This window comes from Cryptomeria japonica, chromosome 7 (assembly GCF_030272615.1).
Source record: "Cryptomeria japonica chromosome 7, Sugi_1.0, whole genome shotgun sequence".
NCBI classification, from domain to species: Eukaryota; Viridiplantae; Streptophyta; class Pinopsida; order Cupressales; family Cupressaceae; genus Cryptomeria; species Cryptomeria japonica.
In genome coordinates, this window is record NC_081411.1 from 500,768,692 (window position 1) to 500,840,780 (window position 72,089).

The window sequence follows — 72,089 nt, forward strand, 5'->3', positions numbered from 1 at the left end:
TGCAGACTACCAAAAAATAACTCTCCATGACTCTTCCATCGAACTAGAAACCGTCATAGTCATAATAGAAATTTGTCATAATCTCAACATAGCATCCTATGACACTAGTTCCCTAAATTATAAATAAAATAAACATGTTTGGACTCTAAGGTTGAGACACCTTAATCCCAACATTCTCCCACTTGTCGAAGACCTGTCAAGAGTCAAAAGTTTGTCATATGCTCAAGGCCCCAAGGCCCCAAGGCCCATAGGATCAATACACCATCTAAACTTCTCAGTGCTCACTGGCTTCATCAATGCATCTGCAACATTCACCAAAGTATCAACTTTCTCCAACTTCACGTTTCCATCTTCCACCATATCATCAACAAAATGAAATTGTACATCAATATGCTTTGTTGTGGCATGGAAAGTAGGATTCTTCACTAAACAAAAAGCATTCTAGCTATCACAATAGATAGTAATATGTCCTGCATCAAATTCAATATCCGAGCACAACTTCTTGAGCCAATGGATTCTTTACAAACACGAGTAGTTGTCATGTACTTTGCTTCTATAGTGGACAAAGTGACTACAGCTTGCCAATTACTCATCCAACTCACTGCACCACCAAACATCATGAAAACATATCCATTGGCAGATCTTTTATTGTCAATGTCACATGCCCAATTCAATTCCACATATCCACAAATGCAAACTAAATGTCAAGGTCTAGAATGGATAACCATGAAAACACAAGGAATACTCAAAAGTACCCCTCAAATTTCTGAATAGTCTCTTAATTGCATCCCAATGCACCCTATCAAGATTAGCCATATACTGACTAAGGACTCTCATTGCTTGGGCAATGTATGGCCTCGTACATACCATAGCATACATTAGACGGCCAACAACACTCACATAAGTTACTCTAGACATGTCCTTCATCTCAGTAAGAGATTTTGGACAATCCTCCATAGAAAGCTTTGTCCCCTGTAACACTAGAACAACTAACTGCCTGCAAGTTGTCATGTTGAATCTCTCCAACACAGAGTTAACATACTTACTCTAGCTCATCCAAAGCTTTATGCCAAGAATATATCTTGTTTCACCTAGATCTTTCATTTCAAACTACGCTACTAACTGACACTTCAAATATGAAATCATTCTTTTACCATTCCCAATAAACAACATATCATCCACATACATGACTATGATAAGAATGTGACCATTTTCAAGTTTATAATACACACAATGGTCGGATTTAGATCTCAGAAATCCCAAAGACAACACATAGCTGTCAAACTTTTGATACCACATTCTAGGGTACTGTTTCAGACTATACAAAGATTTCTTCAACTTAGAAACAAGGTTTTCTTTACCTTTTTCAACAAAATGCTCTAACTATGACATGTAAATTTCCTCCAAATCACCATGAAGGAATGTTGTCTTCACATCCATCTGCTCGACTTCCAAGCCATAAGTTGTTGCAAGTGATAATAGAAATTGAATGGATGTCAGCTTAGCTACAGGAGAGAATATTTCACAATTGTCAATTCCCTCCACCTGAGAATACCCCTTCGCAACCAATCATGCCTTGTACTTCTCAACATTGCCATCTAGAACCAATTTATTCTTGAACACCCATTTCCATCCAACAGGTTTTCATCCTTCAAGAAAAGGTACCAGATCCCATGTAGCATTCTTCTTCAATGCAGCCATCTCTTCATTTGTGGCTTCCAACAAGGAATCTGCATCACGCATACCCATAGCCTCTCTAACAATCCTAGGCTCGTCAGTGTTAGCAATCAAAGCAAATATGCAACTGGAATCCAACATAGAATATCCAAACATTTTTGGTGAATAACCATATCTATCAGGTCATTGTCTATCACAGGTAGACCTCCTCATTGCTAAGGTTGAGGTTCTTTCTCTTCTTCTGATGTTTCAGAGCTACTTGAGCTTTCCTCATCATCAAGTCCACTAGGAACTCGTAGTTTTTCTTTCTCGAGGGTAGAAGAAATCTAAACTACCTCCTTCGGCTGCAAATCAACAGTGGAAAGTTTCAACTCACGAAAAATAGCATTTCTACATAACCTTCTTTGCAACTGGATCTCAAAGCTTGTAACCTTTCACATTAACACCATAGTCGACGAAAATACACTTAATCGCCTTGTTCTCCAATTTTGATCTTTTCTCACTTGGCACATGTGCATATGCCTCACAGCCAAAGACTTTGAGATGTCTCAAGGAGGGCTTCTTACCAGACCACGCCTCCATGGGTCTTTTCAACTAGCGCCAAAGTAAGAGATCTGTTAATCAGATAACATGTAGTGGCCACAGCTTCATCCCAAAACTTTTGTTCAAGCCCAACACCACTTAGCATACTCCTAGCCCTCTCCATCAGTGTTTTGTCCATCCTCTTTGCAACTCCATTTTGTTGAGAGGTGTATGGAGTTTTTTTATGTTTTTCAATCCCATGGTCCTTATAGAACCTGTCGAATTCCACCAAACAAAACTCACCACCACTGTCAGTCCTCAAACACTTATTTTACTACCAATTTGGTTTTAAAACAAGGATTTGAACTCCTTAAATCGACTAAAAACTCCAGCTTTACTTATGAGGAAATACACAAATGTCCTACTATAATCATCTATGAAAGAGACAAAATACACAAATATAGATATCAAAGGAACATTGACAGGACCAAACACATTTGAGTGAATATAATCCAAAACCCCAGAAGACTTATGAGAACTAGAATAAAAAATAAACACGGTGTTATTTTCCATAAACAGAGTGTTTACAGGAGTCAAACTCGAGATTACAATCATCAAGGCCTTCAACAAGGCTCTTATTTTTCAGGGCTCTAAAACTCTTCTCACTAATGTGACCAAGTCTCTGATGCCATAACATTGTCTTCTCAGTTGGGAGCTTCATCTCCAAAGCATTTGCACCTTTAAGTGCCTAGAAAGCATGACCATTAGATGTTGAAACAACAATCTTCTTCTCTGCTTGATTTGATGGTGAGGATGAAGAATGCAAAGCCCTCTTCTTGGACTTCATAGAAGCACTATTGCACGGAACCGTGCATGCATCCAGCTTATACAAAGTGCCAATCCAAAAACCCTTAGCAAGCACCATAGAGCCTCTTGTCATCTTGCATCCACCTTTTGAGAAACAACCTGCGCACCCACATCACTCAACTTGCTAACTAAAAGTAAGTTTCATGATAAACTAAGGATATGCAAGACACCATCAATCCCATTCACTCTACCATCAAGAAATTGAATCTTAACTCTTCCACGACCAACAACCTTCAAGTGAGAGTCATCACCTAAATACACCTTCCCACCATCAAACTCTTCGTACTTCAAAAACCAACCTCTGTGAGAGGCCATGTGGAAAGAGGCATCTGAATCTATCAACCACACATCTTCTAATGCATGTGTTGCCAAGGCTGCAACAAAAGCATCTACTTCATCATGAGAGAATTTATCAAAGTCAGAATCGAAGAAATCCTTTTTTACCTTTCATTTTCTTCTCCTCCTTGCACTCTTTTCAAAAATGACCAAATTTGTCATAGTTCCAACATTTCAACTTGGACTTTTTACCAGGAGACTCAAATCTCCCAAGAGATTTGGATTTACCCTTCTTGTCCTTTTTCTTACCTTTCTCTATCATTCTACCACGAGCAACTAGGGCCTCCTTAGCCATCTCAAAAGATTTCTTTCGCATCTCTTCAGATAATAACGAACCAATACATCTTCCATCTTGAAGGTGGTTGTTGTGCTTCCAATGGCCATCACAGGTGATCCCATGAGTCCAACAAAGAACATAACAGAAGCATACATTTAACTTGATCATCAATCTTGTCACCAACAAAATTCAATTGAACAACAAGCATGTTGAACGCATTCATGTGATTTGCAATGGACCATCCTTCCTCCATCCTCAAAGAATGCAATTTTTTTCTCAAAAATAACTTATTTACCAAGGATTTCCCTTGATAAATATCACCAAGCTTTTTCCAAAGTGCAATTGTAGTCTTCTCCTCATGGACATTCAAGAGCACTGAATCAGCCAAACAGAGTCCTATCAAACCCTTGGCTTTTCGATCCATTTTACCCCAAACATCTTGCGGTGTATTTTGGAGTTTCATTGAAGAAACTGCAGCCCATAGATCTCTATCCACGAGCATTTTGAGTTTCCACAACTCAAAATTGTTGATTGTTGCCATTAAATTTATTCATCTCTATTCTACTGGTTGTGCTTGACATATCAAAGCTGCAACAAAGTTATGAAATCTTCCTTTGCAAAACTCCTACTAAAACTAGATCAGCACAAAAAACCCGTCAACCCAACAACAATAACAAAGTTGGTCAAGCTCTGATACCAATTGAAAGGAAGTCAAAGTGCAAAATAACACTTCCAATGCTAAATCTAACAGGAGAGATGATGCATAAATTTCTTACACTCTCTTAAACTATTGCAGATTAGATAAACACATAAAACCAAATTTAACAAATAAAACCATAACACAAGATCTACATGGAAAAACCCTTCTGAAAAAAAAACCCCACTCCAAAAGTTAGACTCAATTGTATTATCAGCAACAACAACAGTTACAATACAATGCATAGAGTTAATGCTCTTTAGGAGTAGCTACAACATAAAATTCAAGAACTATTCCAGCAACATAACAATGCCTTATAAATAATCAACTTCTCTCATACAAAACAACTAAGGCATCAACATATAAATAGAGCTCATCACAAACAGGTATGCACCCATGGTTTCCAAAACCATCTTCAATGCCCAAGAGGTAAGTTGTGTAACAAGCAACACCTTGCTGATTCAATGACACATTGCACATAGCAACTTCTGAAGCAACAACACCCCTCTCTTCCATAATGGTCATCTTGCCAAATGTAATTTAAGTACAACATAAAAGTTACCATGACCAAATAGGTGCCTTCCTTATCTCACACTTGTCGAAAGTGAACTCAAACCATAAATGCATACTGCTAAAAAATAACTCTACATGACTCTTCCATTGAACTAGAAACCGTCATAGTCATAATAGAAATTTTTCATAGTCTCAACATAGCAACTTATGACACTATTTCCCTAAACTTTAAGACTTCCAAAGTGGGTGCAAATTATAAATAAAATAAACATGTTTGAACTCTAAGGTTAAGACACCTTAATCCCAACAAGGACCACCGGATCCTTGTGCATGCCCTCAAGAATATAAGAAGTATAATCAAAAATCCCTCTTTAGGTCCCTACGCTACATGTCAACAACCATCATTGAATGGATTGGTATATGGGGCTTGAAATCTACTTCCAAACTTGACATAAAGCATAGTATGTCATCATAAAGTACTCATAAAAAATATCCACATTTAAAGGTTCAAGCTCATCTCTCTATAATAATGAGCATGGTAGGAGAAATTCACACTTTTTTCACTTCTTTAGGATTTGTTTGTTATGAAGGGGATTTATAATCTCTGTATGAGCCACCAAGATGATCACAACCCCATAATTGTGTTGTGTCATTGATATGATCATATGATTGGAGACTTGTCCTCTCTTGCTTGCAAGGTAAAGGTCAAGCTCCAAGATTCCTTTGTGAGATGGCAAACATGGTCCTTTCTCAAACTCCAACAATTACAATCTCACAACCACAACATGCCTTGGATCTTTTTTAATTATTTGGCCTTCATAACTATAATGTGGCTCTAACACCTCTCCCTATAAGAACGCAGCTTCAAGCCAATCCAAGTCCTCAATCTACCTCAATGGATCCTATTCTACAAATCTTGGATAGGCAATCTTATCTCACACTAGATCAAATATTTCTTTTGCCATCAATGTTGTATCTAGATTCATGCATGTCACCTTCCAGCTGCAAAGCACATCCTCCGATACCTCAAGGATAGGCTTAAACTTGGCATTCATTACACAACAAATAGCTGCACCACTTCAATTGGTTATTGTGATGCCAACAGCATCGAAAGATTTAGATAGTCGAAAGAGTACTTCAAGATAGATTTTCTTTTTAGGTTCAAAGCCTATTTGTTGGAAGAACAAAAAATAGTCACTTCTCTCTCTACAACAGAAGCAGAATATAGCAGTGTCAAACAACCAGTGTGTCAGCTCGTTTTGTTGTGGACTGTTCTCCTTCAACTTGAATTTTCTCACGACAGGCCCAATATCAGTATAGAGGGTTGTAGATAGCATCAAAACCAAAAAAGACTTCAATGAAATAGAGCTGGCAACAGGGACTACTAACCTAATGAATATAGCTGAGGGTAAGATTCTGGTCTCTTTTACAAATCACCCTATAAGCTGCAGTAGTGTAACATAAATATAACCCAAGAAAACATTTAGTATTTTCGTTGTCCCAGATCCTACCTTACCAATTCAGCAGCACAAATTAGCTATCAGCCCCTTCACATAAGAAATGCATCAAGTCTACCTTCCCTTAAAAAATAGCCATGATCATGAACTATGAAGGCTTAGACTGAAAGCATGTTGGGGTTTCACTCAAGTGATATTTAAAATAAATCAGAAAAACAAGCTATCGTGTATTTCTATTTATTTAGATATTCCACGACAAGTTGATGAAAACTCAATTACAGTTAATATGAAGTTGCCATAAAATGCAATATTGTTGAAGCTGCTGGAACTGAACTTCTCAAGACTAAGAATATATTTCCTGCAGATTCTTCTTTGTGAGAAAATAGAATCAACACATGCAGATTATGAACAACCTATGATAAACTCCTATTTATATTGCTTTCCAATGCTCATTGTAAATGCATGTGGAACTACTATCAATAAATGACCATTACAATATACAGTATACCCACAATATTGCATGCAGACATGCATTAAAAAAATTGATAAAAAGCATGCTAAAACAAATTACATCATGCTTCGGTTGCTGTGATACATCCCATTTGTTAAGATGATATTATCGCCTTTCCCCCAAGAAAAAGCAACTACAAAAGACAGTTTGCCTCTCCAATTCTCCAATGTGTCACTTTTTTACAATCCTTGTCTTTACACCACCTGCAAGAACAAAACTATAAATATTCATAAATGTAGAACATGACATAATAATAAATAAAGTGCTTGAAGAAGAGACAGAAAAAGTTAACACAATGGAAATAGAAACTCACCTTCCACTTCCTCAAAGAACATTTCTCTAGTTGAATCTGAGGCTACACAGTATTCAAACCTGCAACACCCCAAAACATCAGACAGAATCCAATAACATACCAAATCAAAGGCAAAGAAGCCTTGACAAGAGAGTCAAAGGAAATAAAGCAGGATTGATGACAAACCTGTTGGACAAAATAACTTCAAGTGGATTATCTGTAAGTTTCTTAATTGCTTCAACAAGTACTGCTACAATCTCTGTCTTTCGAGAACTTGCCAGAAGAGTATCATATTCAGTAGGAACAATGATGGCAAAAAAATTATCGCTTAGTTCACTCAGACAGACTTTCTCAACAGCCTTCAATGCTATTCGGCGTTTAAGATTTCCCCACTGTGCATCCAAAAGGTAAGCAGCAACATCACTTATCAATAGCACTTGCCGCTTGATCTTACCTGACCCATTGACCTTCAGAATATTGTCTGCAAACAGTAGTTTCTTGTCTCCTGTAAAAGGAAATAAGGAGCAGTGATTTATCTAACAGTTCAATAATGTGATGTAGCATAATGTGGTGTCACGCCACAAATAAATTATATATTTTAAGAGATAAAGACCAAACAACCTCAACAAGACATCGGTGCTTCTCCCACTGAATATTATTTTTTTATAAGCCATCCTAGCACTAATACTTCTTTGTTGGGCATCTAAATAATATTCAATTGTAAGGTGAACAGATATAAATCAAAGAATCATTCATTTTGAACTAAAAAAATTGAAATAGACTAAATTAGTAGTAAATGTACTTAGGAAAATATGGGAAACAATAGAATTAAATCATGATTAATTCTGATTGATGTTGAATAAGAGGAAGGAAAATGATCAAAATCTATTTAAAATACAAACTTTATAGTGCGTTAAAAGTGCCATACCATATCTTAAGAGATAGCAACTAACAGGAAAAAAGGAGACACTAAAATAGGAATTTCTGCCAGTAGAGTTGCCGGAAGCAGCTTGTAGGCACTTCTCAGGGTAATCTAATAATAGCTAGGGTAGGATATCCCATTATATCAGAATGTGATCTTCCTTGGTGATGGATCTTTCTATATCCCCAAAGCCAAAAATGATGAGGCTGAGGCCATTGTGCTTATAGAAGGCTTAAATCTGGCAGCAGAGAAAAGAACTAAAAGATCATTATTTAACGCAACTCAATGCTGAATAAATCTCTCTGCGGGAAGTTGAACGTAATCTTGAGGAAGTCAGAGCCCCTCTTAAGATTCCAGGAAATTGCCTTTCAAATTGCAATCATGAATTCCATGGACCTGCAAATGAGTTCTTGGCAAGTGCAGGCATCAATCAATTCCCAATAATGCCCTCAATTGGAATCATAACAGAAAAATGTTACAGTCTGACATCCTCATCAATTCAAGATAACCTCGCCATCTAGGGATGGAAAATGAAAAGGGAAAAAAGAAGGAAAAAGAAAAAAATAGAAACAATTGAACAGCATGTAATGTTCCCTACTAGGTTTAAGCCTGTTTTAACCATAATTAATCCATTCCAATATACTTAAGACTTAAACTAGATTGATTAGGAGACAATTTTATCTTAACATGAAACAAATCTGCGATACTCCATATCAATTAGTTTATTTATTAACAAGTAAATTGCTCATCTACCATACTAGATAACTAATTCTATCATACTAGATCATTAATCTTATTATCCATAATTCTTAATACAAGTGTCATCCATGTCCTCAAAGTCTACAGATCCAAGCCCTCAAAGTTTATGGATCGCTGATCCCCACCCTGTATTGGGATTCGTCCTATTGATTGGATTTAGACTGCCCCTCTTCGGAACACATCTCAATTCCCAACTTCTTAAAGACTGACAGTAATAACAAGATTTATATTTAAACATACTCTTCTTCTAATATTCAGTTAGGAATTCTTTCTGATTTACACTCTAATATCTATTTGTCTGATCAAAACATTATTTCTATATATATTTGCTTTATTTATTTTCAATAATATTATAATATATATTCTACTGTAGAACAGTTCTTATAAAATATATAATAATAATGATTATTAAACTATTATCAGTATTTATCTATTTATTATAATTATTATATTGTTATCAGTGTTTATTATAATTATTAAATTACTATTAGTAGTTATTTATTAATATTCTGCATAAGAACATTATCGTGCTTCATATATTAAGCACGTCATTATGCATACCACCAAGAACAAAGATGTTAGTGCCTGTAACTCAATAACAGTTCTGGTTTGATCTCACCGATTCCATAATAAATTAATAATATCAGCACTGTTATGTGTTAATAATATTGACTTAATGTTAGTTTTATATATTATCTTATTTTCTATCAGTAATGAGTTAACATTATTGAATCAGATTACCTTATAATCTTATGTCTGAGAGAACAGCCCCTATTATCACATTAATGAATGCTGTATTTAACCAGTAAATAAATATAAATCAATCCTCTACGTATTATCACAGACTTAAATTTACCCATACTAAGTGTGATGGATAATAATGAATGCTGTATTTAACCAGTAAATAAATATAAATCAATCCCCTACTTATCACAGACTTAAATTTACCCATACTAAGTGTGATGGTGGCTGATGAAAGTCCCTCTTTCTATTTTCTTTCCAGTCAATGTGACTGCTGATGTATTCCTATTTCCTCTTTTTTTCCCTATATCCTCCTCCCCCATCTTGCCAAGGGAGATCGCAGCCTTTATAAACTCCTCAAGGCTTGCGAACCTTTGGGAGAGACGCCCTTGGCAACTCATGCCCTTTGACAATGAATCGGTCAAACTCCCCAAGGATATTAGCAATTAATAAGGGGTGATTAGACCAATAACCTTTCTATCGGGTTTTCATTAATATTAGGAATTATCATCATCTTTATAAACATTACTATAATGGAGATTTAATATAGTGTGATTTAAATATTTAATAATATAATTTAATGAAATCAGTTTATAGAAGATGTTATTTAATGAAATTAGTTCATTCAAATCTTTAATTTGAATGAACAATAAATTATTGATACATATTTATATATTTTAATATTTCAATTGTATTATTATTTATTATTAAGTTCTATTTTAGAGGGGATATTACACAGCAACTTGTAGATTTTTATACGAAGTAGCATATCTAGTGTGATGGGACATGCCACAACCTAAGGCTGTTAAGTGATACATCTCTTCACTCCCTTAACTGGTGTTACTTGCAGATGATAGCAAATTTAATTAAACACTTCAAAGCAGTGTCCACTCTGCAAATTGTGTTGTGTTTAGTTTTGGCATTACTGTTTGTGAAGTTTTTGGGTGAAGAAATTGTTACTACAATGAGCACAGTGAACAAATCTCTAAGGCATTTTCCTTACTTTGGGGCTATATGAAACAGGCAGTTGAGGGGAACCTTCCACATACAATACTCTGGTACTTTCACCATGATGAAATGCATACAGGTAGGTGGAACAGGAAACACTAGAGCTTCCACTGAAGCTGACTTTCAGCATAAGTTGGAACCCACAATGAGGAATGAAGCCCTTTTCTAGCTGGATACTGGAAAGGATTCTTCTTGGCGACAGTTATATTTCTTTACAGATGCATCCAGAAGTGGAAGATGAAAAACCTAGTGTAAGAAAAGAGCTAATGGTGCTCGAAGAGGAAACAGTCAGTATTTGATAAATTGGAAGCTATGAGATACCATTATCTGGACTTTGTCCACTATGCCATAGATTTTAGAATCATGCACTGGGATGGTTTGCTGGGAGTTTCAAGCTCTCTAACATTCTCTATTCTAAAATAGACCAAGGCAATGTAGAAGCCTCCAACAAAGCTCAGAAGATAGGAGTTGAGCATGCCTTTGGAACTCAAGACAAAAGAATGATAAGATGCAGATGAATACATGGTCCCCAAACCCTTCCTCCATTGGATTGAACAAATGCAAGGACTCCAGATATGTTGGAAAAGGACCAAAACGCCTTTGTCATCATCAATCTAGTATAAAAGAGCTAGGTTCACTAACAATAAGAGCACTTTACAAATATCTGCTAGGTCAGGTAACATTAACTTCTCAAGAAAGTCTAGAGAAGCCAGCTGCAATGTTGTTTTGTTCAGTTTTTATTGTCTACTCTATTTCAATATGATGAAACAGATGTTATTGATCCCAGTTTTAGTATGGATGCACAAGAATAAAGCTGTAAAAGCATCATGCTTTCAATTTTGGGTGGCAGTTATAGGAAATACATATAAGAATTGATCTTCTAGCTTTTAGTAACAAGTCAGGATAAATGTACAATTTGAAATAGACAGTTGCATGTAGTCCAAGATGGTAAATGCAATAAATCAATTCCAACCTCCCTGCCAATTCCAAATTCTAACTTATAAATTAATTCCTTAGATGAAATGTAGGGTGGAATTAAGTCCTAAGTAGCCAGTTTGGATTCAAGATCCGACTTGTCAAATTGGTACACAGATTCTGCAAAAAAAAAATTGGGGTTGGGTTTGTCTTTGTCCTTACAACAAAAATATAAAAATTATATATCTATACATATTTGTAGCCTAAAAGCAGGAATTAAATTCAGAATACCATATATCATATAACAAACAAACCACCATGAAAATTAAACTTACTACTTCAATGTCGATTGTCAAACTCAAATGTCATGATAAATATTCATTGTCCAATACTAAAATAATGATGTCAACAATCAGTTTCATTAGGGCTTTAAAAAAATGATAGTCATCATTAACATTAGATGATGTAGGTATATTATTAGTAACACAAGCAGTGCCATTGCCACTCGCACTAAAAATACACTCTCTCTGGATTCCCAAATGCAACACGTTGCAAAGTGAAAGTCGAAGCATCCGAGTCAGTATGCTTGGCCTGTATATCCAACATCTTCATTTCCCCCTTGTAGTCATTTTGTTTGTGAAAAAGGAAATGCAGGTTAGAATGCACATACACAGTCCTTTGTCTTTCTTGAGTGCAATCAATTGCGCTTTACTGAGTGGATGGAGTATGTGTTGTAACTTTGTTCAAATGCAGAAGAGAAAACAACCTACTGAGGCAAAATTAGAGTTAGATTTATTAAAATTAAAATTGTAAATGAAAATTCAAACTTGAAAATGTCTTTTTGATAAAAAAAAAATTTTAAATTATTTGAAATAAATTTTGATCACAAGAGGTAGTAGGTATCGAAATATTTGGCCATGGAAGAAACAACTATGAGCTTCCTTCTTAAACTTGTCACAAAGAGCTTCAATACTTTGACCATTGGAGTGTACAAAATCAATAAACTTGTTCATTACCACATCCTTCAAATCAAGATTAAGGAAGAGTCTATTAAATGTTGTCATGTGCCCTCAGCTAAATTTGAAGTATCTAAATGGTGCAAACCTTGTTGACCCAAAGGCAAGAAGATGTAGCAGGGTTGTCATTGTGTTCCATCTCTCAATAATAATTTTGTGCACCTATCTGAAAATGTTACTTCAAAATTTTGCTCTTTCTCATTTATGGTCATCATCTTCTAAAGCATTCAATCAATGCCATCATATCTCTCCCAAACAAAGTTTATCTATGTCAATATAGCAGGTCATACTCACAAAGGAATCAATAAAACTAAGGAAATATTCCACACGATCTTAAGTGTCATCTAAAGATCATATGCTTAATATTTATTGCATTCAATCAATGCCATCATATATCTCTCCCAAACAAAGCTTATCTATGTCAATATAGCAGATCATACTCACAATGGAATCAATAAAACTCAGGAAATATTCCACACAATCCCAACTGTCATCTAAAGATCATATGCTTAATATTTATTGCCCTCCCATTGTTGGATTGGCTCCATATACACTAAATTTAACTAATAACCATGCTCAAAAGTGTCTCCCATACCTTCACAAGTCATCTCAAAACAATTGTGTTGGAGGTCAAACGTATCTCAATAACCTATTTAAAAAATAAAATTTAAAATATAAAAACGAGGAAAACTATAAACATAATTAATTGAAAAAAATTACTAAAGTGAAACACAACACGGCAATATTGTTGGATGCAAACTGGATCTCAACAACTTATAAAAAATATATATATATTAATTTTATAAAATAAATTACTATAAATGAAACATGAAATTTTATTTTGTTTCCATTGCCTTCAACAACTCTGATTTCAAGAATGTTCTGAAAATGCCTTACAACATGTGGTGGTTGATGAACATTCAAATCCCTTCAACCTTAGTGCACAGCTATTTAATTCAATCAATTTTGATGCCAATCATTTGTAGCATGAGATTGAAGGGCTCGATAGCACAAAGTGTCAAAAAGATGTGAGAATAGTATCTCTCAACCAACAAACTAGTCACTACACAAATTTTTGTGTTGTCTATTATGACTTGGACAACATCACCCACTTCCTCAATGGGTGCCATGAGAATGTCAACAATAAATTGGTCGTCCACCTACTCCTCACAAATCATAGTTCTCATAAGCATTGCCCTTTTAGGAGACAATGCAATCACATTGATTAGGGGCCAATTTTTTGCATCCTTCAATTCATCAAAAATAATAACATTAATTTTCTTTTAGTGGCCAACCTGATTTTGAATTTCCCTTTGGGTGCCAACCCCTTTTTTTGGGCCAACCTATCCTTGTTTTGGCATTCAGGTATAAATAGAAGTCATTTTATCATTCAAGGGCATCAATTTGGAATTTACCATTAATATTGCTTCTGCTGGGACGAAAACCAATGTGCTAGCATTCTAGAGGTATTTGGACGAAACCCCAAGTACTTCTCTTTGGCAATTTCCACTCAGGGATTGCAGGCTGAGCTGGACTGGGCAGAATTGTGTATGTTTCAAGCATTATCGTTAAGTTAGTTGCCGTGCAAATCTATTTGGAGCTATACAGTGAAAATCTATTTGGAGCTATACAGTGCAAATCTAAGTCATTCAAGTGGTAAAGGCATGAATTTCAGAACCAGGCCATTAAAGCTTTCTTGGAAGGGGAAATAACCCGATAACCAACCAGCACACGGTCAATTTCAGTCATCATTTCAAGAGCCTACATATATTGTTCAGAGGATTTTTAGACATCACCTAAAGCGACAATCAGCTGAAGATGTAATGTCCCCAATTTGAAATAGAATTTAATAATAAATAATAATAGTAAAATTAAAATATAATTATATATAATTAAAATTTAAGAAAGTTAATGAATGGTCAAAAGACATAAAATGAAAAGTTGTGACTCCCTCAAAAATGAGATAAAAAAGGGAGAAGAGAACCTCATTTGAGGGGGGATAATTTGGGAATAATAAGTGCGGATCTGATTTAAACAAGAGACGCAAAGCATCAAGTTCCTGCCAATAGGGTGGAGGGGGAGAAGGAAGATAGAGGTAGATACAAAGATAGAGTGGAAGAGGAAGAGGAAGATAAATAGATGGAGATGTAGAGAAGGAGAGACAAATAGGGGATACACAAAGGGAGTGAGAGAAGGAGGAGAAATAGGTAAATGAGAGATAGAAGAGGGGGAGGGGGAGAGGGAAACAGAAACAAAGAGAGAAACAAATAGAGAGAAGTAGATAGAAAAATGCAGATGGAGAGAGAGAAAGAAATAGGGGATATTTCTAGAGAGGAATAGGGCGGGTGAGAGAGATCAGAAGAGATGGGGAGAGAGAAAAGAGGGGGGTAGCTCAATATACAAAGAGGGAGATAGAGGGTGATATATAGAGATGATAGACATACAAAGATAGAGAGATAGGGATAGAAAGAGATATAGAGAGGAGCGAGAGGGAGATATAGATATAAAGTAGGAGAGATGGAGTGAACAAAAGAGAGGTGGAGATAATGATATATAAATAGAGGAGGAGGTAGGGGGATAAAGATAAAGAGGGCAAGAGAGAGAAATAAGGTGATAGAGAAGTAAGAGAGAGAGAGGCATAAAGAGATAGAGAGGGGGGGAAATAGAGATAGAGAAAAAGGGGGACAAGAGTGAGAGAGATAGGTGACAAAAACAAGTAATAAATAGAAGCATGGAAAGATGAAGAGAGATAGAGGGGGGGAAATATGAAGAGAGATGCATAGAGAGAGATATGGAGGGACAAATAGGGTGTGTGTGTGTGTGAGAGAGAGAGAGAGAGATAAAGAAGGATAGAATTATTAAATTAATCTTAATAGTTTTAATTATTTTACAATTTCATAAAACGATAAATAATTTTAAAAAATTTAAACTTAAATCTAAATTTAAAATTAAAATCAAATCAAACAAATGAAAAGTCAAAATCCAGCTATTTATAAAAATAATATAATAAAAAATAATTATTTTATTAAATTAATAAATAAGTAACTCAAATTGCTAGATAGAGTGGAATTACATATTCTATAGGTCTGAATAGGAAGATAATATGTTTCCACTTTTTTTGTTAGATAGAGTGGAATTTCTTAATCTATAGGTTTGGATATATAGGTATAAGGAGAAGATAGTATGGTAGTGGTTGAATGTAGAGGCCTGGTTGATGTAAATAAGATTGATATATGCTAATGTTTAGAAGATGTAAGATTTTTTTGAAAATATAAAAAAGAAGTTGGCCCAATCCAGCTATTAAATTAGAAAAAAAAACTCAAATTAAATTTAGATTAACAATTAAAATAGAAAAACTAAATACAAATCAAAATATAAATATTGATAAAATAACTAAATATATTAATAAATAGTAAATTTATTAAATTAATAAATAGTTAAATTAAATAAATCATTTTTTAAAAATTAATAAAAAATTCAAATTACACATTTACACAATATTTTCAGATTGTTAAATCTTTTCAAATATTGTATGATAGTGATTTGGAAGATATTAGTCATTAATTAAAATCATAAAAATAAAAACAATTATTGTAATATGGAAATGCTAATTCAAACTTATTCACTATAATTTCATAATTAATACCAACAATTCATAAAGTCATACCTAGTTGGTAGTCTATTTTAATATTGGTTTACAAACAAAAGGATAAGCAATTATGAGCATTGTGGTTACTGTTGAGGGGACAGTAGTCCGTCCAAAGGTAAATGCAAACGTGCGTACCTTCCCTGTGTGGGGTTCATGAATTTTTTTATTGCTGAAAAGATTGGCTCATATACCTGGAAGTTTGCAACGTCAAGGAACGAATATTAATATGACCTTTTTTTAAATGACTTCCTTCACACGATATTAATTTGGCAGTGATGCCTGTTTCTATATAGACAGTGGGTCATCAATTGCTTGAGCGTACGAAACAATAAGTTCTTGGATTTGATAGTATAGTGAATTGACATACATTTAATACTACTGACATTATTTAATAAATGAAATGGCAAAAATTTATATTTTATTTATGAGAAAATTGAGTTTTCTACCTACTGTTTCTGATATTAGCCAATGAAAATAAAGAAAAATGATGATTTTATAGTTGTGTAAAATATAAAATAAATATAAACTATATATTTTTTGTTTAAAAATTCTAATACTTTACAATGATTTGTTGAATTAATAAAAAAAAGATTCAATGAACACATAAGTATCCTGCCATGGGCAGGAACTAATAAGAAGTGCAGATCTGATTGTTAAAGGTTGTGTCCCTTTCAAAGGGCAGAAATAATGAAGAGTTTCACTCTTTCAAAGGGTGCTAATGGTGAAAGGGTGTGTCTCTTGCCAAAGGGCATACATGATAAAGAGGTGTGACCTCACCCTCACACTGAGAGATATATAGGAAAGGAATCAAATGCATCCAGTGACATCACCATGGATCAGAACTGTTATTAAGTTATAGGCAGTAACATCTTAATTCTTGGTGGTATGCATGGGATGTGCTTAATATATGAAGCCTGATAATGTTCTAGTGCAGAATTTGATAGTAATATTAATATAGACTGCAAAATGTATGACAGTCATATTTAATTACATATTTACTCAAAATACATTAGAAGCTAGTATACACATAGCCCAATTACTTAATCAATTCTCATTCTTCCCCAAGGAAAGCCGTGGTGTTGTTAGGGAGAGTCGGAGTAAATCCATCCCAAAAATAGATGAGCCCCAAGGGTGAACGGACTGATGATCCTGAAATCTGGGGCTGCATTATGAGCCTCAAGGGTGAATGGACTGATGATCCTGAAATCTGGGCTGCATTATGGAGGTGGTGTTTCACGCCCTAGACAAGTAAATCCCCACCCAGGGTTGAGAATTAGAAGGGATTAAGATTAGAGCTTGAATAAGGACAATATCAGTTGTACTATGAGCAACCATAGTTATTTAATATGTAATTAATGTAGCATAATAAATAGTAATGTATGTTGCTCTTTAGGAATTGGCAGACTCCTAGTAGGGGACATTACAGAAGATCCATTCACACTAACCTAGATATGGAAGAAGTTCGCAGTGATCACAAACACCTGGGTTTCATGCCTCAGGCTGCAAGTCAGCTGGGTGATGGACATTTGTCAGTTAGGGCCAATCACATTTATTTCTCTCCTACCTTTGAAATATTGTATGTTACAAAACCCTCAATTACTCAGTGAATTGAGCAACAAATACAAAGAGTGTAACTGTAATGTCCCCTTTTTAGGCATTAGCTATTTCTAGAAGTTAGCCTATGACTTTGGTCCCTGTAGGCTAACATGGTGATTAGGGGACTCTTCTAAGGGTAATCTATGGCTCTTCAATTGACCTTTTGGTGCTTATCTCAATGTTCTTCAACTCAATGTCCCAATTTATTTGTGGTATGCTTTCCTAAGATCATTCAACGCTTTCTGATATACACTATTTTTAGTATGTCACTTGGATGTTTAAATCATTCTTACTATTTATAGTAAGTCACAAGATGATCAATGGGCATCATGGCTATGTCTGGAAAGTTGGTAGGATTAGTCTCATGAATTGTTATTGGCATTTATCGGAGTTAAATGATTTAATTTAATTTTAATGATATCAGATTTTCACAATCCATGTCAATAGTTGCTACAATGTTTCTGGATTTGATTGTGTCAAAGATTTTTTGCATCAACATTTCAGATCATACAATGTGATCTATCATCACGATAATAAAAGAGAGCATAAGGATGACAAAAGAGAGCATAAGATTTTTTTCTCCTTATGCTCTCTTTTATCATCTTGATGATGGATCACGGCGTGTGATCCGAAACGTTGATGCAAAAACTCTTTGACACAATCAAATCCAGAAACATTTTAGCAATTAATTTAATTTATTAATGTCTTATCAAGCATTGACTTTAATATTATTAATTTTCTATTAAATGACTTTATGAGAAGGGGTTATAGAGGTTAAAAGAGTTAAATATGTTAATCTCATAAAATGAATAATTATAAGCCATAAAGGAGGCGCCAATATAGGGAGATATAAGGCGAATATAAAAATTGATTCATAAAGTGGCTTTATGCTAATTAAAATTATATAACAGGTCACTTTAATATTATTCCCAATTGCAAGTAAATATGAAAATTAAAAGAGGGAAAATTAAATCGGTTTTTTGGAAGCTTCCTTGGAGAATTATAAAAAGGCTCATTTGGGGATCATTTGCATATACTTGGCTTATTTATTTTCCCTCTGAGAAGCTTCAGATCTTTGGCTTTCATTTACAGTTAACTGAGGATGGAAACCCAAATCCATCTTTGGTGTGGATGGATTCACCATTGCGTTTCATTTTCACATTATTGAAGGGTTTGCTTATATTCAGAAGAAGAGGATGCCATTCTAAAGTTCCTTGTTTTGGGGTGCTGGAAATTGATGAACACTGTAATTTATCACTTGTTTTTTTGGATGGCTGTAGATTGTAATCTGCATTAAAGGGTTTGTGGAAGAAACAAGCATATATCACCTAGGCATGGTCTGGTCAAAGGAAATTTTAAGGGTTTAATGTGCAGCTGTTGTTAAATGCTTCAGATTAGTACATGTTCTTGTTGCTGTAGCATTCGGACTTGCTAAGGTCAGAAATCAGACCTCTTTCCTTGTTTAATGGTTTAATGTGCAGCTGTTGTTAAATGCTTCAGATTAGTATATGTTCTCGTTGCCGTAGCATTCAGACTTGCTAAGGTCAGAAATCAGAAGCCACAAGCAAGCATATATCAAGAAAGATACCCAACAGAAGCCAAATAAATATCAAGGGATGTCTAATGAAGTCAAATCTATATTTCCTTTTGATGATTATTTGAGATATCTTGAAAGGATAAATCCAAATAAAAGGGGACTTTATGACTGCATATGACGAAGGAGAAAAAAAAGAAGAGAAATCAAAAGCAGCTAAGGAGGCTACCAAAGAACAAGAGCCAAAAGAACCATTCTTGGAAGGAGAGCCCAAAAAGGTAGAGCTTAAAAAAGTGGAGAGTACACTAGAGCCAGACCCACAAGAGGAGGTCAAAAAAGAAGTGGTGATAGTAGAGCAGGAAGAAAGATCAAAGTCTCAAGATCTCATACAAGAAGACTCCTTGATGATAGAAGATAGCGAGGTCCAACATGTGCACAACATCACCCTTGATGAAGAGCCTGTACCATTTGTTAAATATGTATCAATAATTGCAGATGATGTCCAACAAACATCAGCCCGATTTTTAGGTATGGCCATAATTGCACCGTGTAATGATGATTCTGTAACAAACTGCCCTGTTTGCTATAATTCCCTGTGTCCAACTGGCTGTTGGTATCTCATCAAATAGTTGGTAGATTTTCGAAAAGGGACTGAATACTGAATTTTTCCTGTGGTTTTGCTGATACCTGGTGCGTTTTGTATGTTTGGAGTTTTTCTTATATTCTAAAATGATACCAACATTCAAGAATAATGCAGGAAAATACATAACATTCTTAATACTTGCATTTTGCACCAAACTGAAGATTCATATTGAATATATATATCACTTTATTACTTTCCAGATTTACTACACTTGACATAACAGTGAATACAAGCGGTCCTAAGTGATCTCGGTGTATTTTGGAAATCTAATACCAAAATATAGAATCAGAAACAATGAACCTGGTTATGGATTTTCTCTGCGACTGCTTCAGCTTGCTATGGCGTTGTCCAAACAACTGCTACAGCAACCCACTTCAAACCTCACGCCCAGCCAAAGATCATGATGGCGTTCAATAACCTGCCGACGGTGACTCCGTTCCCAAACTCCAACCACGACCTTTAGCATACATAGTAGCCGTCCAAATACACCAGTGACTCCAGTTCGACCTGCAACTAATTCACTGTAATCTACAGCTGCAGTAAAATACTCTGAACGCAAACTTGCTGGAAGATATTTAATGCAGAATATTGAAGTTCGAAATCTCTATTAGCTTGTAACTTAACTCTCTCAGCACTTATATTCAAGTTTGCCATCCCTACAATGGGTGTATAACCTTCAGGAACTGCGAACTACTTTCAGCTTGTCACCTTTGTGCTGCGTTCTTGCTGTACCCGCCATTTCTTCTCACACTACCAACGGCCAAATAAGGTGTTGTCCAAAAACCGTCCTCCTATAACCCTGTTGACTTACCACAACATTCATGGACTGAAAACCAAACAGAATACCTGAACGTAGAATGTGATTACTCCCAGCTGTGCTTCAAATTCGAACTATGGCTTCTACGCCTATCACCTTTTCCAATGCTAAGTTTGTCTTTAACAATCTCCCCAACCTGATCTTTCACAGGCAAGAGAAATGTCACACTTGAGGGATTTCTCGCCAAATGCCTGTTGTGACCATTTCACACATCGCCCCATTTAAATGGGGACCCCCTCTTGTTGCTCGTTGTTGCTCGCCTTTCGCTCTGCTTTTTAGGGTTTTGGTAGTTTGTCAGTTGTCTGGATTTAGGGTCAAGCCCTAGGGTTTCTGTTTTGTCGTTTTCAGGCCAAAGTCCAGTCAGTCTTGAGAGCTTTTTTTTGAGCTTCCTTTCGTAGGATGCAATTTTGAATAAAGTGAATTCGCCAGAGGCTAAGTGAGTTGGTCTATTTTCAATTGGAATTTTGAATGAAGAGTCTAAATTTTGTCTAAGTGTGAATGATGAAATTGCGAATTTTGTCCAATTGAGCGATTTTGACCAAATTTTGAAAATTTTGATATTTGATCCCGGGCATTGGAAATGACTTGTTTTTACCTTGTGAAGTGATCAAAATCCCGAAATCATGATATTTTGGCCTGTAGGAGCAAAATCGCTCCTGTCCCTCAGTGAAGGACCGGAGCTCTTTTTCAAAAATCTTACTGTCCCTGCAGGATCAAGATGATTTTTCGAGTGGAAGTAGTAAAGGGAGGCATGATCTTTCCGTTGAATATAATTTGAAGAATTTCATGAGCACGGAAATGCCCCAGGAGTGAAAATCGCTCCTGTCTCTCAGTGGAGGACCGGAGCTCAAAATCGAACATTGCCTTGTCCTTGCAGGATTTAAGCAACTTGACGATTTGAAGAGATCAAAGGAGATATGTTTTATCAATTGAATATAATTTGAAGTGCCTTCGTGAAGGGAAATGGACCAAAATGCCAAAATCGCTCCTGTCCCTCAGTCAGGGACCAGGGCGAAATTCAATGTAGCTCCCGTCCCTCTCCCAGGGACCAGAGCGGAATTCCTCATGAGGCATGTTTCGGGCAAAAAGCAAGCAAGTTTTGGGTTTGAGGCAAGAAAGGAAGGTGAAATGAACCCGTTGAATACATATTGAAGATTGCAAGACACCTAATGAACTCCAAATTGGCCTAGGCGCTCCTGTCCCTCAGTCAGGGACCAGAGCGATTTTTGCCTTAGGTTAATTTCTCGCCAAGTTTGAATGAATTCCAAGCCATAGATGAATGAAGGGATGCACAACAAGATCGTTGAAGATAAATTTTGGGGTTGGCAAAGTGTAATTGAGCTTGCACATGAAAATTCGCTCCTGTCCCTCAGCCAAGGACCAGGGCGAAATGATGATTAATTTGCCTTTCTTCAAAGTTTAAGATCACTCCAAGTCAAGAAGTAAGGTGGCCGGGACGTTTTGAAGCGTCTTAACGAAGAACGAAGTTATGAAGATCGCCAAAGATAAAGGATTTGCACTAAAATGCCTAAATTCGCTCCTATCCCTTAGGCAGGGACCAGAGCGAAATTTTCAAATGAGGCCAAATTTAAGTCACCATTCACATTTTAAATGTTTGAAAGGGAGTAAAAGACATTGTTTTGCACTTTAAAGACAATTGCAAGTTAATATGATGAAGATTTTTGCACTAAAAGCCCAAGTTCGCTCCTGTCCTTCAGTCAAGGACCAGGGCGAAATTCAGTGTAGCTCCCGTCCCCCTCCCAGGGACCAGAGCGAAATCTTCATGAAGGCCTAAGTTTTGAAGGTTTATCAAGTTTCAAGTGGCCAAAAGAGATCAAAAGACCTCATTCTTCATAATGAAAGTGATTGCAAGTTGGCAAGAACAAGGATGAGCCCAGGATGCCCAAATTCGCTCCTGTCCCTCAGTCAGGGACCTGGGCGATATTTACCATATTGGCCAATTCCTTCAAAAATCATGCCAAGTCAAGGTTATGCGCGGTTGCAAAGTATCAAAGGTATCTTAAGAAGATGATATGCAAAGAAATCTAACGTCAAAAGGTGATCAATTGAGCTAAGGAGATTATATCGCTCCTGTCCTTCAGTCAAGGACCAGGGCGATTTTCACAAGATCATTCATTTTCCTTCAAAATCATGACAAGGCAAGGATACATAAGATCAAGGATATCGTTTGGAAGGCAATGAACGAGGAACAAAGGTTACAAAACGACAAATTTAGGCTAAGATACAAGGATCGCTCCTGTCCCTCACCAAGGGACCAGGGCGAAATCCATCTAAACATCTAAAATGCCTTGTTAAAAACGAATAGAACAAGCATGGAACGAAAGGATAACATCATTACTTGCCATATAATGAAGATTGGTGGTTAAAGAAGCAAGATCAAGGAGAAAACACCAAGATCGCTCCTGTCCCTCACCAAGGGACCAGGGCGATATCACCCCAGGAGGCATTCATTTACAAAATCAAGTCACTCAAGTTCGAAGTTCCTTGTAAACATGCCACTTTCAACATGGAGATGATGGTTTCAAACGTCGAAGGCACAAGAATCAAGATCAAAATGGTAATTCGCTCCTGTCCCTCAGTCAGGGACCAGGGCGATAATGGTTTGCATCTTTCCCTCCTCCAATTTTGGCGCTAAACATTTTTTTGAATTTTTATTAAATGCTAAAAATCGATAAGTTTGAAAATTCAATTAAGTAGCATTTAAAAATTGCGCTAAAACATTAATTAATTAATTTTTTGCCTTTTAAAAAATCGAGTTTATTAATTAAAAAACGATGGCATTTAATTAATTAATTATTATTTTATATAATAAAAAATGGCGCTTGGATATTTAATTAATTAATTTTGCCTATTTAAAAATCGAAAAAATTAATTATAAAGGCAATTAATTAATTTATTATTATAAAAATTGGAGTGCTTGGATATATTTTACAAAAGTCGGCCTTGTTTTTTATTTAAAATTTGTTTTTAATTGCTATATTATAAAAGTCGGCCTAGAGGTAAATGAGAGGTGAGCGCTTATAAAAGGAGGGTGAAATTTTCATTTTCACATTATCATTTTATCATCTTCCATATGCGATTTTGGAGAAGTGCGATTGGTATTTAAGTGGAGCGAATTTCCATTCCAAGGAAGGCGCAAACATCATCAAGGGAGTGCGAACTTGAAGTTAAAGAAAGGCGAACTTGCCAAAGGTATTAAAGATCACATCAAAAGCATCCCAAAGGTGGCGAAGTTGATAGCTTGAGAGAGATCACGTTGAAGTCACAAAATTTCGATTGTTGCCTAGGCGAATTTTCTTGTTTTGCATTTTAGAGTTCGCTCTCAAGCAAGGTATGGCGACCCCGAAGGCGGGAGCATCCACCAGTCGTCCTGCTCTCATGAAGGAAGATCAAAAGACCGAAGAGGTGGAGACCAAGATCGTGTCTAAATGGAGCAACATTGGAGATACCAACTTGGGCAACTTCAGTACAAAGAAATTTCGAGAGGTCCCTTACATTGGCAAGCCATCACCTGTCGCCCAGAGGATAATTGAAAGTGGCATCATTAAGGCGGTCGGCTTCCCTCCAGCAGTACAGTGTCATGAGTTGATGATCGAGTGTGCTCGTCATTATGATCCTCAATCCAGAACGATCGTGTCCAAGGAAGGAAACACTTTGGCGTATCTTTCAGAGGAAGCTTTAAGTGAGGCTTTCCATCTTCCAGAGCACAGAGATATGATCTACAAGAGCATAGAAGGAGCCAGGTCCATGTACGAAGATGATCCAGATGCTTGCCTAAGCATCATTAACAAGAACTGGTTACTCAAGAGTCGTCCTCGCCTGAGCAAGGTACCGAACACACCACACAGGATTGATTTCCAGGAGGAGTACAGAGATTTGATTACAATGCTCAACCGAGTCACAGGTGCACCTCAAGCTTTTTACTTTGAAAAATGGATGTTCTACTTCATCCAAGTGATAGTTCAGGGTAAAGGAACAATTCATTGGGCTAGAATGATTAGCCATTGCTTGGACGTACAGTTGAGGAGACTCAAAGCTACCAAGTCCTTCCACATGAGTTCATACGTCATCTATGCCTTGATCAGGAGCTTCGAGTACACAGGACTACCTCACAGAGGAGTGATTGGAAGAGGACCCGGCGAGGTCAGAGTTTGTGATTCCTATGTTCACTTGCATCATCCGCCAGGAAGCAACTACAAGTTAGTTAATGATACCTTCACTATGAACATCACAAGGACGTTGCAAGGCGGGATTCACAACAGATTATCTCAGGATGCACAGGAACTAGTAAAGAGGTACGGTGCTTGGTTTATCCAATTTCCGAAGTTTACTTATATCAGAGTTCATGGATGTCCTTCACCTCCATACATGTTGCCGAGATATCCGACAGACAGAATAGTGTTACTTGAGGTAACAAGACAGTTGGCAGCTTATGCGAAGGCATTTAGACACAGACACGGAAATGGAGTTCCGGTACCTATCGTATTGGGCAATTCAGTTGAGGTATGTCCTAATGCTTTAGCCATGGATGACGCAGAGAAGGAGTTAGCTTTGTATTCTTTTTCATTCTTTGCTTTGAGGGAAAGCTTTGATCCACATGGATATATAGAGGAGACAGTCGGTAGGAAGTTTAAGCATGAGTTTTAGATTGAAGATTTTATGATGAATCTCTTAGACGATCTTGAAGTGAAAAGAAAGATGCATTCTAGATTGCCTTTGGATTTCATCAGGAAATGCAAGATTTACAGAGTGGCCGACCAAGCTCAGGACAGTGGCAGACATCTCCAGTCATCCTATGATCGAGAAAGCAAATCAATAAGGTTAGATTGGAATGAGCCCGAGGTTGTGGATCTAGATGCTTTGATAGCTCCAGTCTTGTCTTGTACTCACAGATGGGTTGATGTGCAGCATCAGAAGTTGAGAGAGCAAGGCATAGCTATGACTTTCACTTTGGAAGAGAAACCAGCCGAAGGTGGAGCTAGTGTAAGCGAAGGTAATCCTAATCCCAGAAATGCAAATGAAGGCAACCTTCGAAGTGCAAGTGAAGGCGATCTCCATCCAAGAGGCTCGAAGAGGAAAGAGAGACCTGGAAAGAGAGAATCTTCCAAGAAGAAACAAGAGGCCAGCTGAGATCGTTCATCCGGTATATCTTCTCGACAAGAGAAAAGGACACTTGAAGTGGAAGAGTCTATGGAGGCGATGGTTCAGAATGATAAAGAAGGACAGGTACCTCAAGGGTCGCCAAGTGGATCTCTCCAAGATTATGAGTTACATGAAGACAAGAATAATGACGAAGTAACATCTCCTCACAGAGAAGAAGAAATATTGCATAAGGAAATACAGGTCAAAGAGACAAGATCAGCCATCCCAGATTGGTTGAAGGAAAGATTAACGAAGGTGATTGTGATCGAGGACGAAGACAATGTGATTGATTTAGAGAGCCTTGTTGGACATTCCCAGGAAGTGACAGAGAAGAGAAAGGCTACCAAGATGTCCAAGATGATTAGAGATGAGACTGGATCCAGAAAATTACAGATAGCTACACCGGCAGTAGACAAGTACGAAGGTGAGATCCTAGCAGAGGAATATGATATAGAGACATTTGAGCTAGGTCCATCCACAGCCGAGCAGACATTAGATGATGCCACAGATTCCTTTGAGGCATTGAAGGACAAGCTTAGAGAAGAAATGGAGAAGAATAGGAAGCTTGAGAGAGAGGTCGGTGCATGGAGAACATATTTCAGCCATCTCAATCAGCCTTTAGGACGTCAGGATCCAGCAAGATCACCCATATAGGCACTTCCCCTTCAATCAATTGGTGAGGCAGAGAGATTCAAGAGTATGGTCCAGCGTATGAGTACTTGGATGGACAAATCTCATACAGTTGCCGTAGAATTTGCAACAAGGATGATGCAGACCATTCACCGAGCTATTCAGGTTCTTGAGATTATCCATAACTTGATGATAACAGTGGCCGCTTTTGCTCATACCAAGGATGTTATCATTCCTATCTTGAAAGTAATTAAACAAACATTGAGGAAGGTCTTAGCGCAGGAAAAGATTATGGATGGAGGACCTCACAGTTTACTTCAGTGGTCAACCTTACTCCAGATGAAGGAAGTTCTCTTTGAGGACATCAGTACTAGATGCAGTCATGTTGAGGAGGTGATCAACCCGATCCAGGACAGAGTATTTGAGGTACTACGTACCATTCTTGGCAGGAGGATCGAAGTTGAGACAGATGTAGATTTGCAGGAATTGGAGGATAGGATTAAGGTCATCTTTTGCAAGGACGCCAATATCACAGATGAGCAACAGGACCAGATGTTTGCTACCATGCTCCTGATTGAAAAGACTAAGGAACTTGAACTTACATGGGACGCAGCTCTTCTAGATGCATTTGATCAGGTCATCCACTTGGAAGAAAGAATGAAGAATCTTCCCGAGATTCCAATTGCTGAGATCGAGGGAATCGTATCAAGATTCATTGCATATGCTAAAAAGGAGCATTGGAAAGGGAATAAGATTCTAGATGAGAGGTTGTTATAGATGACATGGCACCTTAATTGTCATTGGTCTATGTCTCCTAGATTTTCGTGCCAAATTTAATAATTGGCTATGCATTTAATGTTGTGCAATAAAAGGAGAACTTTTGTAATAAAACCCTAATTAGGGTTTAGGTGTCATGATCTTGACCATTGATCTGCTTTTGATCTGGACCATCCATTGTAATTGAGGATGCTATTTATACCCTCATTTCATTTCATTTTCAAAAAAAAATTAGATGTGAGAAGAAGATTAGATTATTGATGTATTAGAGAGATTAGAGTTTAGAGGCAATTTACTTTTGTAGCAAGATTGAGTTTTGAGGAAAGAATTCAAACAATTGTTGTACATGATGGCTTTGGAATCAATGAAATATTGAAGTTATGGTGTTTTGTTGCAATTCTCTTGGTTATCTTCATGGTTGTTCATTTTTCTTGAAACATTCTCAATCAAAGTAGTGTGTTAATTCGAAGGACAAAGTGTTGGACTTGATCTTTGGTAGGATTCGTTTTCCAAACCACTAGCTTCTTGCTGATTGTAGGAACGCCTTGCGTGGTCGACTGGAGATATTTGAATCACTTAAATCTTCAATCATTATTGCATCTTGGATATGTACCTTCATGGTAGTGTCTTTGATCTTTGATGTATTGAAAAATCATTTGTTACCTTAGAAGATCGCATCAATTTCAATTGAGTTGTTAATTTATGGCAAAATTGAAGTTGGTAGAATCTCACCAAGTCTTGTCCACATCAAGTCATTCTTAGGGTTAGACTAGATTAGACCTCTTGCAAACCCTATCCTTTTATTATTATTTTTTTTGAAAAGCTTGTTTAGTTTAGCAAAATCTTCGGCAACGTAAGGCCCCTTGAGGACACAGCAAATCACAACGACCACTGGTGCTTATCCACACGTAGAGACCCTACTAAAAGAACATTGGAGTCATCCTAACTGATCCTTCTTGCGATATCTTCAGCAGTTAGCGACTTTATTCAAGAGAGGATAAGATGCCTTTGGGTATTTTATTCTGTGTATGATTGTGTACAAAATACACGTCAACAATGCCAAATGCCAAATGCTTCCAGCACTGATTCTGGAAAACCCAATTTCCAAGAATACACCAATTCCAAGATATCTTTCCAGCATTCAATGCCTTCTTTTATTACCTCATTTGGGCTCAAATCCCAATGCGCCAAGAATGCATTGGGATAATAGAAAGTTATAATAAAATAATAATAAACCTTATGTCTCCCATTTAAAAGGGAACTTTTAATTTTTCCCTTTGATATATAGACCCCACATTTAATAAGACATTAAAGTTAAATATTTAAATTTAACTTTAGTACTCATCATTAAATGCCCAAATAAATTAATAGCTCCATAAAATGGCGAACCAGCTTATGAAAGATGAACCCCAAGATATTGGCATATTAAAATGCATCAAAAATTTCACTGCTACTGCACCCTATTGACTTACTATAAATGGTAAGTATCTAGAAACCCTGTCAAAACATTTCCATTTGGCCTGAAACTGAAATTGCCTAAGCCAAATCCTTCACCGATCCCTGTAAAGTCCTGTTAGCCCTTGGGACCATGGTTAAAATGGGCTAATGACAAATCGCCTCGTGACTGCTAAAAAGGGGACATTACAGATTCATGATGTATGGGAATGATTAGACCATGTGATGATCTACAAGATATTGGTTATGTTGTTGCGAAAAATGATTTGACTTGTATTGACTCCCATAAAGAGGAAGATCATAAAAATCCTAATGATAGTGGAGAGATGGTCATAACCTATAGCTTGGGGCATGAGGATCCATTTCTTCAAAATCAAGGACATTCACATGTAGTGGAGTGTGATCCAAGAGACTGTCTTTGATGGAGCTACTCCCACTATTGGCCACAAATTCTTCATCCTTTATATGTGGATAGAACAATGGTTAAACTTAACCATGAGCAAGCACAATGTATGTGATGATTTATACATTGGGGCTAACATGTTGACACACCCTCTTGATGAGACCTTGCAGGTTTATAGGATGGTTGATGAAGATCTACAATATGATAGAGAGTTGCCCAAAATGGATACGAATGGACAGTGAACTCATTCACAAAATTGTCAGTTCACCCCCACTTGAGGACCAAATGGAGATAGATACCTCGAGGTATTTGATGCTAGAAGAAGGTAAGCAAAATAAGTGCCATTTCAATATTCAAGTTTGTGTAACTAAAATTAGTATGGCATTGTGGGTATCAAGCTCCAAGCAAGTTGGTATGAAAGATAAGGCACTACACATCCCCAGCACCATGAAGACAAGACAATTGATCATTCTTAGGGATGAACAAGAGATGTGCAAAGGTTTTTGTATATCATGGGTCTTGGAGAGATCAGCAAAACATGGAGATAGCAAGGAGCATTTTATGGGAATGTTCATCTTGAAATTGAAAACCAAAAGCAAAGTGGTAGTGCTACTAGGCATCAAAGTGGAAACTCCAAGATGTGTCATGGTAAGGGTAATAGAACATCAATGGGCAGTGATCACTACCACATCCAAAGGTCAGTCATCTTTTGGTGATTATACTTTGCTGAAATTTTCAAGATTGGGTAGAGGGTATCATCATGAGTTGAGCAAGCATGGTGTTCCCATTAAGAAAGTTAGAGGGACCACAGGAAGATTTCAAGGAAAGATACTTCATTATGGTAATGTATGGTTTGTCTTGGATGTACTCAAGAACACTCTCCAAAGGAGGTTTCCCAATAAAATGGGACTTTCTTGTTGAATATTACCGACTAAATATGATAGGGATAAGGGTTGACTGCATGATACATGAACCAAAGGCCACAGTGAAATTGGTTTACAACCTTAAAATAGCTGATCCCAATATGTCCAGCCATTACAATGCACCACTAGCCAATGAACAAGTATTTTCCATCACAAGGCTGCTGGTTTTGATGGATTTCAGAGGTGTGCAGCTATATGTGGGAGTATTTGTTGAGACATGGACCAGCTAGGACTCAAACCTAGGACCTTCCATACGCTGCTGGAGTGCTCTACCACTGAGCTACTGGCCCCTCTTGGACCAGTCCATCGTCGGTCCGGGTGTGGCTTATTTCCAACACCAACACCCCCCCTTAAGCCACACCTCTCCTGTGTTTGGGGCTCCTAGCCTGGACCTGGCTCTGATACCATGTTGAGACATGGACCAGCTAGGACTTGAACCTAGGACCTTCCATACGCTGCTGGAGTGCTCTACCACTGAGCTACTGGCCCCTCTTGGACCGATCCATCGTCGGTCCGGGTGTGGCTTATTTCCAACACCAACAGTATTTTTGGTCTCCGATCAGTTATTTCCAGGTTCCAAATTGTTGATATTACTGATTAATGACTGCTGTACCAAAGTTGTATTGCTGATATTAATATTTTCAAACTTTGGATTGTTCATTCCAGTCCAATATGCTAGAACACTTGCTGATTTCATGAGTATGGCAGCCCATGTCACAATGATAGGAGGAGCTCTCAAGATGCAAGGGTAGTACCACATGAGTATGATGAGAAGAGTCCAAATCGGGATGAGAAGAGTCCAAATCGGGATAGTGGTGAAAGCGACTACCAAAAAAGCATGAGGAAGTTGAGTGATGATGATGTGCTATCCTCATATGACGGCAGGAGCATTCCCAGGATAGCTAAGAACCTAGTTTCCAGCCCCATCACTGCTGTCATCCCTGCTATCAACCACCACATTACGTCACTAGCATTTACACAAGTGATTTTGCAGGGATTTCCAGCCATGGGAAAGAGTAGATGCCAGTTGGTAAATTTGAATGAACTTTCAGTTTGGGTGTGGCTGCCCAATGCTTCTACATTGATCACATGGCTGCTTTTTGCACAGGTTTGTCATATTTACAGTCATTGCATTATGTTCATGGTACTGGTTTTGATGTTTACAGTTATTGAAGGCAGTAGATTGAGGCAATTTGAGGAGATTGCATTGCATGGAGATGTTATTGGAAGAGTTCTATTATGGAGGGCAATCAGTTCAGCCATCCTGGTGCTAATTGGGATAAGATTCCTAGTGAATCATGGTGATCTATTTCCAGCTGATTTACATTATACCTTGGAGAGATCGGTCCCCAATAAAATCAGGGATCTCATTGGGGCTCAAATGTACAATCATGAGGTTCGATTGGCTGTTTGGGTACCTTCATCACATGAGGAGAACAAGTGGCAACGACAACTTGCTAACATAGTGGGTGGGTACACACAATGCAGCAACTTTTATGTCATAGGAGAGTTTGGTATAATATGGGGGACATCAAGGACACATCCTATTGGAGTGTTCACCACAGAATTGAAGCCCAAGAGGAAAGAGGTAATGGCTAAAGGGATAGTATGTCAATCGAAGACATCCAAGACTCCATCTCTGGGTAAGACATTTCACCTTGTTGATATCAATTCCAAGTTGGGTAGGCCCAACATGATGATCAAGATTGCTTCCTGGAATTGTTATCAAGAAAATGGTTTCATCAAGATTTGGACAAGGAAAATGTATCTTTAATTAAGGAAGCAAGAAAGACCACCATGACAAGAATTCACAAAGATGAATTGCAGAGCACAGCAGATTCAATGATTGCTGACGTGAAAAGAAGAGAGGACTTTGGAGATAAGAACTATATGTGTGTTGTTTTCCATCCCAATACTGTGGTTTTCTATACTCTCAATTTTTCCCATGCACTTGGGACAGCAGCCAAGGACAGTATGACTTCATGGAACATGCATTCTTCACTCATGCAAGGAGATTTTCAGTTATCACATATTTATTTCTGAGCAAAGGAAAAAATGGGGACAGCCATGACAAGATGCTGTCACTGATTCTATCATGTTTAGACAGCATTAAACCAAAAAGTGTCGAAGAGTTTCCTAAATCTAATGTGGGGACAGTGCAGAGTAGCATGTTCAGAAATCAAAACTTCTCCAGTAAACTTCATGGTAGTAACTTGGGAGTTACAATTGCACAAGATACTGAAGCTTACGCATGTGATGATAAGGACATCAAAGGAAACAAGGGCAACGAGGAGGCCAAGACTAGTGAATATTGCTGCTAAAGAGGATAGTTTGATTTTTGCCTAAGATCAATCAGCGATGTCTCAGGAGTTAGCATTGTTGGTATGTTTGACGTTGCGCCAAAAGCTCAAGCTGTCAATGAACGTCACAAACACCAGACTTACCCAGATCCACGGGAGGCGATTAAGCCATGTTGCGAACCTCGAAGGAGTTGCTGACCACCAAGTCAACAATCTCCCCCTCAGCACCAACTGAGGATTCCGCACCAACGGAATGAAGGAGACCTCCTGGGAATCGAACCCGTGACCCAAGGCTCTGATACCAATTGTTGGTATGTTTGCTGTTGCGCCAAAAGCTCGAGATGTCAACGAACGTCACAAACACCAGACTTACCCAGATCCACGGGAGGCGGTTAAGCCATGTCGCGAACCCCGAAGGAGGTGCTGACCACCAAGTCAACAAGCATTGCTTGAGAACAAGCAATATTTGGGACGGGATGACTGTCATGTCCCTTGTCCTAGAGGGCAGACTCTCTCAATACTTAGATTATAAAAATGTTTTTAAACACTATAATAATAATATTAATTATGGGGATGACCCCGCAACGCAACGGTTGTTGCAAGCGTTGTTTCAAGCAAGGTCTTGTGTTCGAATCTCCGCATGATATGCTGTTTCGAACCCTCTCTCCCTGGCTTCGTCTAAGGTGGTCGATGTGGCAGGTCGCAAGGTGGAGCGGCCATATCAAGGATGATACACACTGCACTCCCTCAAACCTCAGCCAAGCACAAGTCTGTCCCTCGTGGCAGCAATAGAATGGAGTGATTAGGTTGATCGCTTGGCCCCAAGTTTCGGCGGTGGGGTTGCAGGGAATAAAATGCCAGCCAGCCCGAACACAGCCTCGGAGACAGCTAGATAAGGAGGAGTAATGGAGAGATAAGGGTAGCAGAGATGAGTGGAGAGATAAGGTGGAACTTGGAGCGATAAGGAGTTAAGGATGGATAGTACAACACAAGGAAATATAAGGGGATTAATGCCGATCAAAATCTGAGGATGAGGCCCCTCAAAAATGTGGTCTCACTAGTTCATAGCTCCAGTCAAAAGCGATCCGGCTTCAGCCCATTGCCAAACAAAAAAATAATAATAATAATATTAATTATTTTAATGATAACATTAATTTTCTTTTGGTGGTCAACCTGATTCTGAATTTCTGTTTGCATGCCAACCCTTTTTTTGGGCCAACCTATCCTTATTTTGGCATTCAGGTATAAATAGAAGTCATTTTCTCATTCAAGGGCATCAATTTGGAGTTTACCATTAATATTGCTATTGCTGGGATGAAAACCCCTGCGCCAACATTCTAGATGTATTTGGATGAAACCCAATGTACTTCTCCTCGGCGATTTTCACTCAGGGATTACAGGCTGAGCTGAACTGGGCAAAATTGTGTATGTTTCAGGCATTAGCATTAAGTCAGTTGCTGTGCAGATTTATTTGGAACTATACAATGCCAATCTCAGTCATTCAAGTGGCAAGGCTCTGAGTCATTCAAGCAGAAAGGCATGAGTTTCAAAACCAAGCCATCGATGCTTTCTTGGAAGTGCAAATAACCCAGTGACCAACCAGCACACAATCAATTTAGGTCATCATTTCAAGAGCCTACATCTGCTGTTCATTGGATTGTTGGAGATAACCTGGGGCAACAATTAGTTGAAGATAAGCTGGAGCAACAATCAGTGAAGATCAATTCACACTGACCTAGATCTGGAAGAAGTTCACCGTAATTACAAACACCTAGGGTTTCATGCCTCAGGCTGCAAGTCAGCTGGGTGATAGACATTTGTCAGTTAGGGCAAATCACATTTATTTCTCTCCTACCTCTGAAATCTTGTATGTTACAAAACTCTCAATTACTTAATGAATTGAGCAACAAATGCAAAGGGTGTAACTTTGTTATGTTTCACCCAAGGCAACCCAAAGACGTGTCTCCCACCCCACCCCCTCAGACACATCTCCAGTACTGGAGACGTCCCTGGAAATGTCCCGATGCACAAGGTTCTTTTGGCAGCCATCTCTCATTGTCTCCCCTGACCAGAAATTGACGTCTCCCGCCAGAAAACTTATGGCAAAATGCATTAAAAGGCAAAAAAAGAAGGCAAATAAGTAAAATAAGCCTGCATAATGTTTCATGCTGATATTTTGGATTATACAAAAATCCATGCAAAGTTATAGTGATCGGATCTATTGACAGTGTAGAGTTTTTGAGAGGGACAAACAGTTGTATGACTGATTTCCTGTCATTCTAATGGTCTAAAGAAAAATTGCCTTTACTACTTACTGTTCTTGTATGACTGATTTACTGTTCTTGTTTTCAAAGTTCCATGTCATGATATTTTCTGAAAATTATTAAATTATATTAAAAAAAAGGCATCCCCAAGTACCCTCGTCTCCTATTTTTTGAAAATAAGCTGTACCGGTATCGGTACCAGTCTCCAAGTACCCCCATCTCCTGGTGACTATGAAACTTTCACCTGTTGAATGGAAACTCATAGGTATTTATGTTTGTACAATCTCTGTGCAATCTGAACTGCATAATATTGTGAAGGCTGATTGATTGGTGTTAGCTGATCTCTTTGTAATACCGATCTAAATTTTAGTGAAGGCAAATAATTATCCCAAGGGTTATTACATGCTACATCATCAACTTGCTGCTGTTCTCTGATATATTCTATCACTAGAGTTTGTGGCACAAGTGCACAGTTCTTTCTAGGGAAAGCTTCGATGCTCATTCCAAGAATGTTACACAAGCGGGCTTTCGCTCAACTGTATGAGCTTGTATATTTAATACCACACCCATTGCAAATCCAAACATATCCCCCACCACCTAGTGTGTTGCATCATTTAAACAAAATTCCAAAGCAAAAAAAAATTGGTTTGTGTTGAAGCAAAGTCACCCCACAGAGCTAGAACTGGTTGCCAATGTAATCTCTATGGCAACAAGTTCAATATACAACACATTCAAAATGAAAGATTCTAAACGAATGAAAAGAATTTTATATGTATATATATGAACAAAAACAAAACAAGACAGTTCTTTGTAAAACAAAACAACTTACCTCTTTTCCAAAAAAAATCCTCTAGGATCTCCTTGGCAGCAAATGGGCTTTCACACACGTAGGAATAGCAATCCAACACTTTAGAACCTTCAGTGATCAATCTTTAGCTCTATCTCTATTTGTGTGATGGCAAGCAAAAATGGATGATTTGTCTTTTGCATGCATAATTAAATTAGTTTGTTTTACTGTTCAATTGCTTTGTAAGTCACTTTTAAGGTTTGAGATCCCATTTTTGTCAATAATAATCCAAGTCAATGTCCAAAAATGATTATAAAAAGCAAAATAAAATCTAAAAAACTCATCAAACTACAGAAGATTCATTTTGGGTTCTGCAAAATTCAGCCAAATTTGTTTTAGGTTCATTCCAGTTCCTCCAAGATGAACCCACAAAGGAAATGGCATGCCCTAGCAGAATCCTTGCTCAGACCAACCCAAAATCTGAACTGAGTTTGAACCAGACCTGAATCCAAAACCTATGAGGAACAAACTAGCTACTTAGATTAAATCAATCAAACAGTAGAGTGAAGTGGCACAAATTGATGCATTCATCGTTGCATTTTTATTGGAAGGTTTAATGGGTGCAGTTTTAGTATGGATTCAGAGGAATATAGCTGTAAAAGAGTCATGTTTTCAATCTTGGATGAAAACTTTAGGAAATACATGTACAATCGATCTTCTAGCTGTCAATAATAAGTCAGGATTAATGTACAGTTTAGGAAATACAGTTGTATATAGTCCAAAATGGCAATTGCAACAATTCAATTCCATCCTCCCTCCTTGTCCAAATTCTAACTTTTCTAACTTCTGAATGAGTTCCTTAGATGAAAAGAGGGAGGTGGATTAAGTCAAGCAAAGAGTGGAGAAGAATGGTAAAAATGGATCCAATCTTCGGTCCATTTTTATTGGTAGGTTATTGGGTCCAATTTTAGTATGGATGCAAACAAATAGGGCTGTACAAGCATCATGCTATTGATTTTGGATGACAATTATAGGAAAATGCATGTAAGAACCAATCTTATGGCTGTCAATAGCAAATCAAGATTGACATACGGTTTAGGCTATACAACTGTATGTAGTCCAAGATAGCAATTGCGAAAATTCAATTCCACCCTCCCTCCTTGTCCAAATTCTAATTCATAGATGAGTACCTTAAATGAAAAGCATGGTGGGATTAAGAGAAACAAAGAGTGGAGTAGAGTGGAACAGACGAATCCAATCGTTGATCTATTTTTATTGGGTGGTTATTCAGTCTACTTTTACTATAAATACACAGGAATAAGGCTGTAAAAGTATCATGCTTTCAAGTTTAGATGACAATTACAGGAAATAGATTTAAGAATCAATCTTCTAGCTGTCAATAACAAGTCAGAATCGATGCAGTGTCTAGGATATACAGTTGTATGCAGTCCAAGATAGCAACTACAACAATGCTATTGCACCCTCCCTCCAATTTCAAATTCTAACTTATGAATAAGTTCCTTTGATGAAAATCATGGTGAGATCAACCAGTATGTCAATAAGTAAACAAGATATATGCTAAATACAACAATAGAACTAGGAATTGAATTGCTGCTATACGGGAAAGAGAAAAGGGTTAGAAAAACATGACTGATCCAGAGTTCAAAAAAGGCATATGGCTGGAAGAGGCTGCAGAATGGTCAGGATGCTAGGACGTTGCAAACAACACAACGTAGGGCTCCCTGCGTGTTGATATTCAGATTTAATCCGTACCATTGCATTCAATTTAGCATTGAAGATCTAAATTTTACAGCCTTACCGCTTCATCATTGGAATAAAGAAAACATGAATACCTTGTTTTTGAAGAAGGTTGAAAATGTTCTGATTAGACTTTACATTAAGATAATCTCCGTGGTATTGGCGATTCAATGAAATCCTGCGACGCACCTTGGCCGCCATCATCCCCTCCTCTATCTCGCCTTCTTTGCCCATTCTCCTGCTCGTTTTTCCAGGAAAACAATCGCAAATAACCAATGAGGGGTTGAGGGAATCAACCCAGGGGATCAAAGAAAGTCTATGGAACAGTAGATCTCGTTAATCTTTTGATAATGAGCTTTTTCATTCTTTCACTCATTCTTCCGTGAAAAGTATGAAGAATTGAGTAGTTGCCTTTCATGTCATTGTTATGCTTTGCAATTTAAAATAAAAATAAAAAAAATTAGAAAAATAAAAAATAATGTAAATAGTATAGTCAAGGTAAAAACTTTATTTAAAAACAAGCTACTAGATATAGAGGTAGATTTAATTAAAGAACATAGTGAAAATAGCAAAGGTTTCGTAAATTCAAGTGAAACAAATGAAAATATTGAAAAATCTGACATCAAACAAAGTAGATTAACCTGGGCTAGTAAGATCAAGTGGATAAACATTGATGCAGGAGCATCCCCAGTTCACAGCAGTCTTGCATCAACCAAAAACATTTTCCTTTTTGTTTGTAGTTTCAGTTTTCCTTTCTGTGTGTCCTGGTTTGGCTCACCGGATCCTGTGGAGTTGGATTCTACTTGAAGACTTGATCATCTTTCTTGCTTTTAGACCGCATTGCATTTGGATCATTTTTCGGCAAGATATCACTATCGTTTTTCCATGATAGTTTCTTGTTACCGGTTGTTCCTTTGTTACCGGTTGCCTAAGACCTATTCTGGTGATCTACCGGAACCCATTTTGAAGCTTATGGAGCCTTGGGCATTGATCTTGATGTTCTTTGGCATGTGGCCGACCTTTTCCCACAATCTACGTTTCATCTTTTGGATTTTTCGGAGGAATCTCTTGGTGGAGGCTGACCTTGTTATTTTCATGTTTGGTCTTGTTCTCCGGGTTTTGATCCCTTTTGGTTCAACTAGATCCTTTGGATCGGTATATATATTTGTAATTATGCTTTAGAATGTAATCAATCAGAGAATCAGGTAGCTAGACTATGCATAGAAGATAAATCTTTCAATTCAAGGTCCCGGTTGTGACCTATTCTACTAAGCCTGTGAGCCGGTACGTTGCAACCTGGTTGCGACCGGTTGGATGTAATCAAATTTTATGCAATAAATCAATCTGGTATGCATTGCCTCCATCATATCTTTGTGTTTTTGTTGTATTTACTCTTGTTGACCGGTCCGGATTGATCTCTTTGAGGTCCCTCCTCCCCGGTGACTACTTCAAGTGGTATCAAAGCGAAGTTTCGTTCTGGAGGTTGCATGTCCTGAATTTCTTGTTGTGCGGATTGCGAATCCGACCTGCAATTACAGAGGACTAGCATGAATCGATGGCGTGAAGAGGAACTAGGAATTGTGGAGCACGTGGGAATGCAGACCCTATTGTAATGGAGATGTGAGGAATAGCAACCCAGTTAGAAGTCGTGGAGACAGCCCAGAGAAGAGGTCGACGTATTGAAGATGTAAGTGAAGATGAAGGAGAAGAAGCCCCAGCAAAACAGGTAAACCTACTGGCAGTTGATCTGGATGAAGAAAGGTTTTTAAGGGTTTTGAATAGGCCGAACACTAAACCTCATTTTACCCCACCGGAATATGATGGGAAGTTAGATTCGGATGAATTGATGGATTGGATCTCGGAGATGGAGAAGTATTTCGATTTTGAAAACACTGCAGAAGAGAGGAAGGTGAAGTATGCCTATACCCGGTTGAAAGGTCATGCATCTCTTTGGTGGGAGCATTTGCAAGTTGATAGACAAAGAAGAGGTAAAGAAAAGATTAAGACATTGGATTGGATGATTGCTAAGTTGAAATTGAAGTTTGTGTCGGTGAATTATCAAGTGGATTTGTTCTGGAAGTTGCAAAATCTTAGACGGAAGGAATCTAGTGTGAAGGAGTACACTGAAGCATTTTACAAGTTGAACATCAAATCCAGACATGTTGATGATGAAGCTGAACAAATTGCAAGATATTTGAACAGATTGTGGATGTCTATACAAGATGAACTCAGTATGATCAAATTGGAGAGTGTTGAAGAGGCTTACCAATATGGCCTAAAGGATGAAGAGAAATTGAACAAAAGACATGAGCAAAGACAGAGAGGTAGAGGTGGAAGGTTTATCGGAGAAAGATTTCAAGGAGGAAGAGGATATATCAGAGGAAGAGGAACTAGTACATATCAAAACAAGGACAAGGAAGTGAGCAAAGAAGGTAATTTATACCAGAAGGATGATAGAAATTTCTACTGGAGGAGAGAACCGAATGGTTACCGGAATGAGAACTTTGGAAGACAATACAAGAGGACATCCAGAGGAACCTTCTTTAATAGTGGAGTAGAAGGACGTTGTGCATTTGGATGTAAGAAGACAAAGGCTACCGGAAGAGCAACAGTGGTGGAAGAAAACCCCACCGGATCAAACAATAAATCAGAAGATGGAGAATTGTTGATGATGATGAGAGTTTTGTGTCATACCAGAGGAGATGAAGAGCCCTTGCAGAGGAAGAATCTATTCAAGACCAGATGTAAGGTATTTGGTAAGTGTTGTAAAGTTGTTATTGATAGTGGTAGTTCAGATAATCTTGTTTCAGAAGAGATGGCGAATAAGTTGAAATTGGAGAGATTGAAACACCCTAAGCCTTACCAAATAGCATGGATTTAGGATGAACATAAGTTGTTAGTAAGTGAACAATGTTTGGTGAAATTGAAAATTGGGAATTATCATGATGAAGTTTTGTGTGATATTATGCCCATGGATATTTGTCATCTTTTGTTGGGTAGACCTTGGCAGTTTGATAGACAGGCAATACATGATGGGAGGAAGAATACATACACTATTGTGCCCAATGGGATGAAGCAAACCTTGTTGCCTTAAGAGGAACCTTTGAAGAATGAAGTCTGTACAAATGCCAGAATCTATTTAGTAGATGGGAGGAAATTCATGGATGGACTCAGACATGAGAATGTGTATTTTGCCTTAATTCCCGAGAAGACTAAGAGACCAGAACCAGAGGAGAGCACCTGGAAGAGATAAGAGATTTGCTGACAGAATATGAGGTCATCATTTCAGATAATATACCTGATGGATTGCCACCTATAAGAAGTATTAGTTATTGCATGGACTTGGTTCCCAGAGCTAGTTTGCCTAACAAAGTTGCACACCGGTTGACACGGGTAGAGAATGAAGAACTTAATAGACAAATGCAGGAGTTGTTGAAGAAGGTTTGATCAGGGAGAGTCTGAGCCCTTGTGCAGTACCAACAATATTAGCACCTAAGAAGAATGGAGAATGGAAGATGTGTATCGATTCAAGAGCAATAAATAAGATCACAGTGAAATATCAATTTCCTTTGCCTAGGATGGGTGACATAATGGATTGTTTGAGTGGAGCAAAATACTTTACAAAGATAGATTGGAAGAGTGGATATCATTAAAATCAGGATCAGAGAAGGTGATGAGTGGAAGACAGCATTTAAGACAAATGAAGGACTGTATGAGTGGTTGGTGATGCCTTTTGAATTAACTAATGCACCAAATACTTTCATGAGGCTGATGAATGAGGTATTAAAGAAATTCTTGGGTAAGTTTGTTATTGTGTATTTGGATGACATTCTGATTTTTAGAAGACAAAGGAGGAGCATTTGTTGTAGTTAAGACAAGTTCCGCAGAGGTTGAGAGAAGAAAAGTTGTTGATCAATATTAAGAAATGTACTTTCATGAAGGATGAGATAGTGTATTTAGGATTTGTGATATCTGAGGATGGTTTGAAGATGGACCCTAAGAAAGTGAAAGCCATTGTTGAGTGGCCTACACCGAAAAGCATTGGGGAGGTAAAGATCATTTTATGGATTGGCTAGTTTTTACCAGAAGTTTCAGAAATTTTAGTTCAGTTTGTAACCCTATCACTGAAACCATGAGAGGACGTCGGAAGGAATTCAAGTGGACCACCGGAGCAAACAAATTTTTTAAACTGTTGAAGTAGAAAGTGACTGAGCAGCCTGTGTTAGCTTTACCGGATTTCAATAAAGTATTTCAAGTGGATTGTGATGCAAGTGGAACAACAATAGGAGCAGTCTTGAGTCAAGAAGGGAGAGCAGTAGCCTATTTCAGTGAGAAATTGAATGATGCCCGAAAGAGATATTCAGTGTATGATCAGGAATTTTAGGCCATAGTTTAAGCCTTGAAGAAATGGAGACACTACTTGTTGCCTAAGGAGTTTGTGTTGTATACAGATCATCAAGCTTTGCATCATTTGAATAGTTAGAGTAAGTTGAATCAAAGACATATGAGATGGCTATAATTCTTGCTGAGTTACACCTTTGTGTTGAAGAATAGAAGTGGAAAATATAACAAAGTTGCTAATGCATTGAGTAGGAGAAGGAATTTACTGACAGAGATGAGAGTGACAGTATTAGGTTTTGAAGATTTGAGGACCTTGTATGATGAAGACCCGAATTTTGTAGAACCTTGGAAAGCATGTAGAGAACCGGTTATGGTTGATAGGAGCAAATGGTTAGATTACTTCATTCAGGATGGAATGTTATTCAGGGGATTTCAGTTGTGCATACCTAAGATTTCCATGAGAGAGAACCTGATAAAGGAGAAACATAGTGGAGGACTAGCTAGACATTTTGGCATTGACAAAACAATTGCATTGGTGAGTGAGCAGTACTTTTGGCCCCAGATTCATAAGGATGTTAAGAGATATGTGCAAAGTTGTAGATTTTGTCAAGTTGCAAAAGGTAGTAGTCAAAATGTGGGATTGTATAAACCTTTGATAGTACCGGTAAGACCTTGGGAGGATATAAGCATGGATTTTGTACTTGGATTGCCTAAGACACCGACAGGGAATGATTCTATATTTGTGGTAGTGGATAGATTTTCGAAGATGGCTCATTTCATACCTTGTAAGAAGACATCAGATGCATTTCATGTAGCAAACATATTTTTCAAGGAAGTGGTGAGATTGCATGGATTACCTAAGAGCATAGTTTCAGGCAGAGACACTAAGTTTTTTGGCTATTTTTTTAGAACACTTTGGAAGAAGATGAAGATAGATTTGAAGTTTAGTTCTACTTTTCATCCACATACTGATGGACAAACATAAGTTGTTAACTGGATTTGGGGGAATTTGTTGAGATGTTTAGTGGGAGATAAAACTGGAAGTTGGGATTTGATCCTTGCACAAGTAGAATTTGTCTACAACAATTCAGTGAATAGAAGTACCAAAAAAACGCCTTTTGAGATTGTTACTGGAATGCACCCTAGAGATATAGCAAAATTGAGAGACATTAGCAGTGAAGACTAGAAGAGTTTAGAAGCAGAAGATTTTGCTCGATCACATGGCAGCATTGCATACTCAAAAGAAAAACATGATGGAAGAAGAAACACGAGCTTGCACAAACAAGACCTTGGAACAAACCAAAAACCAAAAGAAAGAAAGTAAGGGAGACAAAAAGGCTTACCTTGAGATGAACTTCCAAAAATACCAAAAAAATCTTGCCTAAATCTCAAATGCAGCTCCAAAGAAAAGGACCAAATGAAGCTTTAACACTCAACATAAAGGCTCATATAGATGCTTGAAGGAAATACAATCCTTCTCTAACCCAACGACTGGTGAAATAAATGAAATGCCTCCTTTAACATGAGATCAAAAGAGGGCAAAAAACAAAACAAAGCAAAGGAGAAGAAAATCGGGTTTTGGAAAACCCGATACAAGCAATAAAAATTCATTTCATTTTTTTATAGAGCGAACTTGTAAGATCGGGTCCTAGAAACCCGATTGCAAGTAAAATTACTTTATAAAAAAAAGCGAACTTGTAATCGGGTTTCTAAGACCTGATTACAAGTTAATTGACTTGCAAATTAAATAAGAAGTCCCTACTTGCAGTCGGGTTTCTAGAACCTGATTTTGAACAAAAGGCTAAGAAAATGAAAGCAAAGGCCAACCAAAACTCAAACAAAGATGAAAAATACACCCACTAACAAATATATATAAACAAATATGAGTTTCAAACCTTGTAAAATGTGCCCTAGAGAAGAAAACTCTGAATTTTGAGTAAAAAATTGTAGGGTTGTCTATTTTTTGAAAATTCAAAAAATTAAGACAACAGCTGGCTCTAACTGGGAAATTTCTTTCACTCATCCTTTAGAATGATGGGAGGAGTAGAAGCCATATATCTAAGTGCCTTCTACCATTCCATTGGGCCACAAATTCAAGCGATCAAAAATGAGAAAAACAAAACTTAAAAGAAAAGAAAAAGACGCAAAAATTTGGACTTTTATGTATAGTACTTGTCTGGAATTTATTCAAAATAATGCTTCATATGTTTCCCACTATAGGGCATCTCAAATGGTGTTCCATCTTGGTATGCCAACATAAAACTATTTTGACAAATGACCTGATGAATGGCGAAAGGTCCACTCCAAAGAGTATAAAATTTCTTGTGCATACCTTTTGGCTCTCTCCGCTTATCCTAGAGTAGAACATGATCACCAACTTGAAATTCTCTTTTCTTTGCCTTTTTATCAAAAATAACCTTAACTTGATTCTGATGTTCAGAATTCTAGTCTCCCACTTGTGTTCGATGTTCCTCTAACTGAGAAAGAAACATTATTCTCTTGTCTAAGGCATTTTCAAATGTTTCATCTTCAATTGCCTTGGCTAACTTTAAAGCAAGAAGCTCCAAAGTGATAGGTATTTTTGCATTCATCCCAGGAGCAGATGGAATGGTGACATGCCAATAGACCTTTTGGGTGTGATTCTATCTGCCCATAAAGAATCATATAGAGCTTTATGCCATGATCTTTGGTTTTCTTCCACAAGCTTATGTAATGATTGTAACCAAATTTTTATTACTTGATTTTGCCTAACGATTACCTTGAGGATAATAATCATAAGAGTGAGCCAAAATAATACCATAATCATAATAGAACTAGGCTACCTCATGACAAGAAAAGGCAGTTGTATTATCTAACACAATTTTATGTGGGATACCAAACCTAGAAATTATATTCTCCTTGAGAAACCTACATACCACTTCTGAAGTAGCATGTTTTACCAAAATTGCTTCCACCCATTTGGTGAAGTAGTCAGTTGTTGTAAGAACAATAGTGACTTGCACTTGATGAGGGGTTGATATTACCAATGAAATCAATTCCCCATTTCCTGAAAGGTTCTTCAATCATAATTGGCTTTAGAGGCAGCGCTGCAAGTGTCTTCTTACCTACAAATTGTAGACATCATACACACTTACGCACCCATCTGTAAGCATCTTGGAAGAGTTTTGGCCAATAATACTTTTCTCTCAGAATTTTGTAAGCAGTAATTGGTGCAGAGAAATGTCCACCACATGCCAAATTATGGAAGGATTCTAATAATCTGACTTGTTGTTCCTTATCAACACAATGTAGGAATGTACCATCAATGACATTTAGACAAACAGTTATCGCAAAGAACAAAGTTTGCAGATTTAAGTTTTATATTCCTCTTCTCTTTGAATGAAAAATGGGCTAGACTTTCACCAAAAGTTAGAAAATAGGCTATGTTCGAATACCATTCATCAATTGTACTAATGAGCAATACACTTGGAAGATCTTCTGGAACATCTTGTTTTTGTTCCTCTAGATTGTTATTAGCCATGAGTTGACAAAGTCCTTTGCCAAAAACAATATTTGTAGGCTTGATCTCCAAATAATATTCTTGTATTTTAGCAATCTAATTTCCTCTCTCCATGCTAAAATCCTATTGAGTTAGAATGGACTTGACTGTTGTATTAGGAACTAAAACCAGAGCGTGAGAATTTAAAATATAGAATCTAAAATACTTTACTTCCTTTATAACAACATAAACATTCTTTTCCATTGGGAAATTTTTTAATTCATGATACTTCAATGGGTAGCTCATGAAAGCAATTGGAGATTTAATCCCCTCTGTATTTTTCTGCATAAAAATTGTAGACATGGTATGCTCAGAAGCATAGCTATACATGATGAAATCCTTTGTATAGTCTGGGCAAACCAACATAAGTGCATGAGCTATTTCCTTCTTGATCTTGCTAAAGGTGGCATTCCCCTCCAAACTCCAATGGAAAGTAGATTTACCTTTCATCATATCAATGATATGATGAGTTTTCTCAACTAAATCAGGAATAAACCTATGTAGAAAATTGACCTTTCCGAAGAAAGAATGAACAACAGTCTCGCTAGCAGGTAAAGGGAGATTCTAAATGGATTTAACTCATTTAGGATCAATTTTGATCCCTTATTTAGACACAACGTGTCCAAGGAGTTTACCTTTTGTCACCCCACAGACTTATTTCTTAGGGTTAAGTGAAATATTATGTTTGCAGCACCTTTCCAATACATCTTGTAGATGAAAGAGATGCTTCGTGTGGTCTTTCGAGAGAAAATGAGATCATCTAGGTATATGACAATATACCTACCAAGGATACCACGAAAGGCTAAGTCCATAGCTCTTTGGAAGGTAGTACCCGCATTTATTAATCTAAAGGGAATCTTGCGATATGTGAATGTACCCCATGGAGTAAATGTGGTTTTGTGTTGATCTGATTCACTTACCTCAATCTGATTATAGCCCGAAAAGCCATCCAACATAGACAATATTTGAGATCCTATCACCGTTTATAACACTTGGTCCATTATTGGCAAAGGATAATTATCCTTCAATGATAGCTGATTGAGAATTCTTAAATCGACACAAATAGGAATTTCTCTATTCTTTTTACGTGTCAGAACTATATTTTATACCCATGTTGAATGGTGAATAGGAAATATAATTTGAATGTTCAACATTTTTTGAATCTTTGAGAGAATGGTACCTAAAAGTTTCAGATTATATTGTCGTTGCTCATACTTACAAGGTATTGTGCCGACTTTGAGAGGAATATCGTGTTGCACTTCGTTATCGTTAGGATAAAAAGACTTGAGATATTTGTATGAGTAATGCCAATACATCAATGTATTGGTGTAGAAGTTGAATAAATTGGTCCTTTTCTTCAAGAGTACAATTGTTTCCAATATTTACAAACTTTGGATCATCTTCCGATCCAATATTGTACTTGTCATATCCCATAGAAGAATTCAGATTCACTTGCTATTGCTTTCTCATATAATGATCATGCTTGTTGAATAATTTCTCAAGTGAAACCAAACCTTTAAGAATTTTATTTCCCTTCAACTACAAAGTTTCTTCATCAGGCTTAGATGTTGTATCTGAAATTGACTCAGAAGAAGAAGAATTACTACCTTCAAAATACAAATTATTAAAATTGTCCTCCATTTGAAGAAAATTTATAATCCGTTTGTCATCATTGAAAATCTGCCAATGATCCCAATTATTAGGCACACTGGGTTTGCAGATCAATTCAATGACATACTTGTCTTGATTAAAATCTTAGTGTGGAATTAAAAGAGTGGCTGAAACTACAAGAGAATCATTTATGTTATTATGTTCCCTAGGTACCACTGAGATACTGAAAGCATCAAAACTTTCAATATTATCCCACACAAGATTGCAGTAGTGCTTGAGTCTATCATTATTTGTTTGATATATATTTCTTACCTGAAAAACTACTAATTCTGCATCACCTTGCACACAAAGATTCCTGATACCTCTTTTACAAGCAACATCCATTCCCACCAACAAAGACTCATGCTCAGTTGTGTTGTTGGTATTGGCAAACTGCAATTTGAAAGAGTAGGGAAATATCTCTCCAATTAGAGAAATAAGAACAAAACCTACCCCTGACCCATTAGAAGCACAACTTCCATCAAATTCCAAGGTCCATACATCATTAGAGTTGTTGGTGCTTGCTCCTTCTAAATTTTGAGGACATATCTTTTTCAACCATAGTAGAAGATTGAGCATCTTCAACCATGACAAAGGATTCACTGGAACCAACTTCTGATGCTTGATCTTCATCAACATCATAAACTTCTCACTGTCTGAGGGAAGTGAAAAATCTGAGTCATCAAATGGCCAATCTTCAGCAAATTCTATAATTTCATCAATATATAGATAATAATTTTTGAATCCTACGGATTCAAAAAGAATCAGTGCATGGGAATTGTTATGCCCTGCGTATCTAACCCCATCAGGTTCCTTGTCTTGAAAATATGGGTCCCTTTCCTTTTATTTTTGTAGTTTTGCTTTTCTTAGTTTTTGCTTTTTTCACTTTGGCACCCTGGAGTTCCATGGTGTCCTTTGCTTTATTTTTGAGTTCTACCTCGAAACACAGAAGTTTCGAGGTGGGACTTTTGTTTCCTGTCTTTTGTCTAGACTTCAGAATCCCAAGATTCCAAGGTCTTGCCTTCTTATTTTTGTTGAAGTCTCAGAATCTCGGAATCCCGAAACCCCAAGTTCTTTGTGTTTTGTCGCTTGTTTGTTTGTGAACTTCAAAATTCTGGAATCCCAAAATTCTGAAGTTGTTTCGTGTTTAACCTCGAAACTATGGAATTTCAGAATCCCAAGGTTCCCTATTTGATGTTGAGCCACACCCCGGAACCCTAGAACCCCAAAGTCCCGAGGTGTGTTTGTGCTTTTTTTGTCTATCATCTTGGAAGTTCGGAACCCTAGACTTCTGAGGATGTGTTTAAGGCGGTTGTACAGACGGCATGGGGAGGTAAAAATAGGGAAAATGAAATTTTCAAATTTCATTTGTGCATTCAAGCTTTCCAGTTTTTCAGCTCTAACCTCCCATGTTTGTGCCTCCATGTTGCTGACTTTCATGTCTTATCTTCCACCAGGTTGGTGGATTTCTTCTTGTCTTATGTATTTTTCTAGTTTAGATTTTCTGGCTTTTTCTAGTATAGAATTTCTTTTTTTTTCTTCTTTTCTTTTTCTTTTTTTTGCGTGTTTTTTCACTTGCCCTAGGCTCGAGATTCTGGGTTCTCAAAATCCCAAGGCTCCTTGATTTTCCCGAAACAATCTCGGAACTCCGAATCCCCGGGATTTCGAATTTCTTCCCTTAAGCCACTTTCTCATCGCAGGACCCCGGAGTTTCAAACCACTCTTTTTGACCTTCAACTAAGTCCACCCCAGAACTTCAGCACTTCAAAGTCCCACGAACCATTCTAACCACTTAACCTCACAACCCCGAAACCCCAGAGTTCTGAGCTTTGTGTTTTAATCTTATCCTAACCTCGAAACCTCGAGACCCCGAAGTTCCGAAGTTAGTTGTCTTTAAAGGGGTTTTCCACCTCTGAACCCCGGAACCCCGAAGTGGGTGATAAAATTGATGTTTTGACTATATGATAAGCTAATTTTTGGTTCTTTCTTGCAGATTAGAGTATTGAATCAACCCAACATCCAGAAAGAAGGTTAAATATCTAGATAAGCTACCTATAACAATAAAGTACCACTACCAAGGCCAGACTTATGCTTCTAAATTGGAAGATCAGATCAAATGGGCAACTGATACTGAAGTAGGTCATATAGAGCTAGAAGATTTTAGAACACAGTTGGGCAAACCAAGGTTGGATGCTCCTTATAGGAGGATCAAGAGGTCAGGGTTAGTGGAGGCAATAATTTTTCCATAATCTTTACAAGCCCCAGAGTTCATTATGACTATTGCACAATTCTATGACGCGGACACCAGGAAATGTGTAGATGACAAAGGCCGGACAGTGGTAGATTTATCAGTAGACATGCTAGGTTTGGTATTTGGTATCCCTTCTAGTGATGAAGTGTTGTTGACTACTGAGGAGGAGGCTGTAGAGGTTTGGGATAAGGATACAACTTCCTGTAAGAGACATATGAATGAACATTGGTTGGAAGAAGAGAGAAAGACAGGTTTAAAGGCAAGTGATATTATAAGAGTTGATTTTAAAGAGCCACAACAAGACTTAATAATTAGGTTGAGCAAGGTCTTCGAAAAACCAGATTGTCGACATTTTTGCCCATGGATGTTCCAGTTTATGACCACCATTTTGATTGGGAAACAATATTATGACTGGGCCCAAATATTATCAGATAACATACATAATCAATTGATCGATGTGCATAAAAACGAAGAAGTTATTCTTCACTTCTTATGTTATCTGGGTAGCTGCTCGGGTAAGTAAGTTTCCGGGACTAAAAAAAGAAGGTCAACTTGGGGACAAAGAAGGGCAGAAGAAGGTATGGGAGTATTACACTCAACTCCCTCTAAGAAAGGAAAAAGAACATTTTAAGAGGATAAATGATGCCTTCCTCTTCCCTGTTATCACAAAGCTCACAAGCGATGAAGGTTATAGAATAAGCCTAGAGGTAATGGCAGTAATAAAGGAATAGGGATGTTGGTTCCTCCAAAATCAACGTTCTACATATATCAGAGTTAGTAGCTTTACAGGAAATCCCATGATGTTGCCCAGGTATTGTAGTATGTCTGACAGATGGTCAGATTGCAATCACTATTATCTTCAAAGCACAAAACAGGTGTTGATTTTTCCATAACAATTGGTTATTTTTCTTGTTCAAAAATTCAAGTGGCTAAGGCAGTTGAGCAAGAGTTGCAGAACTTACATTTGAAAGAATTTAATTATGCTCAAGAATACTATGATCCATATGGTAAATTGAAGCAAATGATGTCAAAATCATGTGATGGGCATAAACCTAAGTTGGAAGACTTCTGAGCTAACCTTCAGGATAGTTTTGAAAAAAGGGAGAAGAGTTATTATCGGCTCACAGTACCACAAATAAGAGATTTTGAAATAGAGACAAATCTTCCTAAAGAATTGAGGGATGATGGTGAGCTATTAGACCCAACATACAAAGAGAAAATAATTGATAAGAAACACCTTTCCCCAGTAATATGATCAGGACAAGAAGAAGTCGATATAGATTTAATAACACAAAATATTGTAAAAATAACTAAACAATACCTGAGTTTGAGGATTAGGCCTAGTATTGCAAAGGGAAAACATAAAGAATGAGCCACTGATAATCCTCAGTCAAAGGTACACAAGCAATACACTCGAAGAACAAGGTATGGTTCTAGAAAGAATACATCTACATAACCTGATGAAGTTGCGGGACCTTTGCCAACCACATAAGAGCTTATGGAACAAGTAAATAAACAAATGCAAAAAAATAAGTTGTTAAAGAAAGCAGAAGATTTTGGAATAAGGGAGGGATTAGGAGCTGTGCCACTTGTAGAAATACATCCCATTAGGATTGCTATTGGGAAAATGGCAGGAGAAGGTGCCATGGAGAAAGATGAGCAAGGAAAGGTTGATGAGGGAACATCTAAATCAACTCAACCTCCTCCTGACACAACAACAACATTGACTCAACCTCCACCTACTACAACTACAATTCCTGTAATAGCATCAGTGTCTATACCCACTGATACATTTGCTACAACAACAATAACATCACCCCCGTTAATACAAAATAGTAATGACTCTTACTACTGAAAGGGTGACCATTCATAATATTGAGTCTGATTTTGATCAGGAGGATCAACAACCTATTATACAATTGGCACGGAGGAAGGTTGAGAAAAAGAAAAGAAAGAAATATGCTCGACTTGAGAAACACTCATAGGTGCCTGAACAAGAACAGGTTGATCCTATGGATGTGGATGAGCAGAATCTACAAGAGAAGCAACCGGCTAAAGGGGAGAAAGAAAAAGATGAGCTTGATGGTGAACATGATGAAATATTTGTTTTAACTCCTAAGGGCCAAGAGAATTTGTTTAAGGAAATAGAAGGTGAAGGAGGATTGAAAGAGATAGATAAAGCCAATAAAGGGTTTGAGGAAGAGGTGAGCAAAAGGTTAGGAGAGTTGCATACACAACAACAGCTGAATATTGATAATACTCTTCAAACAAACCAAACTCAACAAAATGTTCAAATTCCTAAGCGAGAAGAGGATTAAAGTAAGAATAAAGAGGAAGAGAAAGATGAAGGAGAAGAGCAGTCACGAAGGGTACACAAGGTGGTTGCGGAGATCTTAGCACACAAAGGTGATAAGGATGAAGACACACCACAGTGGTTAAGTTTCACCATTGAGAAGAGGAAGAAAGTAGTATTGCCAAACATCACCTTGCAGCAAGTAATCACTGAAGAGCCAAGGAAAACAAATAAGGCAAAGACGATACATCATTTGTCTAGAACCGGTTTTGGTGAGATGATTGCTGATATTGCAGCTCCTATACAAGTTGAAGGGGAAAGCACCTTGAAATACCAAGTTTCATAGGTTAGATTGGGTAAACCGACCAAGTAGGGAGAGTTAGATACTTTGGAACTTGCTACCAATGTGGTAAGGAGCAGAATGGAGAAAGAACACAGTTCTCAGTCAGAAGTTAACGTACAATTGGAAGAATCTAAGCAGCTACCTGTAGAAATGGGCAAACCACTGGATGCATGTGTAGATGATAGTTTACCTTCAACTTCATCGCTTCTGGAAAGTGATGTGAGAACACTCATTGAAATGAGAAAGGTGATTGCAACAACAAAAACATGGGCACAAGATAATGCTTCTAAAATTAGAGTGTTTTTGCAGAATACTATGGTGATATATAAGTGTAAAGCGGAAAATCGCGATCGAACCCTAGTTGCTCTCCCCTCTTCCAACTCCAAGGAGAGAGAAGGGAGGTCGCTAGGGTTGATGGTTTTCACTTGGGACACTTTACATTCAAAAGAGGGGTTGAAACCCACAAGATCCAATCCCACGCAATGCAAGATTGGATGCTAAATGAGTTTCAAGGGTTATGACAGCAAGGCTACCCTCTTTTGTAAAGAATGTGCATAGAAGAATTAAGCTAGGAATGCATAGAAAGTGACGAAGATTCGCTTATAAACTGAGATGGGGATATAGGATGAAGCTGCGGACCTGGAATTAGTAGTAAAATGTCAATACGGCGCTGTCCTGCAAATTTGAGCGAAAGTTGCCGGGACGATGGCGCCCGAGCGCCACGGTCCTCCGAAAAATCCGCGAAACGAAGGGGGATCTGTTCGTCTCTGCACAAGGATTCCAGATCTTCAATTTCAGCCGCGTACCTACAACCTACACACAGAAAAGCGAAGACGATTGGGGGGTTAGGGATTAGGGGTTTGCCTTTAGGTCAAACCCCGGTTTTGGAATTAACCAAGAAATGAGCAATGCTGTAAATGTAAATGTCTGTAATGTAAAACAAGTACTAATACCTTGTTGTAAGGATGTTTGTATCCTTATGTGCGAAGGTATAGATGTTGTATATTGTATGTTGTAGTAGTATGTAGTAAGTGATCTCCTCTTCAATGGTTGAATCCTTGTCTTGAATGCAACACTTAGCCTTGAATGGAGACTTAGAATGATCAATTGCTTGAAAGAATGCTTAAATGCTTGAATGCTTGAGTATAATTTCCACGCTTGTACACATATGACCTTCTTACCCAAATGGGAGAGGAAAATGTAGTTTATATACTTGTCAATTAGGGCTAAAAGACTAATTTTTCTGACCTTAGGCCGACCAGGAAATATTATTTCCAATTTGCAAACAAAAAGACCCGAAGTCCCATAGGAGACTGGGCCCAAAATAGGGCCAGGGACTAGGGCGCTGGGCGCCATGGTCCTGGGGGACCAGGGTGCTGGGCGCTCTGGTCCCACCTCCCGGGACAGCAGGGTGCAAAGGAGGTTTAGGCCAGGGTGCTTGAAAATGCAGTTTTTGGTGTCGTGGACAAGTTTCGGGGTCTCCATTCAGGTTCCGTGTTGCGTCGCCATCGTGAAGACCGAAATGCAGTCGAAATTGCAAGTGTCGCAATTTTAGGACGCTACATTTAGCCCCCACTTTAGCGGGAGTATGTATGCTCATACTTCCGGTAAAGTACAAGGAAACAATATTGAAAGACTTTCACCACGTCAAGGAGGCAAGACACACCAAGCCCCCAGTGGACTAAGGACCTTACGACTTCGATTGACAAAGTAAAAGGGAAGATCACGAGGGAGAACCATGACTGTCAGTAGTAAGGTTCCCTCACTATGAGTCATGCAAGAGAAATACCGAAAATTTTCAAGGCAAAGCTGAGTTCTCCAAGAAATTTTCATGTATCCTGAAGGGATAGACAGGGTGTATGCCCCCCTACGTTAAAGCGATCGCACACGCCTCAACGAGGGTGATTGTTTTAACGTAGTGATACACATAAGAAATGAGAAAGGAAAGGAGCACGTTATCGCAAGGATTTAGCCCCCAAGTGTGAGATAAACCCAAGGATAATAGACACAAAACACAAAGCACGAGGTGACTTCGCTTTCCTCGGGGTCAGTATGCTGTATGATAATTCATGTATATCATATGTATGTATGCATAATTGTTCTTCATTCCCCAATCAAGGAAGGTCACCTAGAAGAAGGGAACACATGTGTCTTTTGAGTCAACATGAGAGAGACCAAAAGAGATCTCAATGCTTTGCATCGTCCTCAAGTAGACAACACTAAGGACAACAAATAGAAGAATGAGAATAACATATAGAAGAAGTAACACAAGAGAGGAGGAGAGAATCTGCTATGCTAATGTAACTAGTCTAGCACGTCATCTACCCCCCGATCTTGCTGATCAATGTTTCGGGAAGGCAGGGAACACGCTAGAGGAGGAACATTCAACACAGCAGATGGAGCTATCACAAGATCCAAACAAGGGCTATGTTCATGTTCCAAGCCACGTTGTTCTTGTCTAGGAGCTAGGATAAGTGCTTTAGAAAATTCATTAGATAAATGGTTATCAATATCAACAAGTTCATATTCACTATCAGAAGCAAGAGGAGTAACATTTTCATCATGAATAACATTTTCATCTATAGCATCATCAAGATTTATAAAAATAGGGTCTTTAATTCGCACAGGATCAAGACCATCATGCATCTTATGTTTTGGAGATTTTGGAGAAAATGGAATAATGCTTGTTGAAGGTGTTTTTGGAGATTGCAAAGTTTGAGAAGCAGCTGCTTGAGCTCTAAGACGACGCTTTCGTCGGCGTTCACGTGCAGAACGATTTCGTCTAGTCTTAGTAGGAAGTGGAGAAGATTGAGGAGGAGGAATGTTCTCATCCTTATCACTTGGGTGTTTAGGTTGTGGTCTCTTAGGCTGCATAATAGGAGAAGAAGAAGGTCTCTTCTCTCTATAAAAAGAAGGAGGAGGGACTGCTCCATACAAAGGAGGAATATTTGGTTTAGGAAGAAGACCAAGTCCATCATGACGAGGAGGTATAGGTCTACTCTTAGAAGGTTTATTAGGCATAGACATAATCACATCCATGGGAACGGGTTGGGAATCTTCTTGAGGAAAGACATTAGTTTTATCTTTCAAAGGAAGAACTTCCTTCTCAAGAATGATAGGAATATCAAGTTTAGGTGTTCTAGGTTCACTTAGAGATAGGATCATATCTGTTTTCCACTTTTGATAAGATTTGAAAAGATGATCACTTCGCGGAGGAAGAGATTGGAATTGTTTAGGCCAAAAGTAATCAATAGGAACGCTAGAAGTTCTTTTAGCTGGTTTAAAGAGACTATGATTGACAGTAACAATTTCACCATTATGGGGAAATGTCAAACACTTATGAATAGGAGAAGCAATAGCTTTCATGGAAGATAGCCAAGGATAGCCAAGCTTCACACGAAATTGTTCGGAAGATGGAATAATAGCAAAGTTCACATCAAGGGATTTGTTATGGACCTCAATAGGCAATGTAATAGAACCAATTGCAGGAGAAGAAAATGCATCAAATAGTTTCACAATCACATCTGTTTTGTCATATATCACTTGATTCAATTGCAAAGTAAAAAGAAATTCTTCAGTAATAACATTAATCATGCACGAAGGATCAATAAGCACTCCACGGAAAGGTGTATTCTTGACTTTTGCAACTATGTATAAAGGACCATCAGGTGCCCTAATGGTTTCACTGGAATCAAATGTGATGGAAGGTTCTTTAGGGTTTTCTTGCTGCTCTACAAAGTTAATCACATTCGGAGTTATAGACACAAGTCCATCAGATGAGAGAGAGGAATCATTATCCTCAATTGCATTAGAGGTATGAGAAGGTAATGGATCAGTGAAAATCTGAAGATTTTGATTAGGAGGAGCTACAGATGTATTGCCTTTATCATTCCCTCCAGAAACAGAAATAGTATTATTATCAATCAAATCTTGAATTTTACCCTTTAAAGAAAAAACATTTTTCAGTATCATGCCCAGGCTGACGATGAAATTGATAAAAAGCTTTGTTATCAAAATAAGGTGAAGTAATCTTTGTAGGATCAATTTGCCTTATAGGAGGAAGAGTAAGCACATTTTGTTCCAATAACTTATTCATAATACTATGTAATGATTCATTCAAAGGAGTATACTTTCTTTCTTTCTTGAAAAATTTAGAAATAGGAGGCACACCTGATGCTGCATTCACATTGTTGTTGATGATGTTTTCATTGAATTTGATGGAATCTCTGTTTGGTTTAAACTTCCCAAATGGTTGTTGACTGCTATCACCCTTATCACTCGGAGCCATAGGATGTGATTGTTCCATTTGACTCACAGTCAGTTGATAATTGTGAAGAGTTGCACACAACTGTTGGAAAGAAGTAAACTCAGAAAACAGAAGTTTGTCTCGAATATCTTTTTGTAAATTAGAAATAAAGATTCTTTGAATATCATTGTCAGGCACTGGAAAAGAAATTTGAGCATACAAATGCTTATATCTACCAATGAAATCAGTCACTTTCTCTTTAACACCTTGTTTACAATGGATTAAATCAATCAAAGTAACTTTAGGACTTATATTGTTTTGAAATTGTTGAATGAAAGCATTTGCAAGTTGTTCGAAAGAAGTAATAGAATAAGAAGGCAACGAGCAATACCATTGTAGGGCTTTGTCTCTTAATGTTCTAGTGAACAGTTTTGCAAGCAACCTTTGGTCATAAGCAAAATCAGTACATATTGTTTGAAAAGTCTTAACATGTGTTAGAGGATCACCTTTACCATTATAAAGCTCCAAATGCGGGATTTCAACATGTTTAGGAGGGATAGCTCGAACAATGTCAAGAGAAAGTGGGCTCGCAACATCAAATGTGGGCACACTAAACTTAGATTGATTCATAGAGGCAATTTGTTGCTGTAAAGAAGAGACAGTTTGTGCAAGATTGTTAATGGTCGCTTCAGTCGAAGAATTCATATTAGATGTGTTAGATTGAGATGGAGGTGTTATGTTATTGAAAGAAGGTAAAGAGTAAGGTGGTGGGACACTATGATAGTTAGTCATAGGAGATGATTGGAAAGGAGGAACACTACAAGGAGGAATGGGAGGGTTAAATGAATTGCCCCCTTGCGTCATGTTCATTTGTGGAGATATAATAGGAACACTTATTGAAGGAATGAATGAAGAAGTTGGATTGAATGAAGGAAGAGGGTTAATTGAAGAAGAGGGATTGCCCCCATGACTGGTGATCATAGGAGGAATGTCTTGTGTTGAAGTAGTCATTATGTTTGATGTAAAAGTAGGTATACTAGCAATAGGAGTCATCAAAGGAATAGAATGATTGTCTTGAGTAGGAGGTTGTGTATAACCTAAGGTTTCGGCACAACTTTTCATAGGCATCACATTTGAATCCACAATGTGTGCAATACCACGCAAAATATCAATTCCATTCTTATCACTTTGAAGCATACGTTTTAGACCCTCAATTAAAGGAAGAGCTTGACTATCAGGGTATTCTTGAGACATCCATTGTCGAAAATCATCAAATTGGTTATCCAATTTCAAAATTTGTTCTTCAGAAACCTCATGGAGAGCTTCTTCATCATTAGGAGGATTAGAGGAATTACCCATGTCCTCGTTAAAAAGGCTATTCAAATTAGGTTCCATCTCCTCAGTAGTTAAACCTCGGAAAGACTTAATTCTACGGCTTCGTCTAACGGGAATAGTGTAAGTAGGGCTTATTGTTGTAAAACTCATGCATTAGAGAGGGAGAGAAAATTTTGAATTTAGAGGTAGCAATTTTCAGTAAAATCAGCCAATCTTCTGGATTTAAGCTGTTAAATATAATCAGGACAATCTCCCGAAATTTCAGAAAAAATGTCAGGGACCGTGGCGCTTCGGAGTGCACACGGTCCCAACAACTTTTTTCGAAATTTGCAGGGATGAAAGTTATGATGATTTTAGAGCTAATCTGAAAAAATTGAGTGGTTTTACGATCTGTAGATAGGCCAAATTAAAGTTGCAATCTCGAAATTGAACCCTACCAAGATTGTCGAAAAATGCAAAAATTTGAATTTTGAAAAAGAGAGGGAAACTGAAATTTTGAATTTTATGATTTTAGAGGGAATACCGAAAGCAATGCAAGTTTTGAAATTCAAAAGTTGACTCAATTTCACGCAAAATTCAATTTTGAAAGCGGAAATTAAAGTTGTTGTAATTAAGCACTTAATTTCAAAAGTCACAAATTGCAAGAATTTAAATAAAGCACTGAAATTTTTAATGAATGCAAACACACTTTTCAGATTTAGGACAGTAAGAACACAATTTTGACACAAAATTTCAATTTCAATGATTTTTGAATGATTAGAAGCGTTAATCCAAGCAATCCCTAGACCAACTTTGACTTTAATTTTGAAAGTGTTATAATTGATAAAATCAGCCAAAATTCTGGATTTTAGCAGGAAAATACAGTAAGATCTAGCTCCCGAAATTTCGGAAAAAATGTCGGGGACGATGGCGCTCGGAGTGCACACGGTCCTCGCAACTTTTTTCCAAATTTTCAGGGATGAAAGATATTGTGATTTTATTGCGGAATCCAAAGTTACAACTGATTTGGAGATGTTTTGATCAGTGAAATTGTCGGACAAAGGTTGAATCAAGAGGGTTTTTAAAAATTAGGGTTTTAACACTTAACCACTTAATTTTCAAAATTAAAGCATAGATATGAATTGATAATTTGTAATAGAAGGGTAGATCTGAAACAAGCATTAACATTTAGACATTTCACAAGCTTAATTACTAAAAAGAAAATTTAGGGTTTTTATGCAATTAACCTCTAAAATTTTGCAAAAGATCAAACATGGAAATGTAATCAAGGAACCCAATTTTCAGATCTAACTATGAATAACCAGAAAGGATGTTCATATCGGGTTCACCAAAATGTAAAGCGGAAAATCGCGATCGAACCCTAGTTGCTCTCCCCTCTTCCAACTCCAAGGAGAGAGAAGGGAGGTCGCTAGGGTTGATGGTTTTCACTTGGGAGACTTTACATTCAAAAGAGGGGTTGAAACCCACAAGATCCAATCCCACGCAATGCAAGATTGGATGCTAAATGAGTTTCAAGGGTTATGACAGCAAGGCTACCCTCTTTTGTAAAGAATGTGCATAGAAGAATTAAGCTAGGAATGCATAGAAAGTGACGAAGATTCGCTTATAAACTGAGATGGGGATATAGGATGAAGCTGCGGACCTGGAATTAGCAGTAAAATGTCGATACGGCGCTGTCCTGCAAATTTGAGCGAAAGTTGCCGGGACGATGGCGCCCGAGCGCCACGGTCCTTCGAAAAATCCGCAAAACGAAGGGGGATCTGTTCGTCTCTGCACAAGGATTCCAGATCTTCAATTTCAGCCGCGTACCTACGACCTACACACAGAAAAGCAAAGACGATTGGGGGGTTAGGGATTAGGGGTTTGCCTTTAAGTCAAACCCCGGTTTTGGAATTAACCAAGAAATGAGCAATGCTGTGAATGTAAATGTCTGTAATGTAAAACAAGTACTAATACCTTGTTGTAAGGATGTTTGTATCCTTATGTGCGAAGGTATAGATGTTGTATGTTGTATGTTGTAGTAGTATGTAGTAAGTGATCTCCTCTTCAATGGTTGAATCCTTGTCTTGAATGCAACACTTAGCCTTGAATGGAGACTTAGAATGATCAATTGCTTGAAAGAATGCTTAAATGCTTGAATGCTTGAGTATAATTTCCACGCTTGTACACATATGACCTTCTTACCCAAATGGGAGAGGAAAATGTAGTTTATATACTTGTCAATTAGGGCTAAAAGACTGATTTTTCCGACCTTAGGCCGACCAGGAAATATTATTTCCAATTTGCAAACAAAAAGACCCGAAGTCCCATAGGAGACCGGGCCCAAAATAGGGCCAGGGACCAGGGCACTGGGCGCCATGGTCCTGGGGGACCAGGGCGCTGGGCGCCCTGGTCCTGAAGGACCAGGGCGCTGGGCGCTCTGGTCCCACCTCCCGGGACAGCAGGGTGCAAAGGAGGTTCAGGCCAGGGTGCTTGAAAATGCAGTTTTTGGTGTCGTGGACAAGTTTCGGGGTCTCCATTCAGGTTCCGTGTTGCGTCGCCATCATGAAGACCGAAATGCAGTCGAAATTGCAAGTGTCGCAATTTTAGGACGCTACAATAAGAAAGCCTCGTAGATAGAAGGAGATTTGGTTTGATGTTCTCAATAGTGGGTGCAAAATCTCAACATTTTTACTAAACAATATGAGATATTGAATAAGATTTTGAATCTTGGAGAAGATATCATAATGAAGGAAGATCTCTTGGGAGGAGATAGTATTGGGAACTTGCAGTCTTATATATACATTTTAGAATTAAAGATTGAGATGCTTTAGTAGTATGGAAAGAGCATAACAGATATCCATCTTCCTCTCCTTGGTTCGATAAAGAAATATGAAAAGTTTGTAGAAAAGTTGTTAGGTATTTTTGGACTTGGTATTCTTAGTACTGGATATTTGGAGGAGGACAATATACTCAATCAGTGGGACTCATATGTAGCACGTTATTTTACAATTTCTGCTAAGTTTAGTGTTGATTCAATGGATAGATATACATACTTGGTGACTCAATGTCAATAGGTTGAAGGGATAATAGAGAAGTTGGTAGATAGGCGAAAGAACACAAAGGATATTTTGAAGAAGTTCAAGTTCAAAATCAAATATGTTGTTGATCCTCCTACTGAGGTAGTTGCATGCTTCATTAGTAACTACAAGAGCTATAAAAATAAGTAAAAGATAAACATATAGTTGCTAATGGTAGCATGATATTTTTGAGAATTTTGCATGTCACTAGTACTGGGAATTCAACTACTACTCCATCATGTACTTTAATTATTGAGGAAGTTTTGCATGATTACAAAGTATTGGTTCATGGAGCACCGTTTTCGTAATGGTCGCCCAATCACAGTTTTGTAATAGTTAACTAGAGTTCAAGGCAGAGACTTGCATGTCAATTGCGACTCCTTGCTTTTATGGTGCTTAATTTAGATAGATTTATTTCCTAGAAAGTATGACAAGAAACTCTATAAATTGGAGAAGTTATTTCATTGTAAGGGTCCACGAATTGATGATTTGAGGTCCATTTTAGAGATTCTATTAGAGATTTTATGCAGATTTTCATGAGTTTAGAATATTTTGTGATACTCTTTGAAGTTTAATACAAAAAGAAGCTTGTGGATTGCCTGATCTACTTGTGTGTTCTATATGGTTATGTTCTTCGTCATCTGGTAACTTCTATTATTTGAATTAGCAACTAGTTCTTTTGGGTACTTTATTATTTTATGAATCATATTACGCATGTAAATGGTATATCAAGATTAGATTGATAGGGTGATTATTGGTTTGATGTTATTCATTTCTGTTGATATGTGAATTATTTTGAATTTATATATTTTCTGGAATTCATCATTTGAATGTTGATTTAGTGATATTGATAATACTGGGTTATGAAATTCTTACCGTGTGGATTATTTAGTTGTTATTGTATTGATTTCATTGTTATTTTCTTGTTCCCCTAATCTATTTTTTGTTGTTAATTTTGAGAGAGAATCTAAATCAGAAAATACAAAAAAAAAAGTTAAGTTATTGGAAGTTGTTTCAACCGGCAGGCCCCTTGACAGGTACAATCGCATCAACCATTAAGCTGCCCATCACTATCGAGACTCGACTATAGAGACCTTGGAGTGGTTAGTTTCCCAAAACTTATTGCTTTTTAGGAGAGGTGGTGAGTGTTCACATAAACTACCTGATTGTTGGTGAGTGTGTCAAAACACCCGTCAACGGGATTCATTTGACTTGACCACAGTGTACTTAGTTTCCCTAACTGGTACCAATTTCTGCACAATACCTTTAACAAGTATTCTTGCTTCAGTCATGTCCATGTTGAGCTCACCTCGTACATCTTTACATAAGTTACGACCAAGTAACATTCCATAAGAAGCGAGAACATTTGCAACTAAGACAAACATCTTTATTTTCTTATCAAGGAAAGTTGCAAATGCAAATTGCACATCCTTAATTTTCCCAATCAAAGGCACTTGTTTATTCTCCATGGAGTAGCAATTACCAAAAGTATTGGTCAAAGTTAATCCTAGAGTGTTAGCCACCTTGGATGGCATAACATTATTAGAAGCACAAGAATCTAGAACATAGTTACTCAACTTAAAACCATTGATCAACAAAGAGATATAAAAGGGTTATATTTTTCTTGGGACTGATGATGAAATGGTTACCAAATTATTGGACAGATTCTTGGGTTCTGGAACAACATGGGTATTCTTGGCAAAACTTTGAATAGGACGAGTATCCTTATTTTTAACAAACTGGACTAATCTATCAAATTGGTATGGATTGGCTTGAAGACACTCTACCTTAAACATCTGAAATTTTGTCTTCCTAGTGTGATCAATGATATCAAAAGCCTAGAAAGAACTAGCTAGAGAGGAAGGAATACTTTCAGCCTAAAGCTTGGGGTTAGATACACTGGACTTTGGATCATTAGGGGAAACAATAGGAGGATCTTTAATACTTACTTGATTTCTTATTGCATCCTTATGAAGAGTAGGCAACAATGTTCCTCTTTTGGGAATAGTGATCAACTGTTAAAAATCATGCATCACCTTTCTTGCTTCATCTTGTTGAGCTAAATGTGTTTGGGAACATGTCATTACATCATATGCTTGACCATGAATTTATTCAGGGGTTATTGAATCATCACAGTGCATATATCGTATGGTAGAGTTGGTAGATACCTCTTTTTCTTCTTGGTAGAGAGCAATAATGTCCTCTGTATGAGAATCGAGGGATAAAAGGTTCATTCTGATCCATCTTGTAGTATCCCACAATTGTGTTATGCGGAGGTGGTTCAAGTGCAAGCCTCTGAGGAGGGGGGGGGAATTTGGATTGATTTTTAGTAGCATAGTTAGCAGTAGGGTTGGGATATGTTCTTCTAGGAATATCATTGTAACGAGCAACAAAAGAACTTTGGGAAATTTGATTCTTCAAAGAAAGAAGTTTGTTTGCCAATTTCTGCACCATTAGATTAGTAGTGCCTAAGGAGATGATTTTGGAGATGAATTCCCTTTAGATCAATTAGGGTCTTTCCCCGATTTTTCCAGATAGGATCAAATCATCTTCAATTTTTGTCGCCATAGTTTGAGAAACCACCAAATTTGTTGGGACAACTCTTCTTAGCAAAAAAATGACTTCAGGAAGTTCTATGTTAATGAAAAAGAATTTGAGATTCTTAGTAGTAGGTTGAGAAGTAGTAGGAATTTTATTTTCCAGCTTATTAAACTTGGCAATGAATTCATGCATGCCTTCATGCACATCCTTTTTCATTTGTGTTAGTTGAGCCAACAAAGAATGCTCATCCTCAATGGACTTGAAACATTTCTCAAATTTTTCTTTGAGCGTGTTCTAAGAAGTGATGGAACTTGAGGAAAGATTATAAAACTGATTGGTCACAATGCCTTGCAGAGTTTCCACAAACAATCGTATTGCAACATCTGGATGCTCTACTCCAAGAATACCACAGGCATTATAAAAAGCCTTAATATGTTCATCAGGATGTTGCTTGCCATCACCATAGAAATTGGGGAGGTTCTTTTGTGAGCCTTGTGGAAGGGGATGAAGAGGAGTTAGGTTCAAGGGGCCAAAAGCTGCCCCCAAGGACCTGTAGTAGCCATCTTTGGAATAACAGAGATGAAAGGAATTAATGGCTTGAAAAAGAATGGTCAGACCTCACTAGGGATATGTTGCTTCTTCTTGGATGGTGGAAAATTGGTAGTTCACAAAAGAGAGGATATGGTAGTGAGGAGATCAAACTTAGCTTGTTCAGCCCAACTTGATGCAGCTTCTTATGAACCTTCACCCTTCTTGTGACAGACGCAATAGAGAAATCCCTCCAATGTAAAGATATAGAAACAAGCCGAAGATTTATTTTTTAAAACAATAAGACACTAGACTTCAAATGAAAGTGTGAGGCTTCCAAATGCGCTCATGTCCCTAGAAGAGTCACCGAAAACTATTGGTTGAAAATTTTGTACATACTTGGGAAGGCATGCAAAATTATGAATTTAGCCACAACGTGTGAGTCAAAAACTCTCCTAATTCTAAGGGAAGCCTCCCCCTTTCCTACTATTATAAATTAATTATAACCTATAAATACTAATCTAACTTAGGTGGGACAACATCCTTTTCTCTTTTTCAAAAAGATGATATTCTTTTCTCTCTTTTTGTTTAGAAAAAAAACAACGAAAACATAGAGTAACAAATTCATAAACTTTCAAGAAGTTTCAACAATTATAAAATGGTTATACAATAGGAAGCAAAGCTTCCATAAAAGCACAAAGTCTTTCATCGCTTCCTCAAGACAGGAGAATAGAAACATAAGCTCAAAGTATTCAACTCTTCTACTGTCCTATCAACCTTCTAAAATGATTATTATGGTAACAACGCACAACATACATCTGCTCAAAGTCTGTTAATACAATGCACTCCTAAATTTCTATGAATATGAACAATTACAAGCACAAAGTCTTGTAACTTCTTCTTATCATGAACACTTAACTATGCTAATTTAACCCTCAATATTTGCAGCACAAAGTTTGCAAGAAATCAAATTAAATCTCTTTCCAACAACCTCACTAGAATCTCAAGTATATGCAGAAAAATATATCACTGTAACATAAGAATGTAATGAATATATGAACAAAGTATCAACACAAAGTCTGAAAACCCAAATGTTCTCCTTAAATTCTTGACAATCAAATTTACAAGTATAAAACACAAAGTTTTTATCATTGTAAATTTCTGTAGAGTTTTTCTTGCTTGCCAAAAAGATTCCTATTACATAGATCACCCTCCTATATATAGGAGAGGGGATAAGAGCAAAAAATGGGAGAAGTCCAACTAACTAAGACTCATTCCAAAACTAACTATGACTTATTCCAAATTGTGGTATTATTGTCTTCCAACTTGTAATTTGTTTACATGTAATTACAAGTTACAATAATACAAATAATGTGACTACTTGCAATTACAAGTTTTGATATTACATGTAATTTGTCAAAACAAAAATATGATTTAAGTGTCAGGAGACCCTACTTGTTCTTCTCTATTTTTGGCCACGAAAGCTTGGAATTTTTGAATTGACTCCTGCAATTCATTAGGATTTGGACCCATTGTATTTCTTGCAACAACAATAGTTTTGATGATAACATTGAAATGTCTTATTGTTTCTACTATATATTCCTCAAGAATAATTTGTATCTTATCAAGAAAGACTTGGCAATTCACAAATTTATTGATTAAAGCCACTGTAAAATTTTTAGGTTCAAGCTCCTGGTGAAGCCTTGACACCAACTCAAAGAGTATCACATTTTCAGGAAGCAACTCTTCATCTTGACTTACCCTCTTGCAGAACATTTTCTCAAAACTAGAAATAATATCTTGCTCCATTTCAATACTCATTTCTAGAGCAGCTTCTACATCTTTAATCAGGTCCTTGACAACCAATGACTTTTTTATCATGAGCTCTTCAAATTTAATGTACCTTTCTCTAGTTGTTATCACAGTGTTGTTGCAGAGGATCTCTAGCTTCACTTGATCCATCTCATGCCAAATTTTTAAATCCTTTTCAATAGATTCTAGACTTTTATTAAAAGCTTCAGCAGTCTGGTTTAACTTCACCTTTGCTATTCTCACATTGATCAACACTTGTAGAGCTTTCTTTACCACTTGAGTACTTCGATCTGCCAGTTTATCTACCCAAGAATCAATAGTTTTTTCGTTTTGTGCAACTCTTTCAACTTGTTTGATGGATTATTTGGAAGTGGAAGAAGTCAAGGGATCAATATTTTCTGAAGATTTAGAGATCTTTTGGATCACTTAAATGAGTTGTGCATTCTCCTCCTTAAGTTTATCCTTCTTTACTAAGATCTCATCATAACTCTGAACCAATGAAGCTACATAGTCTTGATCATCATGCATCATTCCAGCATGTGTCTATTTTCCTAGCTCCACTCTCGTGAATATAAAGTTAGATAACCACATTTCCTCTCGTGTCTTATCATTAAGAGGCTCTACCACCTCTGCATACTTTATCTTGTTACTATCCACAATCACTCGCGAAACTATTTGGGCTTTCTTGGTAGCCTTTGGCTTAGATTTTCTGAGTTGTTGAAAATCAAACACATAAATTTGCTGCTTCTTCCTCTTGGGAGTGATTGAGCTCAACCATGGTGGCAAATCTAATGAACTTTCCTTAGTAACAACAACTGTAGTTTGGGTGAAAACAGGCTCAGTCTATACTGCCGTTGTCATTCTAGGGGATACCTCATTTCGAACAACAACAAGTGTTTGCTCGGATGAAATATCATGATAGGCTCCAGTCATGAACTTGTCAAATCTCATAACATGGGTGTCAATATCAGGAAGTGACATACTTGATAAGATGACATATGAGGGATTTGTATCAAACACATTCTCCAAGCTATCATGTGAGGTATCCATAGGCAATGTTATAGTTGATGATGAAACAACAGTGCAAATGGATACACTTGGCATAATAGGAAAAACATGAACCATAAAAAATAATCAAAATCTGTGTCTATTGGAGACATAGGGACATCCATAGATATTTGGGGAATGGTCATGTGAGGAGAATTTGAGTTCAAAGTAGTGGGAGATTCAGGGGTGTTTTCCTCTTGTTATTTATCCTTAGGATGAATAACTTGGATTTGCACTTGATGTTTCTCTTTCCCTTTCAAAGCTATCTCTTTTAGAGGAATAATTAAATCTCTACTAACTATAAGCTTGATTCCAGTAGCAGAAGAAGGAGCACCCTCTTTGGTCTTGGCTTTTATTTTAGACTCACACCCAATGAGTCTTGATGAATCATCTCCTGCTCCAACCTTAATCTTTAAGGTTTTAATATCATTTCTCTTCAACCAAATATTGGTATTAGCAAGGATAGATTGAAATATATCAAATATTGAGGTACATTCTTTTTGTGACCATTGTGCAGATGGAAGAGGAGCCTTAGTAACCCTTTTCTCTATATACTTTGGATCAAGTATTTTTTTGTCACCTACCATGCCTTCTGGAATCTTAGTCAGATTCTGATCTACAATTTGTTCCAAGGTGAGCCTACTATAGTCCATTTTCCTAATGTCTTCCTCTGTATGAAGATCGACCTAGATATCCTTAATGCAATACACATGAGTGAAGGCCCTTTTTATTTTATCTTTCATACCTCGGTAGTCAAAATCCTTCCTAGCCTTGAACTTCTTCAAGTTAATTTCCCAAAGCTTTGTCTCCATTGCCTTGGCTCTTGCTGAAGTTGTTAAGGAGTATCCACCAATCTGCAGTGGATTGTGTGAAGATATCTTGACACTTGACTTATGCTAATCTAATTGGTATGCATGAACCACCATCAACTATCTCCCCAATTCCATCAAGATGGTCATGTTAGTGGGATATCTTGGAAGCATATATGGATGGCCTTCAAAACAACCCACTCTCATGTAAGTGAAATTTGAGAATTGGAGGAATAGACATGAGAATAGGCATCTGTATTCATTTACTTTTTTCCAAGTTACCTCAGACACTCTTTTTCTTTTAAGTGTTATCAAACAGACACATGAAATGACCAAAGAAATCATCATGCACCCTCCTGTAATAAACCTTGCTAGGTCTTAAGGTGAGTTGATCATAGTATTTCCACACCGGTATAAGTGACTTGTCACCCTTAGTAGAAGGACCTGGAAATTGTCTTAGTGATGTTGATATGTATACCAGGTAGGAATTCATGTAAAAAGTGAGAGTGGTTGGAACTTGTGTGAGTTGCTCACATATATTATCATTGATCACTTCACTCCAGAAAATATGTGACTGAGCCTTCCTCATAACGATGATGTATTTATGCATCCAAACCTCAAACACATTAGATTTCTTCAACCTCATTATCCTGCTCAAAAGTGTGATCATGTCATTGATTTCTTCATAGAAATCAGAACAGTACAACTTGGGCCATCGGGACAAGCAGGTTTTGGGTGTTTTAAGCCACTCGGAATTAGTGTGCCTTATGTAGTCTCCCTTTTTGTAATTATATTGATCAAGAGAACTCTCCTTGGTGATGTCCGCATACACTGGAGAAGCAAGTTCTTTTTAAATTTTATCAATTGTTTCTGCATCCAGTCTAATGGCAACATTGCCATCATCATCCTTTATTGTCCTGGATTCCTAATCAAAATGAGTAGCACATGCAAGGAAAAACTCTGGTTCCAAGGTAGCCACTAGGAAAATGGAAATCAAGTGAATATGACTGTTAAGAAGCAGTTGCATGCTATGATATATTGATTTTTCTACTCTCTCAAGGAACTCAGACATATCAACATGCCCAATTTCTATATCTTTAATTTCATCAACAAAAGAACTCACTTAAGAAGGAAAAATTTCATTCAGGTATTTGTCATATTTGTACTTCATCCTCTTGTCTGGAAGGGATGCTAGTTCCTCTGTCATTGAACAAGAACCTGTAATGTTGCAATGAAAACCCCAAAGAATTAAAACATTATCATAGGCTATTAAAGAATCCATGATACCTTCTTCAGATGAAAGAGTTTGTAAAACATTGCCCAAATCTTGACCTATCATGATATTTTATCATGGGGAAGGGAAAAATGAGTGGACTAGCTTGTATGACATGTTATGAACAAGACACATATGGAGACAAAAGGAAAATTTTGGATCTTGGGAGGTAGAATACAAGTGCAAGTATATCACAATGAAATTGGAATGTAGAATGTGTGGAACACAAGTTGGGAATAACAAATATGCTTACAATTGCAATCGGGTTTTCAAGACCTGAATGCAAGTGAGAATGATTGCAAGTGCAAGATAGATATAACTTGCAATCGGGGTTTCAAGACTCAAATGCAAATGAAGTATATAAAGCGTTCATGCAATATTGGCTTGCAATTAGGTTTTGGAGGCTTGATTGTAAGTGCAAGGGAAACGTGAAGGTAGTTGATAGGGTAACATGCTTGCAATCAGGTCTCTAAAACCTGATTGTAAGTGCAAGGGAAACATGAAGGTAGTTGATAGGGTAACATGCTTGCAATCAGGTCTCTAAAACCTGATTGTAAGTGCAAGGGAAACATGAAGGTAGTTGATAGGGTAACATGCTTGCAATCAGGTCTCTAAAACCCAATTGCAAGTATAATGCAATATGATAGAAGGAATTGCAATCAGGTTCTAAAGACCCGATTGCAGGCAATGATAACTTGCAAGAGAAAGATAACACTTACATACTTGCAGTCAGGTTTCTAGAACTTGATTGCATGTGAAACACGATCGCATGACAAGGGAACAAGAACGAACAATACGCCACCGAGTTCCAAAACCCCAAATTTAATGCATTCGAAAATAAAAATAAAAACATGATGGAAGAAGAAACGCAAGCTTGCACAAACAAGAGCTTGGAACAAACCAAAAACCAAAAGAAAGAAAGAAAGGAGACAAAAACATTTACCTTGAGACGAACTTCCAAAAATACTGAAAAAGCTTGCCCAAATCTGAAACATGGCTCCAAAGAAAAGGACCAAATGAAGCTTTAACACTCAACACAAAGGCTCATATAGATGCTTGAAGGAAATACAATCCTTCTCTAACCTAACGGCTGGTGAAATATATGAAATACCTCCTTTAACGCGGGATCAAAAGAGGGAAAAAAAAGAAACAAAGCAAAGGAGAAGCAAATTGGGTTTTGGAAAACCCGATACAAGCAATAAAATTTCATTTCATTTTTTTATAAAGCAAACTTGTAATCGAGTCCTAGAAATCTGATTGCAAGTAAAATATACTTTATAAAAACAAGCTAACTTGTAATCGGGTTTCCAAGACCCGAGTACATGTAAAGTTAGTTGAATTGCTAATTAAATAAGAAGTCCCTACTTGTAGTCAGGTTCCTAGAACCCAATTTTAAACAAAAGGCTAAGAAAATGAAAGTAAAGACCATCCAAAACTCAGACAAAGATGACAAATACACCCACTAACTAATAGACATAAACAAATATGTGTTTCAAACATGCCTTAGAGAAGAAAACTACGAATTTTGAGTAAAATATTGTAGGGGTTGTCTATTTTTTAAAAATTCAAAAAATTAAGACAACATATTCAATGATGAAAAGTTTAGTAGTTGCATTAATTATCAGGGGTCTATGTTTATCATAGCTACGCTTATATAGAAACTTTGCATGTTAAAGCCATTAATAATCTATGACATTGATTTCTATTTATTTTCTTTTTTATTGTAGCTCTTTCCAAAATCTTTTTGGATTTTGTTTTCTAAGGGTAATCAATTCCTCTATTCTTATGTTCACATACTTTTATTTTTTACACCTTAACAATTTTCTCATACTCTTTCTTAATTGTTTTATCCATTTCACCTTCTCGCATATTTCTTTTTACTATCTTGCACTCAACATTGAACCAAGTATTTGATGGAAAAATATTGTTTCCTTCTCTATTGGATCTTGTCCTCTTACAATCATTTAAATCCTTGTGTATTAGGGTAACCGGCATATCCTTTATTATAAGATGGTTCTTTTTGAAATTCGAATTATTTTCATATTCCTTAAAAAACCATTCGTGGGTATCTTTGAAGAGTTTTTGATTTTCTTGAGTTGTGATGATTATACTTTATGGAGATTCTTTCTTTCGGTTGGAATGGACTTGTTCTTCTTGTTGCTTGTTTATGCAGATGACTAGTTTCATATATTTTGGATTATGATTTGACTTCAATTCTATTGTAAAATCTCAAACCACTAACTCCATTAGCCTTGAGGTGTAATTTTATGGGAAAATAATAGAGTCGACTATGCTTTATGAATGTGTTGTATAAACTACATAGCTCCAATAATTCTACTTTGTAGTAAGTAACAATACCCTTACTATCCTATGAGGTCCTTTCCCAAAGTCGATCACTCTCTTCTTCAAGCCATAATGAATCATTTTTCTCTTTGTATTTGCTTTTCAAATTGAGGCTTGGACATTTTCTATCCTAGCATTAAAGTCACCGATTATTAAGAATTCCCCCATGGTGTTCTATATGTATACTCTTCATGATCTAGATTCCTTTTCTTATATGATTGTGATCCTTTTGGAGCAAAGTGGCGTGCTACCAACCTTATTGATACTTGATTTTCTATCAATTTCAACTTTATGTATTGCTTCTTTGGGTCTTCTTTCTCCACATTAATAGTCTTGCACCAAGTTTATTTGATTATAACCATAACCCCACCATGTCCTCTGCCATTGTCAATCCTTTCATTCCACATTGATTCTTTTTTATACTCTTCAAATTTTATAACTTTACATCCATCATGTTCGTGAGTCTATATAAGAATGATAATGTATTTACCTTCTACTATGGGCCCTATCTCATGTTCAATTTTTCATGGATAACCTCTATAGTTCCTACTTAACATTATCAAATATTATTGAGGAACTCGAATTCCTATTTCCGGTGTGTCATTTTGTCACCAATGTGGGCCTTTCCATTTTGTATCCAAGCCCATTTTCATGCACCTCTTGTTGCCTTTACTTTTTCTCACTCTTTCCATCTTTCTTCTTGTTGAATTATGGTTAGGTCCTCATCAAGGTATATTTGTGCACCTCTAAGGAACCTTTTGTTCCTTAGTATCTTGTTCTTGTTTTCTATATTCTTCAAAGCAACACTTACATTCTTGTCATGCCACCTCTTATCCATTTTTCAATTCTATGTGCTTGATGAATGTCTCCTAATGATTGTAGTTGGTCTTTGCAAAAGTCTCTTGCTAGCTCATCTATGTTTTCCTTCTCCCATAGTCTTTTAGCCCTTTAATGATGATATTCATAGCTCTATCAATTATGTCATCATCTTCTCTTATCTATCTACCAACTTGCTTTTCTATGGGTTCACTTTGCGTGTATGGCGGTCCCTTCACTACTTGAGCCTAATATTTGGCCTCCTTTAATTTTTCTCTTAGTTGGTTTTCTTTTATCTTCATGTTTGTCATTGTAGATTGGATCTCTTTTATTTGTGAATCACCACTTCCTTCTATCACGTATGCCTTGTTTTCTTTTTCTATTTTGATTTTATCTAAAACCTTCTTTATTGAAATCAAATCTTGTTCGTCCTTTTCCATGTTATTTTACAATTTGTGTACTTGTTCTTTGAGTAGTTTATTCTCCCTTGTTAGTTTCCAGTTGGTTTCTATGACCTCCTTTATATTGATGTCTTCAAATTGATCCCTTGGTTCTAAAAAATGAATTCTCTTTTTTCATGATCGATTAGCTTATTCACATATAATTCTGATGACCACACTAAAGGTGTTGATGTAGGGCTATATATTTGTGAGCA

General features: G+C 37.2%; 1 protein-coding gene across 1 annotated transcript; it reads right to left on the reverse strand.

Annotated features, from left to right (window-relative positions):
- Positions 1–6,762: 6,762 nt before the first annotated feature.
- LOC131060177 (uncharacterized) lies at positions 6,763–37,600 on the reverse strand. The gene is made up of 4 exons (XM_057993315.2): positions 37,305–37,600; positions 7,336–7,654; positions 7,171–7,229; positions 6,763–7,060 (listed from the first exon to the last, which is right to left on the reverse strand). Exons 1-4 carry the CDS (start codon positions 37,441–37,443, stop codon positions 7,029–7,031), a joined length of 549 nt encoding a protein of 182 aa, XP_057849298.1. The 5' UTR covers positions 37,444–37,600; the 3' UTR covers positions 6,763–7,028.
- Positions 37,601–72,089: the final 34,489 nt, after the last annotated feature.

Excerpts from the sequence above, each read along its gene's own strand:
- LOC131060177 (XM_057993315.2), bottom strand. The coding sequence starts at position 37,443 with ATGGGCAAAGAAGGCGAGATAGAGGAGGGGATGATGGCGGCCAAGGTG. Across the intron at positions 7,655-37,304 it reads CAACCTTCTTCAAAAACAAG|GAGACAAGAAACTACTGTTT; the intron begins GTATTCATGTTT and ends TTCCTTTTACAG. Across the intron at positions 7,061-7,170 it reads GTTCTTTGAGGAAGTGGAAG|GTGGTGTAAAGACAAGGATT; the intron begins GTGAGTTTCTAT and ends TTGTTCTTGCAG.